General features: G+C 32.5%; 5 protein-coding genes across 9 annotated transcripts; 1 reads left to right on the top strand and 4 right to left on the bottom strand.

The window, feature by feature from the left end:
- Nucleotides 1-1,058: 1,058 nt before the first annotated feature.
- Nucleotides 1,059-6,187, bottom strand: LOC147383780 (elongation factor 1-beta 1-like). Its single transcript, XM_086425957.1, has 6 exons — nt 6,026-6,187; nt 5,792-5,908; nt 3,645-3,726; nt 3,056-3,179; nt 2,350-2,463; nt 1,059-1,407 (listed from the first exon to the last, which is right to left on the bottom strand). The coding sequence occupies exons 1-6, from the start codon at nt 6,109-6,111 to the stop codon at nt 1,244-1,246; spliced, it is 687 nt and encodes a 228-aa protein (XP_086282083.1). The 5' UTR covers nt 6,112-6,187; the 3' UTR covers nt 1,059-1,243.
- A 3,067-nt stretch (nt 6,188-9,254) lies between these two features.
- On the bottom strand, nt 9,255-15,905 carry LOC147383779 (UV radiation resistance-associated protein). 2 transcript variants are annotated; one of them, XM_086426152.1, is made up of 6 exons: nt 15,528-15,905; nt 15,183-15,389; nt 12,623-12,803; nt 11,051-11,196; nt 10,527-10,754; nt 9,255-9,675 (listed from the first exon to the last, which is right to left on the bottom strand). In XM_086426152.1, exons 1-6 carry the CDS (start codon nt 15,711-15,713, stop codon nt 9,565-9,567), a joined length of 1,059 nt encoding a protein of 352 aa, XP_086282278.1. In that variant the 5' UTR covers nt 15,714-15,905; the 3' UTR covers nt 9,255-9,564. The 2 variants fall into 2 exon arrangements, with proteins under 2 accessions (XP_086282278.1, XP_086282280.1); XM_086426154.1 differs by having other exon boundaries at nt 15,183-15,412; nt 15,528-15,668.
- A 16,129-nt stretch (nt 15,906-32,034) lies between these two features.
- LOC147383778 (VQ motif-containing protein) lies at nt 32,035-33,427 on the top strand. The gene is made up of 2 exons (XM_086426648.1): nt 32,035-32,192; nt 32,504-33,427. The coding sequence occupies exon 2, from the start codon at nt 32,609-32,611 to the stop codon at nt 33,233-33,235; it is 627 nt and encodes a 208-aa protein (XP_086282774.1). The 5' UTR covers nt 32,035-32,192; nt 32,504-32,608; the 3' UTR covers nt 33,236-33,427.
- Nucleotides 33,428-40,800: 7,373 nt separating this feature from the next.
- LOC147383777 (protein sym-1-like) lies at nt 40,801-46,745 on the bottom strand. Its single transcript, XM_086425521.1, has 7 exons — nt 46,246-46,745; nt 44,394-44,481; nt 42,451-42,545; nt 42,236-42,308; nt 42,023-42,115; nt 41,843-41,929; nt 40,801-41,135 (listed from the first exon to the last, which is right to left on the bottom strand). Exons 1-7 carry the CDS (start codon nt 46,635-46,637, stop codon nt 41,055-41,057), a joined length of 909 nt encoding a protein of 302 aa, XP_086281647.1. The 5' UTR covers nt 46,638-46,745; the 3' UTR covers nt 40,801-41,054.
- A 3,376-nt stretch (nt 46,746-50,121) lies between these two features.
- LOC147383776 (transcription factor GAMYB-like) lies at nt 50,122-55,314 on the bottom strand. Of its 4 annotated transcripts, none has more exons than XM_086425518.1 (5): nt 55,173-55,256; nt 54,974-55,030; nt 53,734-54,168; nt 51,076-52,099; nt 50,122-50,688 (listed from the first exon to the last, which is right to left on the bottom strand). In XM_086425518.1, the coding sequence occupies exons 3-5, from the start codon at nt 54,097-54,099 to the stop codon at nt 50,411-50,413; spliced, it is 1,668 nt and encodes a 555-aa protein (XP_086281644.1). In that variant the 5' UTR covers nt 54,100-54,168; nt 54,974-55,030; nt 55,173-55,256; the 3' UTR covers nt 50,122-50,410. The 4 variants fall into 4 exon arrangements, with proteins under 4 accessions (XP_086281644.1, XP_086281645.1, XP_086281643.1 ...); XM_086425519.1 differs by having other exon boundaries at nt 55,168-55,188; XM_086425517.1 differs by lacking the exon at nt 54,974-55,030 and having other exon boundaries at nt 55,173-55,314.
- Between the last annotated feature and the right edge of the window lie 8,459 nt (nt 55,315-63,773).

Below are 63,773 nucleotides of genomic sequence, written 5' to 3'. Positions count from 1 at the left end.
GTCCATCATCCATTCAAAGAGGGGTTGGGTTGTTGTCAGACCCTATTAGGGTGAAACATGTAACAAAATAAATGAAAGGAGAACCCCAAGGGATTGGCCTAGTGGCAAGCTGAGCCTTGAAGATATGAACTCCACGAGAAGGGTATGTTCAAAAACCCCTCGAAGATATGAACTCCTTTGGGCCACCCTCGATGATACAACCAAGATTTTGATTAAAATAATAATTATTTTTAGATTTTAAATATTTATTATATAAATAAAACATGATTTTATGATCAAACATTTTCTAATCTTATCTTATTTTATTACAAAATGATAATTATTCTAATTTAAATATATGTAAATCAATATAAACCAAGTTTAATGGATTGAGACAAATTTTGAAACTATGGTTCTTACAGATAGCCAAGAATAATTTAATTCTTAATTCAAATAAGTTTTCTAGTTCGATTAGAAATTCAACAGACATTGAAAATCAGTATATACTTGTCAAAGGAACAAAAAAAAATTACTGTTCTTTTATATCTATTCGTGAACATTTTATGATAAACCACCACGACCGCTAATCTATGCTCTCTTACCTGACAGTTAACAGAATCGTAAATCATAAACCACAATCCAAAGCAAAGGAACTATGATTCTGAGAAGGGAGTGTACAAAGAACGTATAAAAAAAGAGCGTCAAATTATTACCACTTATTTATATGCATCAATAATAAAAGATGAGTTGTGCTGCTGAGGACACATGGGGACAGGCTTGATGTGGCGCACGCATGTCTGTAGTTACATGTTACTTGTATCTCGAAGAAAATACATCTATGGGCACTGAAGTTACTCCAGCATTAATCATAAAAGAGTTCTTGACCAAGGGAAAAGAAACTCATGTGTTCACGCATACTCACTATTTTTGGGCAAAATCCAACAATGAAGCTAAAAGATTTGCCTCTACTATTTCAGAATTGTGATTTATTTGTTGAAATTTCTTGCCATTAAATCTAAAAAATAAAAATATTTTATGTTGAACCACCATAAAAATATTAAACCTTACTGACAAGAAGCTAAAGTTGACTACATCCACAAAATTATATAAATGAACTAGAAATGTTCCTCACGAGGCATGATTTTAACTCACGAATTTCAAAAGTAAATCACATAAACATCGTCTTAAGGGGAAGGAAAAAAAAAACCTAGCAGAAAGGAATCCATTTGATCGGGGGATTACCAGCAAAATATCGTCAATTATCTCAGATTTTATTGAAAGCAACGATATCACAGCTTTGTATGTATTCATTGGCGGGCTCAACAGTGAGGTGTTCCTCTATGAGAGTGTCGACCGAGACAAGGTCATCTACTATGGTCATCATGATCTGTAGCTTCTTAATGCCATAGCCGACAGCGACTAGTTTAGCTGCATTACATCATATATACAGTTATTGCAAACAAAATCAGATAGAAGTTCAAACCAATAACTGATACAATATAGAACAAGTTCGAGGTTCGGAAAAAACAGTGAACCTAACGAACCCCTTCCATGATTTCGTCAATGTTAAAATGTTTGTCCCATTACCTTTAAAATAGGTTAGGTGTCTACATGGCACGCTTTAGTTGGTGTTAAAAACACCTTGGGCTCCTAATCAAGGTGATCGCGCAGGCCAATGTGTTTATTTCCTAATCAACTTGTGCCACATAGACAACGTTCCCATATATTGAAACGAGACATCGTATGGGATCTCAACTCTTTTTAAAAACCCAAGTTTTGTTCAATATTAGAAATACCCCTATGTTTTTAAACTGATGATATGCACCCTCAACCTGATTCTTCTTCTAAGAGATTGACATAAATGACTTAAATATCCACCACAAACTAACTACCAGGTTCATTCAAGAGAAGCGAACCACGAACCACAAACCGTGAACCCAAATCAAACCGAGCGAACCAACGAACAAGGCACAGTGACAAAAGTCAGGGTTTGGGGATGATTCAACAATAGAAAGCTTTGGAAAAATAGGCAAAAATCGATGAAGTTGGGAAAACATTGGATAAATTTTTAAAAAAAAAATGTACAAAAATGTATTGCATACATTAAATGATAAAATAACACTTGAAAATGCTGAAAATAAAAATAACATAGGATTTTTTTCAAAAAATTGTTGATTAAATCACAATTAATTGTGATTTTTGAAAAATCAAAGAATTTTTCAAACCCTTGATTTAATCGATGACTATTAAAAGTGTGATTTAGTTGCGTTTTTTTTATTTTTGTCACTAAGGAATCAGGTAAAATAGGTTCACACGTTAGTGCTTAATAAATAACTAGTGTTTCATTAAGAAGAAGAAACCAAAGCTTACATGCTCCCCAGAGGAGGCCAGGCATCTCGAGGCTGCGGACAATCTCCTCTAGCTTCTTCATGTCAGTTTCATCATCCCAAGGTTTCACTTCCAAAAGAACGGAGGATTTACCACCTAAATAAAAGATGTCCAATAGAGTATATAAGAATTGGAAATAAACAACTTATGGCAGTAATTAAGGAAATAATTAGTGGATTCACATTCAAATATGTCTACAGCTAGGTAAAAAAGAAGGGTTTTAAGACAGCTGAATGATACAACTCCAAATATAAAATTCAAATGTCCAGTAAATGAAGAGAACTACTATTGGCACCTCAACTTTTACTTAGACCCCAATTAAAATAAAATATAAAATAAATGAAGAGTATAGAATAAGTAAAAAATTGGGATGCCAATACAAACTCTCTTTTTTTAGATTTCAAGTTGTTAGATTTAGGACTTTATATGAGCCTAATCCTAATTGTCAACAACGGCTGAAGTTGTTTGAATGTGTTATCATGCTTTTGTAATGTTGCCGTAATAACTTGAACCAAACTTCAACTCTTGTAATGTTTGGATGGTGTGTTTTAATCTTTAATTAGGGTGTTATAAATAATTAAGAAATTGAGGTGTAATAAGTAAATGTTGGGGTGCCAAAAGCATCTCTCTAAATGAATTGATGACTGACCACTACAGCTAACCTAGTTTTATTGTTAAAATAACTTACTCTCCTTCTTCTTGGAAGATGCTTTAACAGCCACCTCTCTCGCTTCTGCCGCCTTCTTGTCTTCCTCTGTCTCATCACCGAAGAGATCCAAATCATCATCATCGTCATCTCCCGCTGGAGAAGCCTGTAAGTTTAAAAAAGTTACACCAATGAAGGCTCCAAGTCTACCTTAAAAACAAAAAAAACAAAACTAAGTCAAACTCACTCAGGAAGAACAACCCCCATTCAGGGAATCTCTCCTTCCCATGCGTTCAATACATATTGTACAAACTAATGTTTTTAAATGTGGATGCTTAATATGAGTCACTTCAAAGCATTAGCCAAAAGAAATGGGAGTCAAGATTAGTTCAGGATTAAATCCAATTTAATCCAATAACAGTAGGATAAAATCTGAATCTGAACACATTCATTTTGATAAACTATATGCATAAAATATAAAAATACAAAATAGATTTAAACATAATGCATATATTTCAGTGATATATTATTGGATCGGATCATTAACAGATCCCAAATCCTTGATGGATTGAATTGGATTTCCGTCTAATCTGACCCATTGACAACACTAACAAAAATTTCAAATACCCACCTTTTTGACTTCCTTTGCTGGAGCAGATTCCGCTGGAGCAGCTTGGCCACCTATTTTCACTCCAACGGCCTTGCCAGGAAACCTGCAAGTAATGGATAAAGAACAGATTAAATGATTAAAAAAATAGTGTCATTGTATAGGATTATCTATCAGATAGAAAAAAAACAAATAATTTTGCTAAACTGCAACTTTAGCCATATTCATGGAGTCTTTGAAACTCCTGATGGCTATCCATTTCAGCCATGACATGAAATGGTATGCACACTTGATCACAAAGAATATGGCTCCATTGAGACCAAATATTTTGTATTATATATACTATATAGTATCATACAAATGAAGTTATTAAAAAATAATACTTTAGTACTTATTTGAATTTTTTCAGTAAATATAAATTAGTTATTTATTGTGGAGACTTTCAACTATTCAAATACAAATTATTTCTATTTTGCTAAAATATAAAATAATAATATTTAATCTCATTACTTATTGTAATGGCTTGAAATTTGATTGTGCGGATTTGAAGTTGAGAAATATGCAATAGTTATCCTAATTTTTTAATATTAGTTATTTAAAAAGTATATTATTTATTTAAAAATATCATGCACGTGAGGCTTACGCCTCAAGGGCCAAGGCCCTAGCTAGGCTAGCCAGCTGCCTTGCCTCACACTTCAGCATATAAAAACATTAATATATAAGGCATAAATTATTTTTTAAATTGAAAAATAATAACATATAATAGCAACATTTATTATAAAGATGTGCCCCAAAAGAAGGGGTCAGGCTAGTTAGATGCTTGAACCCATAACCATTCCTGGTACCCCCCACCCATACAACCCGGAAAATAAACAACGGACGAGCTTCCACAACATAGACTATACTAATCGGAAAAAAGAAAGAAATTTTTTTTTTGAATCTTGCCAATAGTTTGTTCCCAGGATTAAGATAAAAGAAGAAAGAGATGTAAGTAAAGGGCCTCTTTGATAAGAATTCACTTGGTGACATGTATAGCTGTTTATGGAAAAGAAAGTTTTATCTTATATATGTAATGAAACAATCCCCCAAGTAATGGGCCCTAACTTTCAAAGAGTTTTAATCAAAACCCTTTCCTTTCTAAAATAGTGAGGGAAAAGGCCTTACTAAGCCTCATCCACCGTCAAAAAGACCTCAAAAATTTTATACGAATCTCAAGGTCTTTTTGACAATGGATGAGACCTTAGTAAGACCTTTTTTTCCTCACTACATTAGTAAGGCTAATAGGACTCCCAAAAAAAATCACAGTTCTCAAAGAAAACTATACCATATTAGAGGAGGTTGTGAGTTCAATACTTGCCAAAAACATTTTTTACATAAAATTTGATTGTATTTGTATGAGGATCTAGGACTCCTGACAGCGGTGCAATCTATAGTGTGATCATAATAGTTGATCAAGATATGAAATTAACCGTTGATCAGGATCAAAGTATTGAGAGGTGATCTTGATCCTTGTCTGATCACTATGTCCAATAACAAATGATCTTGACCATAGATCTAATCACAATGTTTGATTAAATGTAATATATTAGGCAACCATTTACAATATATGATCAAAGATCGATGGAAAAGGTTAAAACAGGTACCACTATTGAATTCAAATTGTTCATTCTAAAGCTCAGGAACGGACAATCGATACTAAATCGATAAAAAAAAAAGTATCATTTAAATCATTCATTAAAGATCAAACCGTTGAGATTAAAATCAAATATAATAAATGAGATCATAATTACTTGTTCTAGATTATCAAAATCAACACTTTAAGTGCTTAATTGGGATATTTCAAGAAAAGCTATGAACGTTTCAATATTTAATATTTTAGCTAAAATAAATTACAGTTAAATAATAACTAGTACTTCTAAGAAAAATCTAGAAAAAAACACTTTTTTTCCAAAATAAAGGATTTTGCTATATTTCTTATAAAAAACAACTTGAGATCACTCCCCTCCGTGGTTTTAAAAATCTACGAAACCGAAAAACAAACACTAGAAGACTTGAAATCTTTTCTGGAAAAAAAATTCCTAAACATGAGGCAGAACTAAAAAAAAAACCTAAATCACTTATATTAATACATAAAAATTACAATAAGACTGTAAATAATGAGAATCGCGAACCTTGCGCACAGATGCGAAGAAACAGTTTCGTACCACCGACTCGCATTCCGAAAAGATTCGGTTGGCTTCTCCAAAACTGCCGCGAAAACCTTAATATCATCTTTAGTTAGTCGATCTCTGCGAATCCACCAAAAATCAACAACAAAAAAAAGATTTTTAGCAAAAAAAGAAATAAATTGAGGAATTAAGAAGAAAAATTACTTCGATTAGTCGAATCAGAGAGTGAGAGTTTACCCAGAAATATAGGTTTTTCCAGAGAGGTACTCTTCGAGGGATTTAAGGCCTTTTTCTGTATGGAGATCGGAGAATGAGATCGTCATTGCAGCAGAGGCAGTAAAGGAGGCTGAAACCCTAAAACCAATTGAAAGAAACCCTAAAATCCAAAGAGGAGTGGCAGTGTTGCAAGATAGGTACTTATAAAGAAGAAAATTACCAAATGGACCCTGAAAGAGGGATTGTTTTTTAAATAGCTCCTAAGTTTTGGGTGATTTCTGAATAATCCATTTAGTAAACCTTCTGTTTTTCCTTTAATGGATGGTCCCTGACTCTCCCTCGTTATTGGCGAACTCACCACTTGTTATTCATGGGTCTTGTTAACATGTGCCCTAAGGGTACGGGTTAAAGTATAATAAATGCACCTTGGGACCAAGCACATGGGGGGTACTTTTGGTGAAAAAAATATTTTTTGAGGGCAGTTTCGACACAAAAATGAGATCCCAAAACGTATTTAATGAACTTTAACATCACAAGTTAACAAAATCCTTTAGTTGTGGTCGAGGTCATCATTTTTATTCTCAAATTCACCAATTTTAATTAATTGTCGAGCTCACCACTTTTAATTATCGAGCGACTTAATCAATTTTTATTGTTGAATTCGACAATTTTAAAAAAAAGTTGAACTCAACATTGGAGTGGTAAAATCCACTCATCTTTGTTTTTTGGTTTTCCAACTAAAATACATGGAAAAGTAGACTAAAAACTTGAGAAAATGACTTGTCTAGATGATTTCATACTAAATGAATCATCCTTGATCGATTTTTATCGAAAAAAGAAGAAATTTTTTAAAAAACATCCTAGTTTTTTACATCTATCTTCAGAAGTTTAAAAAAATAGTAATGATAATCCGACTCCCGCCTCTATGCCCCCATCACAAAACCATATAGATCATTTACCAAGGGATACACAAGAAAAAAAATTTATGATTCCACATATCTCGAGGCAAATGATCTACAATTATGTGAGGGGGCGTAGGTGGAGAGTGTACGAAAATCATTATTCTTAACAAATAAATAAAAAAAAACCTTGAAAATGATTTCTTCTTCCTTCTTAAATCTTTTCGGATGGAATGGAGTCTCTAAAATTCGATAAGGATGCTGAAGATGTAATTTTTTTTATGAAAATAGTAAAATTGAAAGGTTAAGACTTTTAATTGTGAGAAAATGTGATGAATAGGGTTTTGGAGACTAATTAGAAAAAAGAGAGTTTTACTGAATGGACTATTTAGAGGAGCCTTAAAACTTAGGGACTTGTTGGTTGGATTGGCAATGGGTCGGATAATATCCGTTTACCTGACTCATCCTATTCGAGTTATTCGAATATGGGTACACAATTTTTATCCCATTAAGAATTCGAGTAAATTTATCCTCAATTGTTTTTGTCTAAATATTTTTAGGATTGAATACGGTATGTGTCCTATCCAACCCGATTATCAGTTTATCTAATTTTAATATAATAAATTCACAATAAATATAACTAAAGATTAAGGTTTTCCATCATGTTCAGAATGAAGTATTTATGTCCAACTTGGATATCAGCTTGAAATTTGTGTACAAGTCGAATATGGATATCCTTAGCATACGTGGTAAAAAATCGAATATAGAGTTGGATAAGGATACATAAATGGCTTCATCTGACCCATTGCTAGCCCTACTTGTTAGAAAGAAATAAGACTGCAACCTGGATGAGTTTGAGGCTCAACCCAAATTGTAGAACCCTCAATCCGACTATCAGGTTAAAGTTCATTTACCTAAGCTTAATCCGAAATTGAACTTTTAAAATTGGGTTAAGCTCGGATTAGCTCAAGTTAGATAATTTTGGGCGAGTTGAACTCATTGAATAAGATTAATTTTATTTTGATCAACACATAAATTTTATTTTATATTTTAAAAAATAAAATCATTAGTAAATAGTATATTAATTTTTATATTATAAATTATTTTCTTATTTTACAAATATATATATATATATATATATATATATAAATGTAAATATATAACATCTAGGTCGGGTTGCCCAGAGTCTCAACTCAAACTCAGGTCGAGATTTCTTAGCCCAGGCTCAACTCATTTTCCACATAATCCAACCCAGGCTTGCCCATCAATCGGATAAAATCCGAGTTGAGCCCGGGTTAACCCGTCCAAGTTGCAGCCTTAGAAAGAAACCCTTCCACCAAGGCCCTTAAAGTAATTTTTCCTATAAAGAAAGCCTTAAAAAAGTAAAGTAATTCTAGAATTACCCCTAAAATAATAAATTAAATTAAAAATATCTCCAATACTCTTCTATTTTATCAATTACCCCTTGACATATAGCAAAGGTCACACGAAGTTGACCAAAAATATCTGCAATTACCTCGTTTTAAGTAGGATGCCCTAGGATCTAGGCAGGATCTAAGTATATCCACTTCAGATACGGTTTTTTGTTTGGATCCAAATCCGTATTCAAATTCCGGATCTCTTATACCATTTCGTTAATTTTTATTATATTTTACCATTATAACCCTTTGCATATAAATAAGGGTAAATTTTCAAATAATTACAAAAGTTTTCGGTATTTCGACAATAACTGTGTCCACAGATGTACTACTTTCGGTATTTTTAAAATTTTTGATAATTATTTAAAAATTTACCCCATAAATAATCCTTTTTATTTTATATATAAGAATTCAGGTTGTATTAAAATAGTAGAAAATGATATTTTTAAATTTTTAAAATTTTCAGAGCTATAAACCATATTTAAGCCACTTTTAATTGGATATACTCTAATGATCCAAACCTGTTAAATTTGGATTTCGAATAAAATCTAAACCATTTAATGCCCTAAATTTATAAGACTTTCAATAGAATCTTACGATCCAGATTTAAGTAGAACATATGAGATGCCGAGCTATACTTTGGCGCTGTGGATCAACATGAGGCTTCTATAATATCGGTACAAGTAAATAAAATGTGTATCATTCGAATCAAGGGACGTCAAACCATATTCAACACACATGATACAAAAAAAAATTTAAAAATAAAACTTTTTTTCCCCCTAAGTTCTTAAACTAACCCAAACATGTTTCAGAGGTTGAAACAAAGACTTATCCAAAAGAATTGGGATTGAATAAACGAGAACCGATCCACCATTCCTTTATTATTGAAAGTGAGTTCGTCGTATCTGTTTTCACTGTCTTTACAAGTTTAAATGACATAAGAAGTCAGAAAGAAATTTTTACTATATCTCTACAAGGGCTTTCCATCAAGTTTTGAAGTTGTAATTATGCCCTATATATAACTGAAGTTGTAATTATGCCCTATATATAACTGTAGAACTAAGCATGTTACAAGAGAAACAAATAAAAGAAGTTACACATGTGTGCAAATGTAACAACTTACAAGGCTTTATGACTGAGGTCCTCTAGTGCAACTATTTAGACATTCAAATAATCAAGTTCCCCATACAATCGTTAGCCACGACTAACAGTCACACTCAAGAATTTGAAGAAGATAGCACACTCATTGAAACTCCGGGGATTGAATGGTTTTTAAAAGTTCCTTCAAATTAGCTAATAAATGGCGTGGCCCCAAACTCTGAACGCCGATAAAATTCAAGAGCTGCTCTAAATCCTACATTTGAAAGAAGATCGGGGAAGGTTAGCGTCAATTGGACAAAGACATTAGCATGTTTATGCAAGTCTAACAATTGGAACTTCAATGAAAACACTGGAAATATCGACACATATTGCATATATAACTGAAACGTGGAGACAGCGCACATGAAATAACCCAAAAAATTATAGAAACCAAATAAATTATTTTGAAGACATAAATGATTAGGTCAATAATAAAAAATACTTTGATAGGTAGGTGGCTGCAGAGAGAGTTAGGGGGGGGGGGGTACTTTTTTTTTATTTTTTATTTTATTAATAGCAGGGAAAAAAACAGCAAACAAAGTGGTGAGGTCGAGTTGACCTACACCAAAGAGAAAAACACAAGAAAAGAAGAGAAACAAAAAGGAAACAAAACACAGAGGACCGAACTAAGGCTCTAACAGATTACTAACAAACTCCAAGTGAGAACTAAAAAAGTCCTCAAAGAACATCCCTTCAAACTTCTTAAAGATCTTGTACCAAAAGAAAAAAAGTCCAAGGACAGACAAACATAACTCAAGGTATTTCCAAACCATTCCTTTTTACTGGCCCTTCCTCTGTGTGTGTCATTTTACTAAAGATTCACTCCACACATTTTTTTCCTTGAACCTACTTATAAGAAGCTTTCTAGGGAGTTTCTAATTTCGCGTTCACTCCTCTAGTCTAATCAACTAACACTGTCATATAAAAGTAATATACGCTCAGGTCTCTAATCTCATCAACTAACTTTGGTGAGCGTAAATGTCAATAGCTGAAAACCCAACATAAATGGATTCTCAGTTGGTCATAAAGCAAACAAATGTCAAAAAGCATAGAAAACTAGCACACCTTGTTCAGCAAGAATATAGCATAAGCTGCTCTCGTGGTGTCTTGACCTTCCAAAAAGAGAGGGAATTCTGAAGGCTTTGAATTTGGGAACAATATTGGATTTGACGATGAATCAGAAGAAGCGGACTCAATTGAAGGTGCATGGTCACTAATATATGAACGTGAACCTCCAAGACGCAAAGAGTATCGCAAAGGAACATCTAAGTAAGCAGCAATAAGCAAAACAGCCTGCAAAGGCAACCAAGATAATTAATGATAAGTTGACTGCACAAATTGTACTGACATTCTAACCATATCAATGGAAAAAACGAGATATGTTATCAAGAGAAATAAATAATTTCATTTATCAAATTTTTAGAGAATCAAATCTTAATAATCATTCATCAAACCTTAAAGGGTATCAAATAATTTCATTTATCTTAATAATCTCATTTAATTAAGATAATTAATGATCTACAATCCAAATAACTATAGCCATAGATACAGTTGAAAATTATTATGGCATCCAACAAGAAAGAACTCACATGGGCGATATATCCCAGAGCAGTTGCAGACCTCTGAATCTCCTTCTTATCACTGAAGAAACTCATCTTCTTCAAAGGAAGTGTATTCAGTTGAAGACCTAAAATTGCCAAGGATCCTGGGTTAGGTTTATGTCCAGTTGAATCCCCTGCAAGAAAAGACATCGCTAATCTTAGTAGGTGTTTTTTAATATAAATGTGAATCCATGTCAGTTTTTCTCCTCAAACAATCTTCTCATTTAAGATCAACATCGTCTAAAGCCTTTCTTGACATATTTCTACAGGAAAGAAGAACCATATATTATGACCAGCTTATAACCATATATTTTCACAACAATCTTTCCCTTCATGGAAAGGATTAAAAATGTGGAATCAGGTAGCCAAAATCTAAGCTTTTTCATAAAGTCTAGTGTGAATAAAGAATTAAAAAATACAGTAAAAGATAATTTTTTCCATTAACAAGAGACTTGGGACACTTGGGCCCACTCCTGAAACTGTTTTTTGGAGTCCTAATACTATTGGGTAACATCCAAACTAAATTGTGGGTTTCGATGGCTTTATCCCCAATCACCGTGGCTCCCCTTTTGTCTGCTTTGTGGTTTGACTAATGATTGTCGCTGTCCTATTGTTGGAGATCTAGTGCATTCTCAAAGGCTTTGACTGTTGCATACTTGATATGATAGTGGCAGATTCCAAAGTAGCAACTAGATGTCTTAATTACTACTCCAGAGGCCCTTGGAGAAATCGAGCAAATTTATGTAGAATCAAAATCATCCTCAAATATACTGAGTTTGGTGGAAATCTACCATACTTGGGGAGAGACCAACGAAGAGGCGAACATTTTGGCTGCTGTTATTTTCCTAATGAACTCACTGTTGTCAATCTACAAACGCAAGAGGATAACAATAGGGGTTGTAAATGTTACAGATTGTAAACTCTAGAAGGGACCAAACCAAAAGCCAGCTTGCCTTCCTCCAAAAGAAAAATGAATTTTAGTTTAAAGGACTCAAAAGATTTTCCAAATATATATATAATCTGCAATCCCATTAAGTCCATGTGTGTGGAATCTTTTTCAAAGGAGTGTTTAATGCAAAAGAAGTGCATGCACCATACATATTCATAAATAATAATATATGAATCACTGCATTCATTTATTATTATTTTTTTAAATTGCCAAAAACCCAAGGCAGGGCAGGGGAATGGCATACAATAGGAAAAGATACATGGAAACCAGAAATACAAATAGCATCTCCTATGCTTTGATTGTCAAAACCCAAAAATTGCCAAATCCGTTGCTTTGGCTGTTGGATCTTTTATGTAGACTGTCCAAAAATGAAACTACTTTTTCAGCAGCATAACCGCCAAAAATCAAATAAAAGTTAGGTTTCTCCATTTTTCTTAGTGCCTACGTTCAATCTTTCACCCATTTTCCAGTGATTCTCCTTCAAGAATTTACCAATTTTGGTTCTTTATTTTTTTCCTTTTTAACTTGAAATATCCTAATAGAAGAACCCTCAGTTGATCCATGGAAAAGGGATATACATGATGGTTTCAATTTTAGTTTAAGTACATTACCTGATCTACTACCAATAGATGATGAATTAAGCCTTTCCCCCTGTACTGGTCCAATTGAAGCCTTCACAGGATACAGAGCAGAAACTTGTGCTACCATATATTGTATCCTTGTAGCTAACATCTTCTGCAAATTTTTCAGATGTTCATGACCCCTTTCTCCAGCTAGTAACCTATTTGCTTCCTGCAATGCACACCAAGGTTAAATTATCTATTGCACCAACAAGTACATATAATTATAGATTTAATTAAAAAAATAATCTTGCAAAAAGATGGCTATTCTGCTTGGGTGGTTCTAAATTGCACAAAACGAAAGATCTGGGTACAAAGTATATGAAAGAAGACAGTTGGATCCTATATTGCTGATAGGCATGTTGACATAACTAGGAATGGCTATGATGTCTCTGATCTTTTACAAAATTTTACTGGTTCACATAACATCCTTGATTCTGGTTAAGCAAAAGAAGCATCGCTTTGCCAAGAGCCAACTTTTTAGACCTGCAGTTCGTCCTTGTGTGGACTTTGAGGGGGGGGAGAGGGGGGGTCTTGAGAAACCTCCTACTACAGGTACAGTTAATTTTAACCTTAGATCAGCATAATAATCATCTACATCCATCAGATGGATCAACCCTGGTGACGAACACCCATCTGCTGATATCATGTGCTGGAGTGGAGTTTGTGTTGATGCCATGTGCAGTACTTTGAGCAACCAGTGTTAGGAATCAGGTTCTATCGGACATATTTTCCCCAGTAAAGTTATTCAGGGGGGCGACTTGGATCCTTTTAATTTGAAATGTTCCAATATAACCTTTGGTCAAAAATACCAGTGTAGTAGAAAGTGCTCGTATTTAGTTTTATTTTTTTATGGGTAACCTAGACTTGAACCCACAACCTCAAAGTTGTCTTGCAATGTGTTAAACCAACTGAGCTATGGGTCTAAGCCCAAAAGCACTCGTATTCATGTGGACCCTGTGTTGTTGGGGGACAATTCTTCTAAGGTTTAATACAGCCACGACTATTGAAACCCCCAATTCCCTAATTGGGAGTTTTATCTCAAAAGCACTAGAACAATACCTAGTATTTTTTTGTCGCCACCTTAGTCCATATGAATGGCCCATCCTCCAAATACTCCTACATAATCTTAGTCCATATACTTAAAAATATCGAGCATTTTTTCTTGTCTTCATAATCTTGTTAAACTTAGTTAACCAACACAATCCAGCTTCCTCCATGCACTACCAAACCTTCATATGGGCCTAAATCTTTCATATACTTATCTTAGCTAAGGATTTTCCACTTTTGTAACCCTAATCCTAGAACAGTTTAAATGCCTACGGTCTCCCTAGCCTTAGTTATTCCTGCTAGACCTAATCTCCTCATGTAACTGTGAAAAAATAAAACAGCAAAGAGAATGAAATTGCACACAAACACGAGGATTTACGTGGTTCGGCAATGTGCCTATGTCCACAAATTAGAAGAAAATCCAATCATTATATTCTTTCAAATTACAGCCCTAGAGATCTCTAGTAAAAACAAGAGCAGAAAAAATCGTTTCTCTACCAAAAATAGAAACCCTAGACAACCATCCCTAAAAGAATACATGTTCCCCCAAAAAAAATTGCCTCGGGGGTGCTGCCCCTGAACCCTGCATGGGCCCACTCCGCTTTGGAAAAGATCCCCTTTGATACTGTTTTGCCTCTTGAAGCCCAAACAAAATACAAGAAACCTACACAACAGTAACTCCATTTAATTTTTTTGATGCAACATGAAACAATTAAGGAATAAGAAAATCTGGAATCCACCAGAAAAAGAACTCTCAAAGATAAATTTTATTAAATTGAAAATGATTTCTGCATTGCAGTTATAGCCCTTTTATAGAAAAAGAGTCATAATTCTAGTAAAACACGAAAAATAGTAAAAATTAACTATGCATACAAATAGTTACTATTTATCCCTAGAAGTAAGGCAGAATCGATGGTGTGTAATTCTGACTTCTATAACTAAAATTATTAACAAAACGAAACTTTTCTAAAATAGCAAAATTGCCTAAAAAGAGGATAAACAAAGGAATCAGGCCTAAAAGTGAAAAGTCCATAACGAAGCTATGAATCTTGAAGATCTCTACGATTCCATTCAAGAATGGGTCACGTCGCATGATTATGTCTCCGGGGTTCATGTTTTCTACTAGTGCGTTTTGGCAATCCAAGCTCTCCATGAAATCTTCTGCCACGTGGTCCACATCACATTTTAATATATATATATATATATAATCCACCCATTGTTGCTAGTTTCGTAGTCTTTACCGAGAGTTTCTGGTCTTCTCTTAAATGCTTGATTTATATCTTTAGTCTTTCTCTCTCACAAATTTGTAATTTTGAAATATCTTCCGCACCTCTCTTGTACCCAACCTATTGTATAAATCATTGTAAGTTGTTTTACTTCACTTAAAGATCAGCAATCTACATAAATTCATCCATAAAGCATTATAAGTATGTGAATTGGGATACTGTGCTACAGTGGCAGTGTAATAGAGATTAGTTCACAAAATTTTAAAAAAAAATACCTGCAATTGCTTATAAGCTACAGAAAGCGCTTTCCCAGAGACCAAAAGCGATCGAATTGAACCACTAAGTTGCTCATTTTGGTTCCTAACATCTTCAGCTGCAACCTTCGAACGCAACAACATATTCCCCATCACCAATCTTCGATCCTCCAATTTCTGTCGCATCTCTTCAAGCTCATTCGATCTACTCAACGATTCCGCCCTTACCTAAACACCACATTGTCACTCCGCTAACAAGCGAACTAATCAATTTATGGATTCAAATAGAAATTGAGTTCATCTAAAACATGAAAAAAAAAACCCTAATTTTTTTACGTAATTGAATCCATCAAGAACCCTAACTACCTGTATGAGTGATTCGAGCTTGTTTTGGAGAGAAATCTTCTTCTCCTTAGCTTTGTTGACAGCAGATGATAGACTCCATAGGCGCGCAAGTTCTTGCTCGAATTCCTCCCATTCGATAACTTTCACTTTTTCTGAGTCGATCTTTGGGTTTTCCTCTAAAGATGACAATTTCTTCTCTGATCCCATTAAGAAATTCGATCAACGAGTTTGAATTAAGATCATCGATCGAAGACCTCATCGTCTGTCACCAAGAACGAAATTAGGGTTTTAAGATCATCGATCCAAGCACGCAGAGAGACAAAGAGAGAGAGAGAGAGAGTCGTTTCTGGGGTGACTCAACAGGGAGGGAAGAGAGAAGAGAGAAGAGAGGCAGGTGTGTCATGTGTGCAACTTCCAATAAGGGAGGTTATTCTTGTCATTTCGAAATTTCACATTTCATATTGGGAGGTGTTATTGGCACCCCAATTTTTACTCATTACACTCCATTAAAAATAAAGAAAATTATTAAAACAATAATATTAATTTAAAATTATTTAAAAAATAGTTTTCTTTTGAAATTTAGTAAAAAAATAATAAATCGATGGTTCGAATGCAGATTATCAGTGTTAAAAATATAAATTAATCGAAGTACCCTTTTGATTACCAAATTCAACGGTTTAATTGACGATTTTCATACCAACCTGCTCCCCAACTCCCAACTACTTGATTTTTTTTTATGAAAATTGACGGTTGGAACATTGATTTTCCGTCTATACAAAGTAGCCCCACAGTCCCCCCACTCTTTCAATCACTCTCATTTTCCGTCTAAAATTGTGTTATATTATTAAAATTTTGTTAAAATTACTAATTATTTAATAATTATAAAATATTATATTAATTTTGTAATATTTTTTCCTTATTTTTAAAGGAAATTATGAGAAAAAAATAATATAATTGTTATAATTATTAAAAATATTAAATTTTATTATTTGTAAATATTAATTATATATTTTTTAATATAATAGGTCTAATTATTAGAAATAACAAATAACAGTTACTTCAAGAGTTGCAAATAATATATGTTTGTCATGGAAGTATTTTCGTCAACTTGAAAACCAATGATCCAAACGTTGTTTTATTACTTTTTTTTTGTTTTAATAAATTTGAAAGAAATTTAATTATTTTTTATAATTATTAATTTAATTATTTTTCCTCCATTTGAATTCTCAAAACATGTTTTTTCCAATGAATTCGTCATTTTTATAATCAACGAATTCGCTGATAAAAAATAAGTGATTTTACCATATCAACGATCTCACTGGTAATTTATCAATAAATTCATTGATTATAAAAGCAACGAATTCACTAGAAAAACATGTTTTGGGGATTAAAATGAATAGTGTAACGGAATCGGTGCATGTTTTGGGAAACATATCATAAAGAAAATAAGTGAATGGTTGAGAATAAGTAAAAGTTAGGGTGCCCATGGAAACCTTTTGTGTGTGTGTGTGTGTGTGTGTATATGTGTTAGATTTCTATTTTTGGGGTTTAGGATTTTATATGAGCCTACGCATAATTGTAAAGAACTACTAAAATTGTTTGAAGAAGTGTTGTAATGATTTATAATGTTTAGATTATCTGTAAGCCCACCTCAAGATGAGTGTTCTCCCATTCTGACTTCCCCAACTATGCCTTTCAACTTGATTTTAGGCCCTGACTCACCCTCGTGGACGAACCTTGCAGAGGGAGGAACCCTTAGGTTTTCAGGGCATTAGATTCTCACCAATGTTTGTGTTACTCAAGCTGACATTCTCGCTTTCGCTTTGTCCACACCTGCTCACGCGAGTGCTTCTCTCTAAGGTGGAATGCCCCCTATCGATGCATTTTTACATCCCACAGCTTCGATAGATTGCTTAGCCCCGTTTATCTTAGGTTCAAGAACACTCAAATCTCTGAAGAGAAGATGGATTATGGGAGTGTGTGACTTGAACTATTGATTAGCCCATGCAGAGATATTATTTTTTTCTGCCACATTGGAATTGACAACAAAATGTCTCTGTTCCAACCACCACGTAAGCCCCGTATAGAAGCTAGTTTGGTTTGCTAGAGGAGAATTTTTTCTATGATCAGACCCGATTGTACATGAACAAGCTCCATAAGATCCAGTAGAATGAGTAATGTGGTGTAAATCAAGGGGCTCCCCCCCTGAGAACTATATATGAGAATTTCATCTCGTTAATGCTATAAGAGTGTTTTAATCTTTTAAGTTGAAAATTTAAGGTGTAATAAGTAAAAGTTGGGGTATCAATAACATCTCTATTCATATTTCATATTTGGACCAAACAACCTTATTAATAGAATAGGGTTCGCAGTTTGTCGCTCTAGAACAAACTTGATTTGTTTCATACATGACATTTAGGCCATTTATATTAGTATCAAAGAAGAAAACCTAGGTCAAGCCACATATCATCAGTTCGAACACAAAGATATATCTCTAATATTGACCAAAACGTGGAGGGATTCAATATATTTTTTTTAATCTATAATATTACCCAAAAGGGGTATCTCTAATCGAACCAGTACGAACCGAACCATGTTTCCGTGTACCTAGTATGAACCGAACCATGAATCAATTCGTTTTGTACCGATTTACGATTTTGCATGGTAGGAACAAACAAATTTGACAATGCAAGTTGAAAAACAATCGACGAAAAATGCCTAAAATCTAATAATCAAATGTTGTCAATGATTATGATTCTTGTTGTGATAATCCAATAACAGGTGGACCAAACATTTAGCATATTAGAATACCCTAAGAGAGTAAGAGTATATCACAATCCATTGTTGCTAGCCCACATGGCTTGGGCTAGAAAGTAGGCAAGACGGGCCATTAAAGCCCAAGATTTAGCCCATCTTGCCTAGGCATTTAGGCCAGTTTAAGACCCAGTCCAATCCAAAAATACCTCTAATAAATATCAATCTAAACAATGTGTCTAATTGAAGAGGGACATCCATGAAATTTTGGAATCAAAATGAATAAATGGTAATACAATCCAAACTTGAACTCATAATTGACTCATTGTTGTTTAAAATAGCCTTAAATTCCTTAATCGATATTTTTTAGAATTTCTAATAAAAAGATTTGCAATGTTCCTCCTATGCTCTATTTATATATATCGAATCTTGATTTCAAATATTAATTCAAATTCGGGTTGTGGAAGCTACATTGAACCTTAGTTTTGAATAGAGTCAACCCCCAATTTCGAATGCAAAATTTTGACTTTCGACGAGATCAGAATTGAAATGTGGGTCAATGATGACAATTTATTTATTTATTTATTATTATTATTTTCTCTTTTTTTTTTAAAATTAAGACGGGGTGTCCAGACCCGTAGTCCCGACTAGTTAGGGGGGGCAAGGCAATTGACCTCTTAGAGCACCCTATCTCATTCAAATCCCCTGAGTGGCGAACTAGGGGGTTTGAACTCAAGATCTCTCCCTTTTTGGAGAGGGGCTATGGGTACTATATCCAACTCTCATTGGTTTATTACTATCCATGATTTTAGCCTAGAGGCTTAAGATGAAGAAGTTAAGGGTATTTATGTCATTTTCTTATTTTCATAGAAGACCAAGGTCAAGGGGCATGTACTCATTTTGAAAATATGACCCTACAGAAAATGGGCCAGGTTGCTGTAGATGGGCCATACTGGCTCTCATGTTGGCCCGTTTGTTTTTCACACATCTCTCTCTAAGCCAGCAAATTGGCTCTATTATAGGCGGGCTGGGCTTGAATAAATTATTGTCACGAAGGCCCAATGACATTCAAATTAATAGATGGGCCAAGTTTGTAGCCTTGATTTCTAGTGGCCCATTTATAATCCAATCCACACCTATAACTCTAGAACAATCGGTGTGCTTCCAAGCTCTAACCCCTTCAAAGCTGATCGACTTTTTCGATCTTCGATCGATTGGGGAGGATCTCTATTTGTACCGCCCATGTTTGTCGAATTCATCTTCTACAGTTCCCGAGTTATATATTTTACAAGAATCGTAGGATGTCTATAAGAATTTGTCACGGGTTGGGATCCGTGGACTCATGAAAGTGAACTCATATATTCACACACAATCTCTACTGTGTATTTGTGAGATCCAATGGTTGACAATATATCTTAAAGATACATATATATATATATATATATATATATATATATATATATATATATATATATATATATATATATATATATATATATATATATATTCTCGGGATACATTTTTTATCCCAATCGTTGGATCTCACATATACATGGTCAGGATTGTATGAGTTTACGTTTCACGAGTCTACGGATCCTGACCCTTTACATAAACCCTACGAACACACTTTCAATAACAGAAGACGTGACTCTTAACTTGTTTAGCTGATCGCAAATCTTTACGACAAAACTTTGATAACGACGATGACTCGACAAGACAACAATAGCTACTTTTTTTTTAACAATATTTTAAACCTTGACTTGATTTGACTCAACTCAATCAGACACTCACGTAATAGAGTTGACTCGATCGAGTTTTAGAAAACTCAATGTGGTGGGGACATGGAGTGGGATTTGAAGTTAGAAGAATGCTTAGTTACACGTGAAAACACTCCTTTTCTAAAAGCTTTCTAAAGACCTAAACAAAGACTTAATACAATGAACCATCTTTTATCAAAAATTTCTTTTATTTGTATGCTTTTGGATTTACTAATACATTTAGACTTCCAAAGTAGTTTTTATTTTTAAAACTTGTTTGCGTAGAAGACAAGTTAGGGATATTCCATTTCTTCCAATAAAAATTATTCCTTCACTTTATGCTTTAAATCCATACCTTGAGGTGTCCTTTTCTTACTTTTTTTTCTTTTCTATCCAAAATCTCTTTATTGGCTTATTTGTTTTTTCAAGAAAACTAACATGACCCTCCACTTATTTTTATTTTTATTTTATAAAAATACTTTCTTTTTTTTGTGTTAATTATTGAATTTCATCTATGTTAAAAAAATCGGATCGAACCATTGGTCCAACTACACCTGACCATATTTTATGAAAAAATCGATTTGATTAATGAGCTTTCGATTTTTTTGAATGTTATATATATATATATATATATGTCTTTTTGATAATCTAACTCACTTTTTTGTACGTTCCTTTCATAGAATCGTTCAAATTAGGAGTGCAACTTGGTCCAGTTCAAACTGAAGACTAAATCAAACTGATAATTTTGGGTTGATTTGGAAAAAGTTGCGGTTTGATTCTGAGTTTAAGAAATGAAGAACTGATCAATTTGGTTCGATTCTCGATTCTAGACTTGTATAGAATTGAACCTTATATAATAAATAAATAAATATATTCATTTATTATGAATTATTTTAGGAGTTAGAACATAAATTATTGACTTCTTTATAGATAAATTAATGATTTTTTTTAATGAATAAATTAATGATTTATTATATGTAATTTGTTGTTTATTATTACTTTATTTTATTAAAAATATGTTGTTTCCAATTAAGTTTATAGGATATTGATAACAGATGGAATTGAACCAAACTGACTTTAATTTAGTTTGGTTCGATTATATTGGCATTTCGGTTTGATTCTGGTTCTTATTTAGTGGAATCGACCTATATTTGTTCGATTTCAATTTTGCCGTAAATCCAACCAAGTTGCACCCCTAATACAAACCCATAAAGATTTGTTCTTGTATATCCCAAAACAAAGGATTTACGGTTATATAAAGGGTTTGTACAAAGAATATGCAAAAAAGTGAGTCAGATTATCATGACTCCTTTAAAAAACATAAATCGGTTAAACCAAAGTAAATCAAGTCCAATCAATGATTTTTAAAAGATTAATTTTCATAATATTTTTAGGGATACTTAAAAGTTAAGATTGGTGTATTCTCAATCCCAATTGGAAAATAATGACGTAAGAATCTAAATATAAACATTTTATTTATATATGTTTGATTGACCTCTGGTCTGGTCTCTTATGGAATGAATTTATTGTCGTGGAATCGATTCGATCATCAAAATAGGTGAAGTAGGTATTTATAAAAAAATAAAAAATCAAATTTGTTAAATAATAATTAAAAAAAATTACTATTTTCATAAATCAAAATCCTAAAGCACCCTCCAACAAAAGATTATGACTTTTGTAGTAGGGCCCATCAATAAGTTGATAGGCTTGTTAGAAATATTAAAAAAATTATTTAAGTATTTATTTAAAATGAGGGAAAAAATTGCAAGCCAAAAAAAAATAGTGAAATCCTTTTCTTACTAACATAGTAAGATTTTGAGATTTACTAAGGGTTGTTTTGCTCAAATGGATTACAACATAAAAAATTCAACATCATAAACCTCTAAGTTTCATAAAAAAACTTAAATAAAAAAAAAATTCAAAAAATTCAAAAAACAATATCTTTTGAACTAGATCCATGATTTTGAAAATGAACAGCTAATGAACTTTCACATAACTCCCAAATTTAAAAATGAAATTCAACGATGAAATTATTATTATTATTATTAAATTTTTTTAATTTCTTTCAAAATTCATAGAACTTTGTCCTCTGCAACACTGAAGCATCGGATCATGTTTTTATATGCCAAGAGATGAGCCCAAGGACTTTAGTAAGGGTGAAATACTTACTAACTTAGTAAGCTTAGTAACTGTAGAGGGGACTTTACGATGGATGTGACTAGCAGATCCTTTAGACATAAAACAAAGGTAAAGGTAATAGATATGAAAGAGAAGAAAGAAAATGAAAGTGAAAAAAAGTATAATATATTAAATATGTTAATAATAATAATAAGAAGAAAAATAAAGGTTAAAGAATAAAGTTATTGAGCTCATAAAAATAAAGTTTGCAAGTGAACATTAATTATAGAAACATCATCCCTACGATTAAACCATCGACGGTCATCAAAATTCACATCACACGAATCTCAAGAAAATCCCAAAATTTTAACATACAACATCATAAAACGTCAGTCGTGAATCAATATTATTAATTTCGCTCGTTCATCTCCACCATTCAAGGTCAGAAGGGTCATTTTTAGTCTCGACAAATTGGTTGATAAACAAATGTGAACCAAACAAACACATACGCTTAATCATTTAGAAAATCATAAATGTTTTTTTATTCTCGAGATATGAGTGTTATATATCAGAAGAAATCAACGAATCAACACACACATGATGCAACGACGAGTTTTATTATGAAACACTATAGTAAGGCCTACTCTTAATCAAGGCCTACCCTTGAGGGCATAATAATATTAATTAGAGAACTTATATTGCCACCACCAATTTTTTATTATAACCCACCAAATTATGAAATTAAATTTGTTACTCGATCGGGGAAGAAAATGAAGTTTTTGGTTCTAGAATCTCTTTTTCCGCCTTTAACTTTTTTCTTTCGTTCTAGAATCTCTTTTCGGGGGTATATTATTAGTAATCAATCTGTTATTATAAAAAAATTGGTGTGGCACTATAAACTTTATTGGTATGCCTTTACATTTTCTTCCAATTGTTATCAAATTGGAAACATTTTAAAAACCAAAATCAAACCCCACCAAATGATCTTAACTCCCCCACAAATTTATTCCTTTTATGTAGTCAAAAATAAAAAAGGGTACAACACATATAAAACAATGAATTAAAAATCATCTAAATTAATTGAATTTTTGTCTGGAAAATCTCCTACATGATGGCTCCACTTAACGAAAAGTGGGAATCGATAAGAATATGAAGCATTTATATATTAGGTATCCTTATAATTATGATTTACCCGAGCCAACAACATGTTTCTAGATATTGAAAAATGTAGTATAATAAAATAAAATCTCATAATTGTCGGGGAAAAAAAAAAACAATGAGTTAGGACAATAAAATGGATAAAATGTACAATCTACATAGTTTTTCATGTAAATATAAATATTTTAATTTTATAATTTTTTTTTCCTTTTCAGTGAAGAACATTAAATATACTACACTATTCCTCTAGTTTCTAATCTGACTTGATGAATTTTTGACTCAACTCAAATGGTTGGTTCGAACAAGCGAGTCTTCGACTAGAACTCTAATTTTAAATCATAGATTTTTAGGGTTTTGTCGAAGAACATCATTGATATATAGAGACCACAAAATGCTTCATGATTACACTCCTTGTCCTGAGGAATATTCGATCATTCTTTGGTGGATCTATACATTGAAATATCGTCCTGATCATAAATTTCTGACCATTGAATTTGAATAATTTTCATCATGAGTTAAAATATTGGGACAATGACTACAAAGACTTTTTTTTTTTTTTTATATGTATCAAAAAGTCTCCTCTAAAATCATATATGGACTCTTTAGTACTCACTTTATCAAATATTAGTTTAAGAAGAATTTTTAAAACAAAAATATCGTAATTACCCTTTCAACAATTTTCGATGTTTAAAAAAATGTGTTTATTTGAGAATAATTGAGTTAGTCCTATGATGGAGATGTGTATGGTCGTCATCATCCTCATCAAAATACCATAATTACCCTTTTAATAACTTTTGATGTTTAAAAAAATGTGTTTATTTGAGAATATTTGTGTTAGTCCTACGATGGAGTTGTGTATGGTCATCAACATCCTCATCAAACTTATTTGATATATTTATATTAGATTTATTACAATTTATAAATAATTTTAAAATTTAAAACATAATTTAAAACATTGACTTGAATGTCCACCGAATTAATCAAGGGCGGAGCTTGGATTTTCTTGTAGTAGGGGCAAACTATGATTAGTTGTATAGTTGAAGAACTTGAAGATGAATGATTTTAGGGAGAAATTCAGAGGTTTTTTGTTAGAAGTTGAAGAATATGATATTTAAGTAATTTCCAATTAGTATATGAGAAAGCCCGGTCAAAAGACAATGTCATCAACAAAAAATCGAAGATAGGGGGGTCATGTAATTAGTTGAAAATATAGGGGTGTCTCAAAGTTTTATGGGGGAAATTGCCCCCACCAACTCCTTACTAGCTCTACCCTTGGAATTAATTCTATTTTTTCAACTCAAATGAGTCAAATAAAATTATATTGAATTTATATATTAAAAAAAATTGGACAAGAGGCATTTCATTTATTTTTTAACATAGAGGTGTTTCAAATATTTACTGAAATGTAGAGGGGTCACCTCTTGGTCAAACCATGATTCCCTTAAACTTTGTAAAGTTGTTAAAAGGGCTTGTCAGGTATTTTTCTTGATTATTATTATTTTTTATTTCTTACTAGACTAATATTTTATTAAGTGAATCTTAAGTGGACCTACTATAAAATCTCATTCTAATTATTAAATTAAATGTAAAAGTTTAATTTTAAAAATTCATAAAATCTCAAAAATAATGAATTGGAATCCCATTTTAAGAATCAAGTGGTCTAAGAATCCAACTACAGAAGAGCTAGGAATGGAGAGCTTTAAACCCTTCTTCTTTCACTAATGATTTTCTGACTTGAAAATTTTCACTTGGTCTATAGTTGGTTGATGTGGTATGGGCGCAAAATCATTGATCTTTTCCTTGTGTATCTCGAAAAAAGAGATCTATGGTTTTGTGCCCTTGCCACATCATTCAAGTATAGACTGAGTGAAAATTTTTTACTTAAAAAATCGTGAATCTTCCATATTTTTTCACCTAACTCATTAATTATCTTACTAATTTTGATTTTAAATATATATTCTAAGAAGACATATTTGTCCTTATGTCAAATTGTCACATTATTTAAAATAAAATAAAATAAAAAACATTATCACCTTAGATGTCTACAAAAGTATAGGCATTTTTATTATTTTAATTAGATTGTACTACAAAGAAGGAACACTCCACAATATTAGGGATTTACAAAGAGATCTTCCATCTCCACACCAACTTATACTAACAACACCCCAATACGTGTGTTAATTCTTCGACAATTCAATAAGAATTGGTGTGCTATTAGCAAAAGTTGGTGTGGCAATAGATTCTCTATTTATAAAATGCTCGATTTAGAACTTGTCGTTGAACTGATAAAGCTATCAAACCGTTAAATACGTGCACCCTCACTTACCTACTGCGTGTAATGTACAGGTGTTCCCATAGATCTTTTTTCCTTGTGTATCCCGAAGAAAACAATTTGTAGTTCTGTGTCGTTCCCACATCAACCAAGTACAGATTGAGTGAAAGAAATCGAGTATGAAAATCACAACTTTAAATTAATAACTAAAAATTCAAGAAAAAAAAATTATAATTTAAAATAAATCCTTTAAACTAAAATTTGACAATCACATATGCTTAAACTATTTTTGAAAATAAAAATCCCACAATTCTTCCAAACACGACCTTCACAGATTCCATGTAAAGTACTCTCACCAAATGAATCCGAAATAAGTCCAAAAAAACAAAAAATATTTTCTTATAAAATCGCTTTTTTAAAGGAAATTCCCATCAATCAAACACAACCCACGTAATGTCATTAAATGAGTGCCACACAGATAACACGTGTCCGTCTATAATTTGATCTAATAAATGTTACAAGTGTGATCCATCAATTGGTGGGACCCTATCTCACTGATAGATGTCAAATACGTGTCCACAGTAGGTCGTACCTACGTTACGTACGTCCCTACGCAAACATTCAATGTGAGGGGATGGCAAGCTAAACTAATTGGTTTCATGTTAGTACACGTGGCATTCTTTGAAGGTGGTGGCGATATAGATATGGGTGGTCTCGATTTAGGCTACCTATCAATAGAAAAAGGTGTCATTTGATAGTTGTTTGTTAGCTTCTTTCAAGGGTTAGTGGGGCCCACCAAGATCTTGTCGTTATTTAGTAATATTTTTTAGGTACCCTCCAAGTTTTGAAAAAAATTTAAATACCCTCCTTAATTTTCAAATCAATGATATAACCTTTATGTACAACTTCTTATAAAACCTTAATTATTTTTCAAAATAATAACGGTTTTATGATGCCCCCACCATAGAATCGTAGATAATTTACCTCGGGATATGTATATTAATAAATATTTTCTTGTGAATCTCGAGGTAAATGATTTTGTGATATTGTGATTGTGATTAGGACTGTCAACGGATAGGTATCCGATCAGATATTACTATATCCCAATTCGAATCCGAAAAAAAAAAATAATATCCGAATTTGAATCCGAAAAAAATACTATCCAAATTCGAATTCAAATCCGATCGGATATCCCTAACAAACATTCGAATTCAAATTCGAAAAATATATCGAATATCTGATAATATTCGATCCGATCGGAGTTCACACAGTCGATACCCACAGATTTTATCTGAAAACTCTGACTGGTTCAGATCGTAGAGAGAGAGAGAGATAATATATACCTGGATGTTCACCGGCAAGGAGTAGACATGTCGGAATTTGCATAGTTAAAACCCACATATTTCCTTAAAAAAATCACTCCGATTGATTAGATCAAAGAGAGAGAGAGAGAGAGTACCTGATGCTTGCTGACCAGAGAAAATCGTGGTCACAGAGTTCGATCGAAACGGAAACCACCATTAACGTCATCCGTTGAAGGTGGGTTTGAGAAGATAAAGATTTGAAAATTAGTTTTGATGTATGATAGGAATATATAACACTATATATTTTCATATATAAAGTTTTGTTGTAAAACATAAATACCTAATATATGTATTACTATCGGAGTGAATATTATCAAATCGGATATCACAATATCCGAATTCGTATCTGAAACTCATTCGAATGTTAAAATGACATCCGAATCCGAATCCGAATCCAATATCCAAAAATTTCGGATAATATCCAATTTTTCGAATTTGAATTCGAATTCGAATTCGGATTTCGACTATCCATTGACACCCCTAATTGTGATGAGAGCGTTGGAGGGCATCAAATTATTAGTTGTTAGTTGTCAGTTGTCAAGAATTTGGATTTTAATATAATGATGTCAATCGTGTCCCGATCAAATAAAATGTGAGGATTTATTTAAATAAAATTATGTATTTTATTAAAATATATGAAGTTTATTTACATTTTTACATATGTTAAAATTAAATCCGATTTAAAATCTACGATTCAATTGAAAAAGGTATAATTCGATTCTTATCAAATCAGCTTCGGATCTGATCTAATTTTTATCGAACTGGTCCCTAGTCGATAAGACGACAAAATGTTGAATATAAGAGGTTGACTATAAGATATTTTGGCCAAAATTTTTAATGTAAAGGGGTATATTTTTTATTTTAAAATTTAAGAGGGTATCTCTAATTTTTAACAAAATCTAAGGGTATATCACAAAATTCCCTTTTATTGGAAATTAGAGCTGCTCACTCTAGCCAAGCTTTGGCTTGGAAAAAGAAAAGTATGCCAATGACCTATGTGTCCCAATCTTGGAAAGCATGTTGTATTTTATTTGGACCAATTTGTTGTGGACCTAAATATCAAATTATAATTTTATTTATAAAATACATATTTAAATTATTATAATTAATTAATTTTTTTTCAAATTTTAATTGAATAATTAATTTAAATTATTTTAATATTTAAAAAATAAAATAAAATAGAGAGTTACTATTGAAACTCCAACTTTTATTGATTACACCCCAGATAAAAAAGAATAATAGAATAATAAGTAAAAGTTGGGGTGTCAAAAAAATACTCTCTCATTATTTGTTAGATTTGATTTATTTTTTTGATTTATGATTTTATACGAGCCTGATCATAAATATATTTAGTTTTTTAGATTTCAAGATTAGAAGTATTTGATTATCATGTTATGATGCATTCTAATAAGGTGTAGTATGATACAATGTATTGATTTCTTTTACTATTTTATATATAAACTCTATTGGGGATTCTTGTAATCAATAAATGAAGAAACAATTGAAATCCACTTTTTTAGAAAGAGATCATTGTGATTTTAAAAAGAGAAGAGAAAAGGTTCTCTTTGGTGCCCCACCAGATAATGTTATTTGTTAAGACACCAACTTTCACATAGTCACGTGGTGGAATTTGAACCATTCGCCTGATTCTCATTATTTTTGTGAGTCATGGTTTTGAAACTTGTTTTGACGTCTTGTCTCGTTTATAAACAAGATCAAGTCGTCATAGACGCGACTTAAAAAAATCCCTTATAACTAAAACAAATCATGTCTTCTGAGACAACTTGTCAACTTGTTTTGCTGGTGGACGAAACATAAACAATTCAGACAAGTCATCTTGGTCTCAGATGAGATTTAAAATCATGTCGTGAGTTTAAGTTTTAAAGTTCATTATGGCATGAGAGAATAAAAAGTACCATTAAGTGATTTTAAGGTTAAATCGTTGCTATTCACAACATAACAATGTGGTGGGTAATTGGTGATTAACATCATTATGGAGGTTGTTATAGAGATTGAGAAGCAAAGTGAGGAAAAAAATTGTGGTAACAGAAGAAATCAATATCAGGCATAAGAAATATTATTATCTTTAAATAAACATTTTCCCCACAATATATAAATCGTGATTATTAATAGTTTAATGGGAAAGTTGATTCAATGAGCATTAGTGAATGAGTTTGTACTCAAAAGAAGAGTTTGATCCTAACTCATGTAGTTAGAGCGCTATTTTCGAAAAACATGAAAATAAAGAATCATTTAATTCTCCTTGTATTAATTTAAATGCTATGGACATTTTTCATCTCCTTAAAAGTTTTTCTTACTAGGAATCAAATATGAAAATCTATAATCCACGATAATACTTTTATATTTAGTATCCTATAGTGTTTTTGAACTTACTATCTTGAAAGGAAAAAAAAAAAATCATTTTCTTTAGATTTAGAATAAAACGACCATTCATTTTCAAATCCTTTGGTGAGGTCAAAATAAGTTGTTGTTTTTAAATTATACGTCACAACTCTTTATTCATCACGGCGCTTGTAGAAGTTAAAACTTGCACTATCTTGAAATTCATATTGATTTCTTGGGATCTTCAACTCTTGAGTTTCTGGGTGTGCCTGCAACACAACCTCTATAACGTTCAAGTTAGTTAAAGTGTATAAAATAGTCTAGTATTAATATACAAGATGAAAAAATGTACTTTTGTAAATGTCGACCCTTATTTTTATAGAGGTAAAAACCTTAAGATCCCCTTGAATTTAGCTTTCCAAGTTTGATCCTTATCCAATTTTAACCTAATAAAATCATTTCCTTATTCACCCTATTTCTTTTTGGGATTTTCCTCTTTCAAGATTTACTCTAAATCTAACAGAGTCTAACTAAATAAGCACCCTCCCGATGGTTGGTACGTGCAGCCTGCCAAAGTAAACAAAAAAAAAAGAAAGAAAAAAAGGCACCCTCTTAATCCTTGATTCAAAGGGATTTGGGTTCATCCATCACCTTTGTCATACAATCTATTCGCATTGTGTTCCAACCTTTTAAGGTTCTAACTCAGATTTCTAGATGCCACGTATCTTATCTTGAGGCCTCACAAAAAATATCTTCCACAGCACTCTATTAGTTATTTAAGAGAGTATTATGGAAAATCTACTCCTTTCAAGATGAAATATCAATCTCACATCTATATGATTTTCTAAAACACATATGAGATAAAATACAAAGATGTGTTTGGTCAGTATTGTCTTTTTCTTCCTCTTAATTTATTATTCTAATTAGGATGTCGAAAGTTGTAATAATCCGACTCTCCTTTGATATGCTCCCCCCCTCCCCATACTCTCCTGGCGTGGCAGTGCATACAACTCTAGATTTTTTTTCTCGAGATTAATACTTGTACATCTCGTAATTATATACAGTTGTTTATCTTGAGGAAAAATCTATAGTAGTATGTACTGCCACGCCAGTGGAGGAGGGGGAGCATGTCAATTGCGGGAGTCAGAAAATCATTAATCGTTGGTAAAGGGAGGTGAGGTGTATTGAAAATAGTGAACCTCAGGTCCATGAAAAAAAGACCACATTGTACCAAGCCGAGTAACAAACACGGCGCGCCAAGTTAAGCCGATAAGATTTCTTTGTTTTCTTGGGCAATACGCCTGTCTGAGAATAAACCTAAAGCTTTTCGTTACACGTCATCTGTCAAGTCATCTTATCTGTACTCAATCCGCCAAAACTAACAGACACATCATGCTAACGTCACTCAAACGTTAGGAAATGATGTAACTGCTGTCGATCAAAATCCCCCCAAAATGCCACCTTTCCATCTCTTAGAATTACTTAATTACCCTCACCTACCGCCCCCCCCCCTAAATTACCAACGTTTTATTAAGTACTTAATTACTGGCAAACAAATAAGTTAAGAGAGTTATTACTAATGCCCATATGATGTGGCATAAGTTAAAGTTGGTGTGGCAATAACAACTCTTTCTATATTAATTCAGAGTAATTTATTTATAATCCAAGTATATTGGGGGATTAAAATATAAGATAGCTTGATGTATATGATGTAGAAAAAAAAATCTGATTTTCTTCGTTGGTTGGTCATCGTCTCTTGTTATAATTGGATATCAGACAATCACACTTTGACGTTTAAATTGATTTTTAATTTTATATAAATAATAATAAATATCAATAAATTAGTTGATAAATTTATGAGTGATAATAACGTAGACTTGAGTTCAGGTCTTAAAAGCTCTGAGTTAATAGTCACGTTTAAATTAAATTTTTCTGAGTTAAAAATAATAATTAAATGTCAGGATTTTCTTATTGTAAAACCATTTTCAGAAATGGTGACATGGTAAATAACTATCGATGAATTGTTGATGCCACGTTAAATTTGCCAAATTCTTCATTAATATGTGTGAAAGTGATGATTTTTTTTATTATTAATTAGAGTTTTGTTAACGTGTGTTCCAAAGTGCAATAAATACTCTTTGAAAATTAGATTTTGTAACGAAATTTTTCTTCAAAAAAAATATTGTACTAAAATACCCACAAATAGTGACTCTCAAGGTGTATTTTAGGTGTATTTATTGCACTTTAAGGTATGTCTTAGGGGCACATATTATCAAAACCCATCGTTAAGATTTGACTAATCATCTCCATTTGTTTGGGATCAAAACCATTAGAAACTTCAATTAATGCATAATGAAATAGGGGTACAATTGTAATTTTTTCTTCGAGATTCCCTTAAATCTCTCCATGATTGATGTTTAGGTGCACGTGTCATTGAACAGCATTTGTACGTAAAAAAAAAAAAAAAGCTTTAAAAGAGGGGTTAAGGGAGAGTTTAAAAACATTATCATGTGCATCAGAAAGTTAGCTAGCTACATAACTTCAGGCTGACCCATCACTACTTGACTGACACTTAGGTTGACTTACGTTCGAGAAATTCAAGTCTAATTAGCGATTTCTAGCCGTGGATTAGAAGATATACTTACTCTAATATCTAAACTAACCTAACCATCGAGTCAAATTCTAACCTTGGGGTTAAAACTGTCACATAAAGTTGACACGTATCCCGACAACGCGGTTTCTCGTTCACCGACTTATTTAAAGGGATCGATATCCTAGAAACTCACTCTCATTTCTCTCTCTCTCTCTCTCTTTGAGATTCAGTAATAAATTCTATCGAATCGGAGAGGAGATTTGAACTGAAGCGAACTCATTCTTCTGCAATTTCTAGGGTTTAGTACGGAGATTTCCTCTGATTCAGGTACTTTTCGTGAAATTTCGAACTTTACTTGCTGTAGATTTCATAAAGATTTGAAAATTTTGCAAATTTCATAGTTTAATCTGAAAATTTGGTAAATTTTTGGTTATCGAAGCTTAATTTCATCCAAAATTGGAGTTTCTGTAATCTTTTTCGATTTGAATAACTTTTATTGGCCAAAATCTGAGATTTTTACTTGAAAATCGACTTTAAGTTCAGAAACAAATTCGACTTCCAAGTGATTTGCTACTTCAAATTACATTTTTTTCAGTTCTTCTGCACATAATTCTTACTTTTTTATTCTATTTCTGCAGATCTTTGACAGTTGGTGAAAAATGATTTGAAAAGGTCTCTCATTTTCGTTATCTTCTTTGGATTCTCTCTCGAAATCGTAATTTTCTTTCTAAAAAAGAGCAAAAATGGCGTTTTCTGAGAACTTAGCGAATCTCGAACCCTGGAAATTCCGTCCTACTTTCCCTGATTCATGGATCTCAGAAGCTTTCGCTCGCGACACTGAAACTCTAACAAAAGCTCTCCAGAAATCTCTCTCAAACGAACCTGGAACCCTAACTGAAACCAATAACCAAATCAAACCCGAAACATCACCAACTGGTTCAGGTTCGGATCATGATTCTTTCTCCAAGCGTCGAAATCCGATCTCTAACGGTAAGATCTCGAAGCGAAAGTCACGTGCGACGAAACGATCTCCCACAACTTTCATCACAGCTGATCCTTCCAACTTTCGTCAGATGGTACAACAGGTGACCGGTATCAGGTTTGGTAACTCACACGTGCCGGTTAATCCTGTTTTGAAACCGGAACCTCAACGACTTGGTAACCGGATCCAGAACTACTGCTTGCCTACTCTTGACACGTCAGAGTTCTTGTTGGACAATAACAACCATCAACAACAAATGATGCTGGTGGGCCCCACACAGAGTCCTCATCCACGTGTCTCGTTCTCTCCTGCTGTGGAGAGTGTTGAAGGTCTAGACTTTGATAAGCTTCAGAGCTTCCCTACTCTCGAGTCGTGGCGAGTAATGTAAGAAAATTCCCTCTTTTTTTCTCTCTCTCTCTTTCTTTTTTTTTTTTTCTTTAATTTGTATTATGTGGTGGGGGGTTCTGTTTATACTTTTGTTCTCAGGAAGGGGTGTACCGAGAGAGATCTTTTTTTATTTTTTTTTTAAATACCAAGTTTCACTTCTTCTTGGGTTTTAATGGCAAGGGTATTTTGGTCATCTTGTATAAAATGAATGTTGGAGACAAGGGCATTTTGGTAATTTACTTGCTAAGTATGAAATAGAAGAGACATGTTTGTCAGTTTGAAAATGTTTGGGGGGTGGATTCTATATTTCACAAAGGACCATCTAAGTAAATGAAACAATTGTGGGGTTGCTTTTGGTAATTTACTTGCTAGTATGAACAAGAAGACTATGGTCAAGGGGTATGTTGTCAGTTTGAAAATGTTTGGGGATTCTATATTCAAAAAAAAAAACTGAAGGGGTAGTAATGTTACCCAAAAGTTCAACCTCACAACATATTAACAAAGTTTGAATTTGATAATTATTCGGTGGGGTTCAATTCGTTTAATTCTGCAAAATTCGATAAAGTTTTGTGAAAAATAAAATAAAATTAAAGGTGAAGGGTTAAAATGTTATCATGCTTCATGATTAATCGAGGAAATATTGATTAATTTGTCAATTTAATCAGTTAAGCCCCTAATTTGGAGAATTTTATGAATTATTTAAAAAAATTTGTGGCTCGACAAATTCCTTACGTGCACGAAGGAGAAGAGGAAGAAAAATCTACTATTAACGATAAAGATTATAAATAAGTCCTTCATAGTTGGAAGGAATCTCACAAAGTTAAAAGATATAAGAAATTCTACTCAAAAATATAATATACATTTAAAAAAACACGTGATTTGATAAATTGTTAGCGTCCACGAAAGAAAGGAAGAAAAATCTGTTAATTTATTATTAACGATAAAATATTATAGACAAGCTGTTCATACTCACAAGTAATCTTAGAGCTAAAAAATAAAAGAAATTTTATTCAAAAATAATATATATGGGTCCTGTTCAGCAACAAATATTTTGGCAAAAGATTTTTCAAAACATGGGTTAGAGGTTTTGGAATGGCTGTGATTTTTGGTGAGGAGATCATCCTCACCAAAAATCAGTCCATTCCAAAACTTCTAGTCCCAGTTTACAAGTTGAAAAATCGTGGACTGGCCATTTTTGTAAACCATTTTTTATGGGGTTAGAAGTTTTGGAATCGACAGATTTTTGATGATGATGATCTCTTCACCGTAGAGATCATCCTCACCAAAAATCACAGTTCATTCCCAAACTTCTGTCCCAGTTTACAGTTGAAAAATCGTGGACTGTCCATTTTTTGTAAATCATTTTTGATGGGGTTAGAAGTTTTGGAATCGACAGATTTTTGATGATGATGATCTCTTCACGTAGAGATCATCCTCACCAAAAATCAGCTCATTCTAAAATTTCTAACCCATTTTTGAAAATATTTTACCAAAATATTTGTTGCTGAACATTTCCATATATATATATATATATATATATAAACACGTGGTTCAACAAATTGCTTATGTCCACAAAGCATAGAGAGAAAAATTTATTATTAATGATAAAGATTATAGACAAATTGTCTGTAAGGAATTTTATTCAAAAATACAATGTATATTTAAAAAAATACGTGATTCGACAAATTGCTTACGTCCGTAAAGGAGAGAAAAATTTGACCAGTTTTTCATATTAACAGTAAAGATTATTGTCAAGTTTTTAATAATCGTAAGGAATCTCACAAAGTAAAAAATATAAGGAATTTTACTCGAAAATACAATATATATCTATAAAAAAATATGTGGTTCGAAAAATTGCTTACGTCATGAAGGAGAGAGAAAAATTTACTCTTAACGATAAAGATAAAGATTATAGATAAGCTCTTCATAGTCGTAAGGAACTTTACAAAGCAAAAATATAAGAAATTCTACTTGAAAATATATATATATATATAGATATATATATATATTAAAAGAAACACGTGGTTTGACAAATTACTCATGTCCATGAAGAAAAGGAAGAAAAGGCTATTATTAACGATAAAATTTATAGATAAATTATCCATAATTGCAAAGAATCTCACAAAGTAAAAAAATAAGAAATTCTACTCTATTCTTAACGATAAAGATTATAGAAAAATTATCAATAATCGTAAGGAATTTCACAGAGCAAAATATATAAGAAATTTTACTCGAAAATATAATATATATAAAAAAAAAAAAAAACCTCTAGGGCGTTGCCCTCGAACCCTCGTATGGGCCTAATCGAGTGGTAGTGACTGAGCCCACTCCGCATCGGGAAATGTCCTTTTTAATGAATCAAGTTCAAGCCCCAATAAGAATACTAGACATCTCATGTTTTATGGACATATAAGTAAATTAAATGATGGTGAGGATGCTTTGTTAATTTAATGAAAAATATAAGGTTCTAATTTGATAAATAGAATTCGAGCGTGTAATAAGCGAGCAAAAGTATCAATCTTCTAGAAGTTTGATCTTAAATAGTGGGTAAAGTGGCAGTTTACTTTGAGTCAACAATTGTATAAAAAATAAAAAAAATAAAATAATAAAAGCATGTATCATTATATTGGACTTTTAAAGTGTATTTGGTGACGCAAGAGATTGGTTTAGTTGTTTAATTTAATTAATAATAATTTAATTAGGGTCTAATCACCTCCTAAGGCGAATCTTGGTCAATTATTTTTTATGAGTTTCTCTTTGGGTGAAGCCTTCCTTGGTTTAGAGTTGAATTTTGAACCAAAAATAAAATATTGTTGTTGCAATATCTTGTACCAATGTCTCTTTTGACATCCTCAAATATAATACAAAATAATCAAATGAGATCGATTAGTTGAAGATCACCTAAAATACCAATTGTGCTCATCTTTAAAAAAAAATTCTCGCTGCATTTTTATATATGATCGTAATCTTAAGACTCCTTGTTTGGTAATCAAAGCTTGTGATTGGCTGAGATATCTGTTGTTTAAATATCTTGTATTCTGTTGTATTACGTAGAGTTGTGAAGATGCAGAGGGCAGTGTCCTCATCGGGAGTCTCGAATTTTTTAAAGGGTTTGAAAAGGGTTATCATGTAATATTTTTTTAAGAGGTTTTTTAATTTTTGAGGAGTTTTACATGTTTTGGTAACTCTCAGCTATATAAATAGAGATCTCTAAGACTGTCAAATTAATGAAAAATAGTGATTGCTTTTGTTCTATTCCGTTGACTACGCACACTGTTGAATCATGTAAATTCTTGTGTTACTATTGTAGTTGTGTTATCTTTGCTATTTTATTTTTTCACAATGTTGCCCCTTTTTTGTTTCTTCTTTAATCATCCTTCAGAAGTGTGAAAAAATTGCACACGAGCACACAAAGATATACTTGGTTCGACAGTATTCCTACGTCCAAGAATCATAATCAGTCTTCTTAATTAAGAAATTAAAAGAAAATAATACAAGAAAAAACCTAAGGTTTTAATTCCAAACTCAAATCTTAAACCCTTATACACTCATCTCCATTTCTCTCTCAAAGCCTAGAAGAAGATTTTTTTTTTTTTTTTTTCACAACCCTAGAGATCTTTATTAATAAAATCAGGAGTTAATAAAACGTGGTTATCTTCAAGAAAATAGAAAAAATTCAAAAGAAAATATAACATAATTTTCTTTTTAATAACATTAAAAAAAAAAAAAACTAGAATACAAATCGATTGTATTTTATACATATAATTGTGATGTCGATGGAAGATTTCAGTAAAATTGACCTAATAGGATTAAGATAGGGATTTCTTTTAAAAGAAGGGTTTTATTTTTTATTTTTGTTTGGAATGTAATTGGCAACTTATTATCTAAAAGTATTTGATAATTTAGATTGAATGTCTTACCATTTTGAGGGAAATAATTAAACAATAAATACTAATAATGAGATAAAAGAATTTAATGCAAATCTCTATAAATTAAAGAAGAAAATGACATAGATAGAAATAATAAATAAATAAAATCTATAAAGATTCATTCATTAATTAAAATAAGGTCTTGTTAATGGCACAAGTTAAAGTGCAATAAGTACACTTGGGAACTTGAATTTTGTACCGAAAATACCCTCAAATCCCAATTTCTCAGGTGTATTTATTGCTCTTTAATGTGTGCCCTTAGGGCACATATTAACAAAATCCTTTAAAATAGAGTAGTGATTTTGTGATGCCCTATGACAAGGCATGGACTAGAACCATAGATTTTTTTTTCTCCTGGGATACACAAATGTACATCCCATAAATATGTACATTTGTGTATCCCAAGAAAAAAGAATCTATGATTCTAGAACGTGCCACATCGGGGGCGCGTTATCAATGTATCAAGAACCAAAACATATTATATATTTTAATAAAAAAAAAAGGTGAACCTAGTCTTGGAATAATCAATTTCGATTTTGGTAATCTATCTTATATTAAAAACATAAATAAAATAATTAAAAGAAAACATCCTTATCTCTTGAGGATTCTTTTAGACCAAGTTTCAATATATTAAAACATTTAAAGATCAAAACCTTATTATATTCAAATGATTCTGATTTCAATATTGGTACTCAAATGGGTTGATTGAATATCCATTGACATCGTAAACTGACAAATGACAATGAAATGACTTAAATGCCCTCATCTTCAACCTTAGTAAAAAAAAAAAATTATCCTTTTTATCTTATAAAATCCATATAAAACTTTTCTATTAGTAATAAAATTAATTTATTCCATTATTTTAACCATCCAAAGAAATCCAATCTTAAGGCCGAAGTAACATTGAAATTGACATTGTTGATGTGGATGTGTCTACAAAATTAAAGATGTTTTCATCGAGATACGAGTGTGAAGCATTTATGGTTCTATGCACACCAATGTTTGAGACGATGTCAATTTCAATGTTACTTCAGCACGACTTAAATTTTTTTTTTTTTTTATCCCTAGAAAATGATGATGATAGCTTTTGAAGAGAACAGTTTTTTACTAAAAGAGGTTAGAATAAATATAGCCAATTAGGGCATTTTTTTTGTTAGTCTCTTAAGAAGACTAAGGTCAAGGGAGTATGTCTCTTGTTTGAAAACATAGTTATTTTTAGGGTTCAACTTTATTTGGTACAAATCAAGAATTGGACCGAACCATACCAATAGCTTTGGATTTAACGTAGAACTGATCAATTCAGTTTGGTTCTCAATTCAAAATTTGTACAAAACCAAGAATCGAATCCTTATAAAATAAATAAATACATATGAATTGGAGCATGAAGGAAGGTAGAGAATGATAATTTATTATTATTATTATTATTGTCCTTACTCCTTAGGAGTTAGGACATAAATAGGTTGTATAAAATATTTCATGTTTACTATACATTTATTTTATTTTAATTAAAATATATGTTACTTCCAAGTAAATTTATAGGATGTAGACAACCCAAAAAATCAAACTAAACCGACTTTAGTTTGGAATCGACCTAGACCTAGGTCGGTTCAATTTTGACGCTCCACTCTGGCCCACACCCCCAGATGTGAAATGTGTATTTTCTCGAGATACACAATTACACATTTTTTAGAATGTACAATTGTGTATCTTGAGAGTAAAAAAATAATCTACAGTGCTAGTCCATGCCACATCGGGGGGGTCAGGGTGAAGCTTGTAAGGAGTTGGTGGGGGCAATTGCCCCCACAAAACTTTGAGACACTCTTATATTTTCAACTAATTACATGTCTCATTTGTCCCCACTCCCCCACCTCTTTCCCCATTTACCCCCACACCCTCACCTCTCTCCAATTTTTGCCTCCCTCCCCTTCAATTTTTTGTCGATGACATTCTCTTAATCAGGCCTTCTCATATACTAATTAAAAATGACTTAAATATCATTTTTTTCAACTCCTAATAAAAAACCTCTGAATTTCTCCTTAAAATCATTTATCGTCAAATTCTTCAATTATACAACTAATCTTAATTTGCCCCCACTATAAGAAAATCCTGACTCCACTCCTAGTAGGCATGGTTTCAGAAAATCACGCCTCTTATTTCAAATAAGTTGTGACGAATGCATGCGATTATTGTGACAAGGGCACATATAACCATTTGTCACATCAACCGCGTGCATTCATCATTTCTTTTCAAATATTTTCGAAAACCATGAGCGGTATAATAATACAATCTTCTACCCAAAAATGCCATTTTTGAAAAAGGTTATGGTACGGTCACATCAAAGTAACTTTTGAGGAGATTTTTTTTAGGGACATTTTTGGGGAAAAAAAAACCTGAGTGGTACCCCCATAGAATGACGACAAGGAGGGAAGACTAAGAGGGTAAGGGTAGGGGGGGAAGACTTGCGTGTCAAAGATGAGGTGCTGCTGTGTACTTGTTGTACGGTCCATGCATCCACCGGAGATTTAGGAGAAAGATTCCTTTGTTGCGCATCTCTATGATCATCTAACGGTGTACACTATAACGAACATGAAGTTGTTGACCAAAATATTGGCATTTTTAGAAAAGTCAAACATTGAGGCGTCGTCTTGGGAATGACGTGTCCATTGACTATAACGGTCTTTGTCTTCGTGCTGCGTAATGCGGTAGTGTAACGTGGCCACGTGGATTCTTTTTATTGACTAGGTCTTACGTGACGTTATCTTTACGTCTGCATGTCGTAATAAATTAGATATTCGGAGTTTCGAACAAGGGTTTGGGTTTGGGCTTATAAATGGGTCGATTCGGTTCGAATACAACTTTACCCTAAACCTAATATGATTTGATTTGAATTTAGAATTAATTAGAACCACTCGATATTTTCTAAAGAAATAATGATTTTTTTTTCTGACTCCCCCCATCACAAAATCGTAAATCATTTGCATTGGGATACGTAAAACTTAAAAAAAATCTTATGCATCCCGAGGCAAATGATGTACAATTCTATGTTGCAAGGGTATAAAACAAAAAATGATGAATATCAAGGTTTTGTTTTGATGGTGGGTGAATTTTAGTAAAGATTTTTTTTTTTTTTCTTCTTAATAAATTAGTTAAAAAAATGATGGTGCAAAAAAATAATGTAAGATTTCAATCGTACACGTATCACCTCGAGATTTACACGAAAGCATAAAAAACATTATGAATATTCAGATCGTCCAAAGACACGAGACAAGAAATACAAATCCCGAACCCAGAATAAGATTCATCGTCTCATCTACGAAGGAAGTATTCCAAGGATTGGATTAAGGAATCCAAACCTTGAGATATCAACCCATAACTGATGACAAAAATTCAAGACAATGATGATCATGATTATCAAAGTTCGAGGACATCATTTTTGATAAAATGTAACATAAAAGAAACTTCCTAGGACAAGGTAAGGGGTTCAAAATGTACTTGTTTAGGTTTTATGCAATTTTGAGTAGAACATCAGAGTCATGTTAGTAAATTTAATGTAGAAAAGATAAGAAAAAATAAAATTAGAAATGAACACATTTGAGAAAAAAAATAGTGAGATAATTTGGGCAAGTTCAACGAGCGCTGATTACAACCCAAACCATAGAATATTAACTCAAAAAAAAAATATTAGTAATTTAGAGATACACCACAAATAGTCAACCAAAATTGGGAAAAATACTAGTGATTGAAAAACTTTCATCAAAATAACGATAAATCAACAACATGGTACTTTATCGAACGACATAGGATACCAAATCTCATAAGGGGTACATGAAATGGTACTTGGAGAGACTTTAACTTCATGTTTGAAGAAAATGCAGTACGGTACACGTATACCTATTTAGGCAGAATTGCTTTGTGAGCCTTAAATGAGAGAATCACATTCCATGCTAGAGCAACAAGGTTTGCAGCAAGAACCTGAAAAGGGATAACATGCTTGAATTATAGTTCATTTGAAATAGTGCAGTAAAATACACATGAAGCAAGGAAACCTTCGACGGTAGAGTAAAATACATGCATGAAAAATATATATATATATATATATATATATATATATATATATATAGTAGATATATATATGTAGATTTATTGCCTCACCAACTTTTGCTAATAACACCCCAATTCATATGTAAATCACAAAAGAATTAGCACACATCTTGGGGTGTCAGTAGTAAAATTTGGTGTGGCAATATGAGCTCTCAAAATAAATTCAATTACTATTTTTATCTGCATTTTCTTCATCTACTAGAGTGATTCTTCTTCTTTTTTTTTTGAGGGCGATCCTAAAGATCATAAATTATGTTCGATTAAAATGCCACGGAGTCCAAATCAGCATTCTTGAAAAACTATCTTACATGACTGTACAAATGCAAATGAAGTTGGGACCATGGTTCAAAATATCATATCAATTGATTGTTTCAGTTGATGGAAAAACCGTTACGATACAGACTGATTACATTGGATACAAACCAATACATTCTGATACATACCCGATAAATTCCCAAAACATTCACTGTTTCGGGGTTGATGTTTAGTATTGGGAGGAGAATGGTTTAGTACTACACTACAACTTTAAACTATGTATTGTTCAACCAAATGGGTTATAGAGATTCTTGGATTCAAACCTGGAATTGTTGTGGAACAAATCTAAAATTGAGAAACTGAAACGGTATCCACAGTTGCCAATTTGCCAAGACTGAAGAAAACCACTCCTAAGAAAGATGAAAATGTGTGAGATATGTATAACAACTAAATACAATTCTTCCATGACAAAAACCATTTTCAAAGAATGAGGATTTCTTCACCTGTTGAAGCTTTGGCACTACTTCTGATGGCCTTCCCTCTAATGTCACCAGAGTAGATAAGAAGACCCCAATGAAAATTGGAGAGAAAATGAACTACAACAAAGCCAAGATTACGCGTTAACATGTCAAGGCATGTGGTGTGGACTTGTGTCTTGGCATGCAAGATCAAGAAGAGGGGATAAATGAAAAAAAATTAAATAAATAAAATCTCACTTGATCGAGCAGAAGACGCAAAAAAGCACCAGATGATCCTGGAATGGCCACCAATTTACTCAAGTATAGATACCTATAAATTCATCGTTAAGAGTAAAAGGGGTGGAGATATTTCACTTTCAAAAAAAAAAAATGTTATGGACACTAATAGGTGAATAAAATACCACAGTTCTATAGCAAAAAACCATCTGAAATCATGGACTCAGCTCAATTACCAGAAATGCAATGTAGGACCCACTAATGTAAATCCCAAGAGAGTGAAAACAAATGTTCGCTTGACATCCAGAGTTGATACTTGATCAATCAAGAGCTGAGAAAGTAACATAATATCCAAGGATTAGAATATGAGTTAAAAATAAATCAACATGACAATTGCAGCCCTTTAAGGTAAAAATTAAAAGCAGATAAATCAATTCTTAGGCAACAAACTGACTGTTTGAATTACCTAAAGTTCAAAAATAACTAGATCAAATACAACATCTACGATCACAATCCCTAACATTGGTACAAGTAATTTTTTTTCCCATAAGTAGATGATAGTGTATATAGAAGAAAAGGAACAAATCCCAAACTTAGGGGTTTTGACGAAATTGGCCTTTCATGACTAGTCCTTACTAATGGTCATTCCCTTATTTTGTCCCCTATTGGGGATTCTTATAGATTCCCTTGGATGTTTCATTTGTTTATACTTTAGAGATTCTATTGCCCTGAAAACTTTTGCTAATGCCACCCCAATTCATATGTAAATCACCAAAGAATTAGCACACATCTAGAGTGGCGTTAGAAAAAGTTGGTGTGGCAATAGAAGCTCTCTTATTTTTCCATTCCCAGTCTTTCCACTCATCCATCCCAACATCCTCACCTCAATTGCCCAAACTTCAACTTTACAAAATACTACTAGTTTTATGCCATTCTGTAAAATTATACCTGGTTTCGTTGGTACGTATCAATCACCAAAAAATATCCTCCTCAATTACTCCATTATGGATAATTAGATTGAGATAATGGAAATGATCAATGAGATATCATATAGTTATCTTAACTAACATGCCATTCATGTCAACTTGTAGCAAACTTGTATCCATACACATTGTCTTGGTCCAACTTATTTTAAAACCCCTAAATTCAAAGGCATCCATTCCTAGTCCTAGTTGTGAAGTCTGTGAATCTCTAGTCTCGTTAACCAACACTATCTCTTTTGGTAATATATACCAATGGACCATCTCTTGAAAATGAACAATTAATTTATCCCTAACCAATGCAAAAAGAAAAACCTAGACTCAGAGCTGATCAATTGTGCAAAGTATAACGGGAAACTCATCCACCACCCCACCAAACATCTCATTTTAAATATTGTTCCCTCATAAATGTCCTCTGTTATGTCAATATAGCGTAGGACTCCTTTCTTTCCCACTATAATGACATTAACCCTTTAAGAATTTATCATATATTTTCTTCAAGGCACTAAACACCGTGTTAATATTTCTCCATCAATATATCTCCTCTCCTCTGTAATACTTTCTTCCCCTATTACATGTGTGAATCCTAATTTCATGATAAAGATGTTCATGGTGTTTGCTTAATACACTTGTGAACATGTGTATTCTTTTCCACTTTACTCTGTGTGTGTGTGTGTGTGTGAGAGAGAGAGAGAGAGAGAGAAGCACAAAAATATAGCGAACAATACCACAAAACCCACATTAATTCTGAAACACATGTATCACAATATCTCCATTATGCAGTGTTTGGCCTCATGGTGGCCAACTGATGATGTCAATTCTAATACACCATAGGAAAATACATTTAACAATCTAGAAATTACTAAATAATGTTTTTGGGTATACCAAAATCACATAAAAGGAAGAACTACAATTCTATAAATGGAAGAAACACAGAATGTAACAATGAAACTTTTCTTGGTAAGGGAAATAATATTTCAGCAATCGATATATTTCTTCCATATTCATGAGTTCTGTCCAACTCCAAAAAGGTGGAGAAATTAGAAGTCAACTCATAATCCGACAAATTTTGAAATTTTTTATAAATACAATAGAAAATTAGTAATATTAAAGCTTTTGACATCAAAAAGGTTAATAGAATAAAGAGAAGCAAATAAACCAACAGTTTTTATTTCATATACAACTGAAAAAAGGATTACCTGGCAAATTATATCCCCAATGAATGTCAAACATGCAGAAGTTAGAGATTTGGTCAACACCGGATACTTCTCGAGAGCTGCCAAGTACCTGAGAAAATTGAAAATAGTTACATTAGATAATACAAACGAACTTTGTCCTCTAACTCTCTGTATCCACAATACAAAAAGTATGTTCAAATTTGTTAGATCTTCAAAGCTAGAAACATATTGAACTGTAATAGTAGGACATAGATCCACCTTTGTGCTCGTTTTATTTTTATTTAGAACAATAGATGCAGATTCAGAGTAATCGCCAATCTTCGGCGAATATCCAAAGAATAATGATTTGTTTGTGTCATTAATTGGGCCTCACCACCAGTCATCAATAAAATATTCGTGGATGAAATGGAAAAATGCATAATCTTATTTTCATCAACCTATGACTGATCCATTTGTATCATACATGTCAAACCAAAAAAAAAAAATCAACAACAAATTTTTTTATAGTTTTTTTAAGATAGAAAATAAATATCTGAAAGAAATTGAAGAGAACATCCAAAAGAACGATTGTGGAACTCTAAGCAATGAATTATATCCAACAGACCAAAGTAGCTGGTCTTCTAAATATACGGCCATAGATCAAAGTTCAATAGTTGTCTAAAGCCACAAGAACAAAAGTTATGAAAAATTGTCCTAGTTTGAAATCCCGTTAAGCTAAGGTATTGTCAACTTCTAAAAGACATAAATTTACTTAGATATATGCTTGATAAGCTAGAAAATGTGTTGGAAAGCTTGTTCAAATACTTACAACTGTTTCTTGAGTTTTATGGAGATTTTGAGGTTTTGGACTCCAAAAATGTATTGAAAGTTTAGGTATGATAGAAGTGAGAAAATTTAAGGGTCATTTTAGTCATTATTAGGAAAATATTTGTGTTACTTTACATAGATGGTAGTGGTTGGTTAATAAAGTCTTAAGTTAGACTTTAGGATTTATTTTTAAGAAATAGATATTGTGCGAATATAGTTTTTTTTTTTTAAAGCAATTATTGAATGAATTTTCCCTCTGGGCATTTTCTTGTTCATTTGTGAAGTATTGGGATAGCTAGGATTAGCACCCTATGATAGATCTTTTGCAGATTTTCCTCTAAGAAATCTTGTGTTCAGCCGTGATCAAAGTTTTCTTACTTGCCTACCATTCTTCTAGCTGCCTTAATCAAGCATCCACAAAAGGATCAATAACTCCCAAGGTTTAAAATGTCATATCTATTGAATGCTTCGATTAATGAACTCAGCCAACATATTCAATACATACCCGAAACATTCAATGTTTCGGGTTAATGTTTTGTATTGATCTCAACCAATATTGAAACGTATCAACGAATACATTCCAATATTTTAAACCATGGTAGCACCAACTTGGTGAAAAATTGGACTTTTTTTTCTTTTCATTAACAATTTTCAGCTTATTTTTTCAAATATTCTATATGTTCAATAGTTGTGGATATAAAACCTCAATGTTTGAAACATCAAACAAGTACTAAGTATCGGATTCATCGATTCATAGATATACTTTGAATAATGTATACAAAGTAACTGTTTATATATAGATATAATAAAAAAGGATAGCAATGGATAATGTGATGGGATATCTTAGGATTTGTTTCATATAGTATCGATAAATTTATACAATCTAGTTTTTAATCATTAGTTTATATAATATTAATTTGCTTAATTGAAAACTTCAATTAGAAAGGTTATGGGCCATAACATAGTAAAAAATTTAAAATTTGTATCTTGTTAGGGAAGAAATCCAAAAACACAAATAACAAAATATAAAAAGCAACAAATTGGGGGAAAAATAAAGGAAAATTACCATGAAATCAAGGACCATTGATTCCCACCAAGTTCATCTTCACTTTCACCCCCATTTCCACCTGAATTTCCATCTCCAGAGCCCCCAAAACCACCTCCAGTTCCGCCGATTCCACCATCCGAAACCGATGATACCCGAAAATAATTGAAACCCATTTGTTTAAATCCGGTTACAGAACGACCCAGATCTTTAAAAGTGATTTTAGTATTGGAATTTAATGAGGGTGTGTGAGATTGGAATGAAGAACAGAGCCGAAACACGCTTTTCTGAATGGGAGTTGCATAGATTCTGCTTCTCGGATTATAAAAGCGAAAATCTGGGCTTGGAGAGATAGAAGCGCAATGGAAGAGCGAGGAAGATGGATTGAAAACTGAAATTGGATTTGGGGACATTTTCTTACTCTGAAAGCAAGGGTTTGGTTTGAGCCATGGCGCATAATTTTTGAACTAATGGGAACTTGCGGAGTGTTTGGCTGCAGCAACAAGTCTATTCCGAACTAAAGCGCTTCCTAGTCATGGTTTCAAAACTCGATTTAAAATGATTGATTTAAATATATTTAAATTAAAATAATTATGATTTTTTTAATAAAAAAAGATAGATTAGAAAATGTTTATTCATAAAATCATATTTTATTTATATAATAAACATTTAAATTCTATAAAAAAACAAAAATAATTATTTTAATCAAAATCTATAAATCCCAATTGACTCGGTTGAGATTTTCAAAATATTGTCGGAGACATCTCGTTTATCTCGCAAGATTATGTGAATGTTGACACACCTTGTATATTTGTATCGTTGTTGAATGAGATTTAAAACCATGTTCCTAGAGTAAGCTTCCTAGATCTTGGAATTAGAATTTGGTGAATGAGGCTTAACTCTAATTTCTCAAAAAAGCAATAAGTGGAAAAGGTGTGAAAAGCGGTTCAAACCTAGATTTGCTTTCCCAAAGAGTGTTTCGATGTCAAATTAGCATTTGGTGAATGATATGATTCTAACTTCTCAAAAAAGTGAGAAGTGAAAGATGAGCAAATGTGAAAAGGGTTCAGACCTTTTCAATAACGGGAGCGAATCCTCTGTAGTAGTTTTCTTCTTGCAATTCTCTAGAAAGATTTTTCTATAGTCTTTACTCGATCACTTTTAAACTTAGTAACACCCAAATCCTTTTGTTTCAAATTGAAAAAAAAAAACCAAAAAAATAATTTTTAAATCACAATCAAAGATTTTGAAAATGAACGGTCATTGAACTCTTAAATTTAAATGGTGTAGATTTAGTTGATGTGGTGATATTTCAACCTCTTGAAATTACTACTCCCTTCAATCATGTTTTTCTCAAAAGTACATTTGAATATTAAAATTAGCATCTAATGAATGACTAATTTCAAAAGGCGAGATGCGAAAAATGAGCAAATATAAAAATTAAAAAAATTCTTGAGTCGTGGAAAGTAATTTTGTTCATCCAACATGGGAGAAAAGAAGATGATCTATTATGTATTGGAAGGTTGTGATTGTACAAATTCTATCACTATGCAAATTAATATGGTTGATAAGGTAAGATTTAAATTAAAATCCCTACGATTAACATAGTGGTTAGTGTATTAGTTTTTCTTAAATTTCAAAAATATATAGAGGGAAGCATTCGGAAGCCCTAAAAAGAGTCAAACATTTTTGAAAATAAAGGTTAGAAGTTTCAGAATGAGCTGATTTTTTGTGAGGATTGTCTCTATAGCAAAGAGATCATCCTCACCAAAAATCAGCACATTGCGAAACTTCTGACCCTAGTTACAAGCTGAAGAATCGTGGACCGTACAATTTTTATAAATCCCTTTTGATGAGGTTAGAAGTTTCGGAATAAGCTGATTTTTGGTGATGATGATCTCCTCGTCATAGAAATCATCGTCACTAAAAAAAAAAAAAAATCAACCCATTCTGAAACCTCTAACCTATACATTGAAAAAATGTTTGGCACAATGTTTGACTCTCTTTTAAGGCCTTTTAGGAGTCTGATTTTTATATTTAAGAAGTTCCCATATGAAAGAAATGAAAATAAACCTAGAATATGTGAATTTGTGCTAGAGGTTAAAATTAATACACTTATACTATCGAGGCTAAAGGGCTCGAAGATTAGTGATTTTTTTGGGAGAAAAATGAATAGTTTTCGACTATAGATTAAAGTTGAAGATATTTAGCATCGTTCCAAAACTCGATTTGATGTCTCATCTCATCCATGGACGAGACCAAGTTGTCTTGAACGAGGCAATCCATTTAACTCAATTTATTTCGATTGATTTACATATATTTAAATTAAAATAATTATAATGTTTTTAATAAAATAACATAAATTAAAAAATGTTTAGTGATAAAATGGTTGAACGAAAACCAAGATGACTTGGACGAGTTGTCTCGATCTCGAACGAGTTTTAAAACCATGATAGGAATACATTGTTCTCGAGTATCCTTTGCATCTCAACCATTTGCTTGATGAAGAGCACCAACTAGTGTGTTTATCCTAAATTTAATAACTAGATATCACCAATCAAGATTCTATAAAATCTGTGGCCCACTAAAGGGTGGGCAAACCATTTAGGGAGTCAGTGGTCTAGGACATGTTGGCAACAGACCCACCAATGTTTTGGATGGTTCTTGATAGTCTTACAAACAAAATATTAGCCTGATTGGTGATTTCTAACCATTGGATTGGAACTTGCACCGAGATTTTTTTTTTGATAGATAAAAGGGTAAAAATACAAAAGAAAGGGAAGGTCGAGATGATCAACCCAAGAAAACGAAATGAGTCATAAATCTAAGAAACCCTCGAAGAACACCCCCTTTTGAACTCTTTGAAGATCTTGCACCAACGAAATAGCATTCCTAGAACTGAGAAATCTATCATGTCACACCATCAAATATTGATCTTAGACAAGAAATTATCTAAAGTTTTAAACCTGTAGAACCACAGAAAGGGAGAGAAAAAAGAAGACATGGGTGGGGGGGAAGAGAAGGCATGGAAGATGCAAAGCCAAGGAGAGGCTCTATAAGACTAGGACTGCTCGAGTTAAAACTGCACATGGAATTTTTTTGGAGAGTCCGAATCAGATTTGATTTCATGTAGTTTTTTTGAGATGTGAGAAAGGGTAATATGGTGACAAGAAAAAAAAAGTGTCCAAGACACGTAACACCCCACGTGTTGCAAGCTCAGAGTCATTCATACATACAAGAAATGAGTCTGAAAATACAACCAAGTCATAGACATAGAGGAATAGAAATGCAATTAAGAGTGATGGAATATGCAGAACAAATTTGTGAGTTGGGTTTGAAAGACTCTTCATGATAAATGATGTATTGGCTATTCGAGTTCAAATACACACATGAATGACGCCTCGGGGGTACACCATATGGCAATTCTAAGCAAACACTAGTGTTGATTTATATAAGAGTCGTGATTTTCTGACGCCCCCTCTGACATAAGGGCCCCTTACACTCCCTGACGTGGCATGGGCTAGAACCTTAGATTTCCTCAGGATACACAACTGTATGTCCCCATAAATATGTGCAGTTGTGTATCCCAGGAAAAAAAATCTATGGTTCTAACACATGCCACTTCAGAGAGCGTATGGGGACGTATGTCAGAGGGGGGCATCAGAAAACCATTATTCTTTATATAACTAGAAAGGTAAGGTAAAACAGCCAAATCGACATGCAACAAAAAAAAAATAGTGATGCAATGAGTAAATCAATAACCCATCAGATTGATCTATAAGAACGAAAATCCATAAAATTTAGATAAATATTCCTTCTCCCATTCCTACAAAAAATCATGGAAAGCAGTTCTATAATAATAAGTGCAAGCTCGTCACTGTTTTCAAATCAAACCCATTCTACCAAATAATTGAAATCCATTGAATGGCAATGTTTCACACATAGATTGCAAATTATTCAACAATTATAAAGAAAAGCCTACTACAACTTTTATACCCTACAATGTCTCATGGTGCAAGATATGCATTGTACTGGCTTAGGAGGCGAGACAGTAACACAAGTTTAAAAGACAAAGTAACAGACAAACAAACAAACAAACAAATTAACTATGACTTTTACACATTACCTTTCTTTTCAAGGAAGAAACCAGGTCCCATTTCAACATGAATTTTAGTGCCCAAAACTTTCATGGAAGCTCGGACATTTGACATACAGCAGGCATGTTATTCCATGGATAAGATCCGAGCCCCCAAGAAGGCTTGTAACCACTGCAGAAATCTTCCCCAAGAAGTGTTGCTATAGCATCATTCACAGTTGATGGGCCATTACCACATTCAGAACCCTGTTCAAACCAACCTGCTCCAAGTAAAGCATCGGGCCTAGAAAAATCTAATTGCGTTGATACTTCCTTCTCTACCTCTGGAGTCGATTCATGTTCAACTGTTTCTATCTTAATACTGGGTCCTGCATAAAGCACCATAGAGACAAAGTCAGGGTTGGGGAATAATTCGGTAAGAGAAAGCTTCGGCAAAAGTCAGTAAAGTCGGGAAAACATCGGACAAATTAAAAAGTAAAAAATAATTGCTTAAGTATAAAAAAATGTATTTTATCAAAATAATCGTCGACTAAATCACCATTAATCGTGATTTTTTCAAGAACTTCGTGGTTTTTTGAAAAAAAATTGTAATTTAATCGACAACTATTAAAATAGTGATTTAATCGCAATTTTTTCAACAACAAAAAATGGCAGATTTTTGTCACTATGTAAAGCACTGATAGGAATCTGTATCGCAAACAATAAAAACTAAAAATTTCATCATTCAGAGAATAAATAGAAAAATAAAAACTCACCATACAAGGGTTTCACGGGCAGGTATTCATCCAATGAGCTTCCGCTGATAGGAGGAGTACATTCACTGAAAACTGATGCAGAAGAACAACCCAATGGAGAAATGGGATCACCATATTCTTCCCAACCTGTCTCATGTATATTCAGAGTTGAACTGTCCATTATATCACTTGGAGTGACAACAGAAGAACTCGTGCTCTTCTCGGATGAGTGATTCTTTGTGCTATTTAAATTCTGTGACTCGTGAAGTAATGCTTCAAGTAGACCACTGTTCCGTGGTGAAGGACAATCTGATTGTAACAGCCTTGTTGGAGAAGGAGTTTGGATAAAAGACTCAACAGACTCAAGCGAAGGCAACTGAGGATTCAACATGCCCCAGCTACCTAAGTCAGTTTCTGGATATTGGAGTGAAGGGAGCTCCAACTTCAAAGCCCCGGGAATGGGCTTTGAAGCAGAGAAATTGCCATTTAAAAGGGCATGACTGCCAGATATTCCACCAAACGGTGATGGATTCTTGCTGTTAGGGTCAGGATTGTAAGGAAAAGATAACCCAAAGGGGTAAATAATCTTGTTGCAAGTATCATTCTGAAACTGATCGATTGGTGGGAGTCCATTGGTGAGATTACTGGTAAAACCAGGGAACAAGGACTCTGATTCTTGAAGTCGCTTGGGGTGATGCATTGTTGGGGGAATGAAGTTGTGAGTTTGAGATGAACCCAAACCTTGTGTTAGCATATGCTGACTAACAGAAATATCAGAAAGTGCTGCTGTATGGCACAAGACCCCTCCTTGGTTGCCCTTTAAGTCATCGAATGTGACATCGGGAATCCCGTAATTGTTTGCTTGGAAGAGATCATGATGTGCCATATTTCCGCTGGTGAATTCACCGGCGTCGTGAGTCTGCTGACTATCATTCAAAGACTGAAAACATAAATCGGGAGGGTAAAGCGGTAAACCGGCACGCTGGCGTCTCTTGATTCGGGTATTCCAATAGTTCTTTATTTCGTTATCTGTACGTCCAGGCAACTGAAAAAGATTGGAGACAACCTCAGGAGAGCAACAAAAATAGAGAAGGTGCCACCTGGAGGAGGTGGTAAAGTCTGTGTGTTGATAGCACAACTGAGATCAAAACCCAGCCTTCATACCAACACCAATCAAACATATACATATATATACATTTGTGTGTGGTCAGGATCCCTTGACTCCTAAGAATGACTCATGAAAAAAACACATGATCCTAACCCTTTAAATGCAAAATCCAATGGTTGAGATTTATCCTTGTGATAAGTATATCCAAGATTTGTGTTATCAAGATACTCATAAATCTCAACCATTGAATTTTGTGTTTAAGGGGTTGGGATCATGTTTTTTTTTTTTTTCATGTTTCATTCTTAGGAGTCAACGGATCCCAACCCATATATATATATGTGTGTGTGTGTGTGTGTGTTGTTTAGATACGCTTAAAATCTTAACAGTTGGATTTTGTGTCTACACAGTCAAGATCTTGAGTCAACGGAACCCTATATATATATAGAAAATTTTACATCACTCGATTAGGGCATATAATGGGTTAGATTTTATTTGAAATCCGAATTTAATGGGTTTAGGTCCTTGGAGTAGATCCAAATAAAAAAATGGGTCGAATATGGTTTGATGTCCCATGAGATCTAGGTCGGATACGGATCCATCCTGTATCCTCCTAGATCCAAATTATATATTGCTTTGAAAATTATATTTTTAGGTTCTTCAAAATATCCTTTTCTACTACTTTAACATAAGATAAACTCTTATAAAATAAAATGATTATTATAGTAGAGTAGAATAGTATAGCAATTAACAAATAATTATAAAAGAAAAAATGTTGAACTATCCAGAATTATCCAACCCGAATCAAGCAATTAGACCAGGTTGGATCTGAATCCGGATTAAGTACAATCAAAATGATTCAGATATGATTTGTCTAGTAGGATTCGAATTCGGATTTGGGTCCGGATAAAGAAATTCGGATCTGGATATGGATACACTCAGATCCAAGCCGAATCTGATCCATTTTAAGACCTACCTGTGATAAACACATAACTTTCCATTCGTCAATTTCTAGAGTTCTGAAGGTAGGTTTTAATCCTAGGTCTGTTGCATCACCACTCACAAACTGTACCACCCACTGAGGTGGCATCTTCAAGAATTATAATATGGTAAAATTTATTTCGAATTCTACATAATCAAAACATATAATTTCAAATTGATTAAAATATCAATATTAGAATATACTCTCACCATAAAAAATATTATAAAATACATATAAACTAAAGAAACCTCAAAATATCCTGGCTACGATGGTAAGAAGTTATTCAAGTATCTTACATAATCAACCTTTCTATTTAATTGTATGTGCTATTGGATAATTTTAATATTTACTATAAAATTAGACCTTGATATCGCACAATGAATTTCATAGCTTTACATTTCCGCAAGTTCTATAATTTCAGTAAATATTTGTTCTTTGTGTGTGTTTGAATGTATGTTTATTACTACACAACTAAATACAATGGTTATCACTTTCAGCCAGAACTTTACCATTCACATATAACTCAAAAGGCATGAAAACAAAGCATTCTAACATTTACTATGGAAATAAAAGGTGAATTGTATATACGTACATTTGCAGCCATCCGAGCCCATTTGTTCCCCATCTTCGCATGGAGTTCAATAATCAGTCGTTCTTCATCTGGTGTAAAAGCACCCTTCTTCAAATTCGGCCTCAAGTGATTAGCCCATCGCAGACGACAGCTTTTGCCACAGCGGGACAGTCCTGAGTGCTTCTGAACAGCATTCCAGTTCCCCTCTCCGTGCTTCTTGACATAATCCACCAAAATTGCATCTTCTGAAGATGTCCACGGCCCTTTCTTAAGGATAACCCCTCCTCCTCCCAAGCTTCCATCATAGATACCTTCATCGATTGATGGTGAATCCACTTGATCCTTCGAGAGCATCTCGTCCTCACTCTCATTTGTTGTACGACTCATCACCTTGAACGTGTTTCCACCCCAACTCCTCTTGATTACTCAGAAACATCCAATCAGAAAGGCCAAACCCTGAACAAAATGAATCACGGATAAAATTTAGAAAAAAAAAAAGAGCTTCTTGTATCAAATTACAAACAACCCAAAAAATCATTCCATAATAAATCATGGAAGAACCTCTCATCACTAACAAAAACTAAATCTACACACATAAAAATCACAGTATAAATCACAAAAATCAGAAAAAGAAGCAATATTTTGTAAAGCAAAAACAACTAGAACTGAATCAGCTGTTCGGATCCATTTTCCAATAATAATAAAAAAGATCTCAAAATTAACCATTTAGGAGAACAAATATCCCCACACACACCAAAAAAAAAAAGAATTTTTTTTTTTTTTTTTGGGTTCAAATCTATGGAAACAGAAATCAGAATTCAGCAGTTCCATTGCAAGAAAGGAAATCAAACAAATCGAGAAAAGGGGGTTCAATTGATACAAACCAAAATAGTTCAATTCAATTTCTAATGCTAAAATGAGTGATCTAAGTCATAATAGCATTACTTGCAGATTAAAGAAAATAATTTTACCAATATAAAAAATATCATAATTTGACGTAAAGATCCAAACCCTAACTTTATTAAAAATGAATTAGATCAACAATTCCGACAAAATTTTAAATATGAATCAAGGTGGTGGATAAAAAATCCAAAGATGCGAAGCATAATTCACAAACACAAAATCCAAAAACTTCCGCAACAAAGTCACACAAACCTTAACAGATCCGATAACCTAGGTCGGATCCTAGCAATAAAATGAAAATAACGTGGAAATGCAGGAAAAATAACAAATTTAATTAAAAAAAGTACAAAAAACCTACATGCATCCACCAAATGAAAACTCAACCGTAAAATCAGCTCAAAATCAGCTGGAAACCCTACAATCATCAAATAAAGCCCAATTTTACCAACTTTACCAACTTAGAACATCAAACCCTAACCCTAATTTTGATAGACAATGATGGTGAAGTGTGTGCGTGTGTGTTCGGTATTGAGAGAGAGAGAGAGAGAGTACCTCACCTTCTAATGGCGACGATTGAGATTAGAGAGAGAGAGAGAGAGTCGATCAACTCAAATGGAATATAAAAAAGAACCTTCTTTTATAGCTTTTAAAATCAATTTATTGAAGGACGTTCTTTTCAGGGTGATTTAGACATAATGGGGACAATCACACCCCCCATGTGTTTTTCAAACTAATGATATACCCCTTGACCTTAGTCTTCTCTTATAGATTAATAAAAAATAATCTAAATGCCCCCTCATCTTCAACCACAACCAAGTAAAGGCGTTAATGAAATGGATCAGAGCTGAAATCTGATCTGATAACTTTATACCTAGATAAACCAATTAGCGTTGGGCACAATGATCAAGACATCCCTCCAAAAAGATAGAGATCTTGAGTTTAAATCCCCTCGCTGACCATCCATAGAGATTTATCCCTATTTACTTGGTATGCGTGATTTGTGGGGTATTGCATAAACCCGATGCATTTGGGCAAGATATGATGCTCTAAGAAATCAATTGACTCGTCCTTGCTAGTCAAGCCTTCGGGTACGAAACCCGCATCACCAGGAAAAAAAAACTTTATATATGAATTGAATATTTGATTACAATAAGGTTCTGATCCGATACATTAACGAATTGATCGGATAGGACCCAATCTAATAAAATGTGATAAATTTTGGATTTCAAATCAAAATTTTGATTTGATCCATGTTTGATTATATTGTCATTATATCGAGTTTGGATATTAATATTGAAATCCAATAAGATACCAATACGAAATTTTTGGATTGGTCCCAACTCAACTTTGTTCTTATCCAGATCTGATCCATTGACAATCCTATGAGACAAGAAACTCTTCTTGTTTTTTTTTTTTTTCAAAAAATGTCACCATTAAGCTCTTCAACCTAAATGATGAATTAATTTTAGTCTATTGAACTTTATCTTCAATCAATCATTTTCAATCTTATCTTAACTTTCGTTTTTTATAGAAAACTCTTGATTTTTCTACCAAACTTCCATCATCTTCTACTTTCTCAAAAATCTTATCTTGTCTTGAGGTTTGAAAGTTGAATTCATAAAACTTAAATTGGGAATGAGAAAAAATATTTGATAAGATGTTGGAGATAATAGGTTATGACAAGAAAAATCAAGAGATTGATGTTGAGGGCATTTAGGACAAATTTATCAATTTATCATAAAGGACCAGATCCAAGGGGCATGTCCTCCATTTAAAAACACAAGGGCATATCAAATATTCATCAAAAAGTAGAGATTATACCTAAATGAATACATTTTAACTACCTCTTTTTCTTTTAAATAATTTGAGTTGCCTCATTAAATATTGACCTCTACCCAATTAGTACTTATCATTAAATCATGTGCCTTAAGGGCATACGTTAAAGTGCAATAAATATACATTGGAAATTGAAAGATGGGGGTATTTTGGTAATAAAAAAAATAATTTTTTAAGATTATTTTTGTTATATATTTCAATTTTCAAAGTGTATTTATTGCACTTTAATCTGTACCCTTACGACACTTGTTAACAAGACCTAATCATGATTAGGAGAATGTACATGAGTAAATAAAAATGAAAATGGCAATAATTGAAGATTCATTCTAACTAAAACCACATTGAAATTATTTCCAAAAAAAAGCATAATAAATGCATTAAATACTTTGATAATTTTCACATGTTTGATGATTGATGAAAAAGTTCAATTAGATAAAAAAAAAATGTTAAAGTGACTATATATCACACTCGAGTGTGTGCAGAAGACCATCAATTGTCCTCGAGTGTATATCACTTGTATCTCGAGAAAAAACATCTATGATTCTCTGCACACTTTAGTTGTAATTCGATTATTACTTTGAGTCATTGTAATAAATCGTAGTTCAATTATATGAAATTAGAGGATATAAATTGAATGTTTTTAATAAGAGTCATGATAGAGCACCTTTAAAATTGACACCGATTCACACATTGTTGTTTTCACTCATATTTTGATGAAAAGCATCCATGATTTTGTGCACACATCCACGTCCGCAAAGTGCGAATCAATGTCATATTTAAAGTCACTCCAACATTAGTGTTTTAATATATTTTACTTGAAAGAAATGAGGAAGGGAATAAGGGATGGATTTTTAAAAACTACTTAATATAATTTAACAATTGGTAAAAAACATTGTTTTAAAACTCATTGAGTTGACTCAAAACTTAGTAGAGTTGACTTGAGTCATTTGGATTTCAAGGCGACTCAATCCCAAAACTCCAAGGAACTAACTTATCATGTCAACTTGGCAAATCATTGAATCAACTTGGTGTTAAAAAATGCCCCAAGTTGGATTAGAAACTCAACTAAGTTTTATGGCTATCTTAATGTTTTTTGGATAAGGAAAAAAATATGTTTCATTTTTTGTAAATATTCTTAAGGGGAATGATAACATCTAAGACCTAACGAGGAGATTAGCATTCTCCAACATTTTTATTTTTCAATAATACCCTTACTAATTTTATCTTTTACATTATAAATGTTTGTTTACATAATAAATACTAAAGGCATTTTAGTTATTTGATTTATATATATATATATATTATAGTAAATGCTTAGACAATTAATGTCATTATAATAAATGCATTTATTAATGACACAATAAATGTAGTTATTATGTAAAATACTAACATACTCCTGTCTTTTTCATTAAAAGACAACAATGAGGGATATTATTAAAGAAAAAAAAGGTGTTGGACAATTCTAACATCCCCATGAAGTATTAGACGTTAGCATTCCCCTTTATATAATAAATACTTTTATACACATTAAATGTTAAGGGCATTTAAGTCTTTAGATATCAATATTTTATTTACAATTAATGCTTTGAAAATTAATATAAATATAATAAATATATTTACCAAAAGCATAATAAATGCATTTATTTTGTAAAAGATCAATATGACCTTATCTTTTTTACCAAAAAATAAAATGGGCATGAGTAATTGTAAAAAGTGAAAGTGTTAGAGAATGCTGACGTCCCCATGAGGTCTTGGATGTTAGCATTCCCCTTCTTAAATATATATAAATTTGAGAAAATCTTGAGAGACTTTTTGTTACTATGTTTCTCAAAGCACTGATGTGATAGTCATAGATGTACTCCTTTGAGATATGAGTAAAAAGCACATACGGATATGTGTGCACCTCCACGATGGAAATGTGAGAATCGTAGTAAATCCCAATGTCACCCCAACATTACTCATAGATTTGGCATATTTTTATTTGACCCATTCGATTCAAGACGAGTTTTCGAGTTTTAAAACTATATGTTGAACCTATGGTTCATTTGGTTGATATATATTGCAAAGTAGCCGAACGTCCATAAGATTTGGGAATATCTTTATCAAAAAATTTATAATGACAATTTTTGGTAGAAAAACTAGAACATCTTACTTTTCAAATAAATATCTACTTAAATCTTACTAAGGGTCATGAATTCAAATCTTAGCGTCCAAAAACATGATCCTGTGCCACTGGTTTGTGGAAAATAAAAATTCTAAGATTTTTTGAAAAAAAATATTAATTTTCACTGTTAAATTTTTAATTTTTAGTTTTGGGAGTTTGGTAACCCTCAATTTTCAACACTTTGGATCAAACTTTTTTTTTTATATGAGTTTTTCCATTAAATCTAGAAGGACGTTGTGTTGGATTACCAATAAGGTAATCCATGTAGGCTCATCGCAAGTTAGTAAGAAAAATATTTTTTTATTTTTTAACATTAAATTAGTTAGTCTTGGAGGCTCCCTACATGTAAAGAGTGAAGTCCCCTATTTATTTTAACATTTACATTAATTTATGCAAACTTAATAAAGACTATCTTAAATGATAATTTCTTTAATTACAATTCACCAGATGTGTGGATACACAACTATATCTGCAAGATACATATCTTGGATTCTATTAATGTGCATCTAAAGTCTTTAATACCCTTTAGATATTATTTTCTTAGTTTGCATTATTCATTAAAATATATAAAAAGTTCATTAATTAAAGCAATGAATTATGATTGCATGGAAGTACTAAAAGTTAATGGGAGTACTGAAAACTTATTTTAATTAATTATACAATTATTTGCAACAAAATTGTAATAAAAAGCTCATTAATTAAAATAATGAATAGTGATTGCTAGTTTGTTTTAATTTGTAAATAATAGTAGTGAAAGATGATGGAAGTGCAAACTTGTTTTAGTAAATTATACAATTCTTTGCACTAAATTTGTTTTACACTAATGATTTTTTGACTCGAAAATTCTCACTTTGATTTGTAATCGGCTGACATGACAAGGGCACAGAATCATTGATTGTTTCCTTGTGTGTCTCGAAGAAAAGTTATGGTTCTATGCCCTTACCACGTCAATTGAGTACAGATCGAGTGAAAATTTCCGAGTAAAAAAAGCATGACTCTTTTTTTAAGGAGATAATGAGAGGTATCTAAAGCCCCACAAGTCATCATGTTACTATCATGTTTGAAGTAATATATATAGCTTTCAATCTTTTAAAAGAGAATATTTCTATAATTAAACTTTGAAAAGACTAATGTTGTTGAATCATAGAGGAATATTCTATTATTGTCCTTTTTCTTAAAACTAGAATAATTTTATTATCATTTTTATTAATTTATTACCACTTTTGTCTAGTGTTGGTCCATTGGTATGTGTTCTCATGGAGTCATGGTTTCCTATTTCAAACTTACTAGTTTAAAATATTTTAAAAACACCCCATATTAAATTGGTGATATTAACTTTACCCCCTTGAAAAATGCAAGATTTGATTTACCCCCTTGACTTTAAGTCAACATTGTTTTTTCTTAAAGATTTAACAGTGAATTAATTTATTTATTTATTTTTTCAAATTTTAATTTAGTAATTTAAGTATTTGAAGGGAAAAAAAATCAAATTTTCACCATGAAATCATCAAGATAACGTAGCATTGATTTCCTGTCAAGGGGGTAAACTTAATTTTGCATTTTGCGAGGGGCAAACCTAATATCACCAATTAAACAGGGGGTATTTCTAAAATACCCTAGAGTTCATATATATTTTTAGATTCGGTTTCTTTTACATATTTTTTTGTTATTGTATAACACCCCGGATTTTCAACTCGTATCTCGAAGAAGTCAATGGGTGATATTTTGAGAAAAATACCGAAAAAGAAAATTAGAGTAAAATACTCAGTTATTGTTCCGTTCATTTTTAACGAAAATTGACTCCGTCATTGGATTTAAAGAGGTCAAAATATATATTTTAGCCTGTAAGCAAGTTCGAATTCAAGTTCGGATGAAAAAGTTATAAAATCCTCGAATTTCACGTTAAGTGGGACCCAAAATAGTGAAATTTTGTTAGAACGAGAATCATAAAATTTTGACTTCACCATTAGGTCCGCAACAAAAAATTAATTGAAATAGAATATTCATTTGTCATTTTTCGAGTTCGAATGGTTAAGATTTGATCAAAATTAGAAATATATAAAAATGTCAAAAATGCCCTCAGCTTTTATTATAAAAAGAATCAACTCATTTCTTTTATCTACTTTCTACTCTCCAACTCATAAAAGATCAGCCCATTCTCTAAACCTAGGGTTTCAACCCTTCCCATCAAGATCTATCACAAGCGAGTCCGAGTTGAACCTCGACGAGGAAGGCAAAGTCGTCGGCGTTGTCGAGCTCCACGTGCTTACCTCATTTAACCTCTATTCCCTTTTCGTTCTCTTGGTCTCCCACAAAAATCAGCAAGTGGGTTTGTTTATAACCACTTGGAGCCTCATCCAAATCATAGGAGAGTCGTTATTTGTTATTAGAAAGGGGAAGAACACTTCCATCGAGGGTTTTGCAACCAAACCAATTTGTTTGGCATTCAAGTTCCATCAAATTCAATGTTCCGGATCGTCATTCCTTCATTTTCAAGCTAGCTTATCGTGTCCAACAACCACAACCATGTAAGGGATTCTCGATTCTTATTAATAATCGTAGATTTCGAAAAATTACATTTATGGATGTTTCGAAACTTTTATATGTTTTAAATTTATAGAATGTTACTTAATTTACTTCAAATTCATGCTAGAAATAGTTATGTTTGATGTGTTTTATCGTAGTTTAAATGTTTAATTCGTGGTGGGTTAGTAGAATAAAAAAGGAGTGAAAAACTTGAAAAAATGAAGAACAAAAATTGAAAAATTCATAAAAATGAAGTTTCTATTGGTTCCACCGTGAATAGTCACGGTGCCATCGTGAGCCGCCGTGCTCTAGGCACAGTGCTACCGTGAGCCACTGTGAAAAATTAAAAAGTGTCCGAAAAATTTTTCTGATATTTTTTTTGGATTCCTCATGCTTTTAACATGTCAAATCGACTACTTATGGTCCCTGTAACTCCTTCAAACAAAGCGGCAAAAAAAATAAATAAATTTTCATCACGACGGGAATGTTTTAAGTATTCACGTGATATATTTTGCATTTCTTTGAAGTAGGTTACAAAATTACATGGATCTTCTTATATTATCAAGGGCCTTCATTTACAAAAACCCGTTTTCAATTTCGAAAATTTTGAAAAATCGAGTTTCGACACTTAGCCAAATTTTCATCGATTTTCTTAGTTTTGACAGTTTGCCTTCGCATACTTATTGGGATCTAGTTTTAACAAAAATTGGATAGTTTTTGATCGAATGATAAAAGTGATTTTGCAAGCTTGAAAAAAAAATACTTTTATCGAAAAGTCAAGAAGTAAAAACACGGTAGAATGGGAAAGGCATGAATCGGTAAAATGTCAAAATCATACCGAGAGGTGATGTCTGCATTTTACGTTGTATATTGTATGTAGGTTGGTGAAAGGATATCCAGATTATTAATGAAAGGATTTGTAGACACCCCATTTTTGCACCCGCCTGATTAATCAACTCGTCAACCCGATCGCAATGATTCCCAATGATGGATGTGTATTCCATTACTTTACTTTGTTACCAGATATGTTTCAGAAATCCGGATGAGGTATCTCGAACTGACAAAAATTTAGAAACCACGCTACGCTAGGAAAATACGACCCCAGAAACATAAAAATCATCATCTTGTAGACCAAAAAGAAGCTTCACGATAAAAATCACTAAAAATGATCAAATTACCAAAATACCCCTAATCTCAAAACAACCCTAGAGCCTACGTTACGCTTAGAAAAACCCATTCGAACACATAAAATGACAAATCGGAACCAAATAAATTATTTCACCAATTTTAACAGAATTTGACAAAATTACGAAAATGCCCCTCATACAGTTCACAACCATTTCACACAAAAAATTTCATAAATAACAAAAACTAATATTTCCATTGAATTCCTTATGAAAAACCGATTCTAAAACATCCTGGAACATTAAAAACCGACTTAAAACGTGAAAAATCCTCTCCGGGGGCAAAACGGTAATTTCACAATTTTCATAATTAAAAAATTCGAAATTAATAAATAAAACATTAAATAATTAAATTTAAATATTAATGAAATTAATTTAAAATTTTGAACATAAAAATCGATTAATCGGACTCTCAGGCAAAATTGTTGAGGGTTCGTGGGATATTTCTTTAAAGACCCCTCCATTTGGGGGTCCAAAGAATTAAAGAAATAATGGAGGGGGGTTCTCCAAAAATTAAAAGTAAATCAAGCAAGACTGAAGTCAAGGTATTAAAGTCAATCAAGTGAGACTGAAGTCAAAATTAAAGTCAATTAAGCAAGACTAAAGTCAAGATATTGAAAGTCAATCAATTAAGACTAAAGTCAAAACATTAAAAGTCAATCAAATAAGACCAAAAGTCATAATAGAATTCTAATTAAATAATAATTCTATCTAATAGAGTTCTAACTTAAAAATAATTCTACCTAAAACAATTCTAATTAAAACACAATTCTACCTAAAACAATTTTAACTAAAACACAACTCTAATTAAAAGATCTCTAATTAAACACTAACTCTATCCAAATCAACCCTAAAAAATATCTATAAATAGAGGGGCTCACACCCTATTTTCGGATAAAATCATAAACCCTAGGAGAAGTAGGTCTAGAAGCTCCCCTAGCCCCCCATAAACCCTAGTTTTGAAGCCCCAACTCCTTACCTAACATCCCCCCTTCAATTTTAGTCTAGATAACACCTAAAATCCCTTCAAAAACACCCCTAAATCTGCAACAAACTTGAAGAGTTCAGATTCAGAAACAAGGAGATACCTTGATCTAGGAGATCCGAAGTCAAATCCGGAGGCAGAACGAAACAAGGGAGTACAGTACAAGGAGCTCTTTTTGTCAGATCTGAGGGAGCAAAATCTTTGCTATCGGAAAGGTACGAAATTTTTATTTTTGTTTTTATCTAGGTTTTTAGCAATGTGATATATTTGGGAAGTTAGTAGAGACCGGCTTTGACCGGGCGGGGTTGGTGCCTAACACCTTCCAACCCCGTAACATGATCCCCGAACTCAGATTTTTTATGGTAGATTAGTTCTTTTTATCCATGTTAGAGTCATTTTGGTTCCTAGACCACAATAACTAGGTGGCGACTCCCAAACCTCAAGGGTCAAAAGCGGATCCGCG

Source organism: Akebia trifoliata, chromosome 15 (assembly GCF_017979445.1).
Source record: "Akebia trifoliata isolate Shusen 1 chromosome 15, ASM1797944v1, whole genome shotgun sequence".
Taxonomy (NCBI): Eukaryota; Viridiplantae; Streptophyta; class Magnoliopsida; order Ranunculales; family Lardizabalaceae; genus Akebia; species Akebia trifoliata.
Note: the sequence above shows the minus strand (reverse complement) of the source record. Positions and strands in the feature narration are given on the sequence as shown.

Excerpts from the sequence above, each read along its gene's own strand:
- LOC147383780 (XM_086425957.1), bottom strand. The coding sequence starts at position 6,111 with ATGACGATCTCATTCTCCGATCTCCATACAGAAAAAGGCCTTAAATCC. Across the intron at positions 5,909-6,025 it reads GGAAAAACCTATATTTCTGG|AGATCGACTAACTAAAGATG; the intron begins GTAAACTCTCAC and ends GTGGATTCGCAG. Across the intron at positions 1,408-2,349 it reads TGGCCTCCTCTGGGGAGCAT|CTAAACTAGTCGCTGTCGGC; the intron begins GTAAGCTTTGGT and ends GATGTAATGCAG.
- LOC147383779 (XM_086426152.1), bottom strand. The coding sequence starts at position 15,713 with ATGGGATCAGAGAAGAAATTGTCATCTTTAGAGGAAAACCCAAAGATC. Across the intron at positions 15,390-15,527 it reads AGCTCGAATCACTCATACAG|GTAAGGGCGGAATCGTTGAG; the intron begins GTAGTTAGGGTT and ends TGTGGTGTTTAG. Across the intron at positions 10,755-11,050 it reads CTCTGGGATATATCGCCCAT|GCTGTTTTGCTTATTGCTGC; the intron begins GTGAGTTCTTTC and ends TTGCCTTTGCAG.
- LOC147383778 (XM_086426648.1), top strand. The coding sequence starts at position 32,609 with ATGGCGTTTTCTGAGAACTTAGCGAATCTCGAACCCTGGAAATTCCGT.
- LOC147383777 (XM_086425521.1), bottom strand. The coding sequence starts at position 46,637 with ATGTCCCCAAATCCAATTTCAGTTTTCAATCCATCTTCCTCGCTCTTC. Across the intron at positions 44,482-46,245 it reads CAATGGTCCTTGATTTCATG|GTACTTGGCAGCTCTCGAGA; the intron begins GTAATTTTCCTT and ends CAATTTTCTCAG. Across the intron at positions 42,546-44,393 it reads TTGGGGATATAATTTGCCAG|CTCTTGATTGATCAAGTATC; the intron begins GTAATCCTTTTT and ends TTACTTTCTCAG.
- LOC147383776 (XM_086425517.1), bottom strand. The coding sequence starts at position 54,099 with ATGAGTCGTACAACAAATGAGAGTGAGGACGAGATGCTCTCGAAGGAT. Across the intron at positions 52,100-53,733 it reads GGGCTCGGATGGCTGCAAAT|TTGCCTGGACGTACAGATAA; the intron begins GTACGTATATAC and ends AATCTTTTTCAG. Across the intron at positions 50,689-51,075 it reads GCCCGTGAAACCCTTGTATG|GACCCAGTATTAAGATAGAA; the intron begins GTGAGTTTTTAT and ends TGCTTTATGCAG.